This window comes from Urtica dioica, chromosome 8 (genome assembly GCF_054948205.1).
Source record: "Urtica dioica subsp. dioica isolate 48M chromosome 8, U.dioica_male_clone48M_v1_H2, whole genome shotgun sequence".
Lineage (NCBI taxonomy): Eukaryota > Viridiplantae > Streptophyta > Magnoliopsida > Rosales > Urticaceae > Urtica > Urtica dioica.
This window is the reverse complement of record NC_142763.1, coordinates 23125997-23196584: the sequence shown is the minus strand read 5'-3', so window position 1 is coordinate 23196584 and position 70588 is coordinate 23125997. Positions and strand designations below refer to the sequence as shown.

General features: G+C 38.5%; 6 protein-coding genes, 2 long non-coding RNA genes and 1 pseudogene across 8 annotated transcripts; 6 read left to right on the top strand and 3 right to left on the bottom strand.

Annotated features, from left to right (window-relative positions):
- The first annotated feature begins 26338 nt into the window (after positions 1-26338).
- LOC149388599 (endoribonuclease Dicer homolog 2-like) lies at positions 26339-27832 on the top strand. The gene is made up of 6 exons (XM_089622471.1): positions 26339-26558; positions 26732-26935; positions 27014-27231; positions 27339-27613; positions 27702-27718; positions 27820-27832. Exons 1-6 carry the CDS (start codon positions 26488-26490, stop codon positions 27830-27832), a joined length of 798 nt encoding a protein of 265 aa, XP_089478597.1. The 5' UTR covers positions 26339-26487.
- On the top strand, positions 27773-28923 carry LOC149388598 (endoribonuclease Dicer homolog 2-like). Its single transcript, XM_089624267.1, has 4 exons — positions 27773-28120; positions 28225-28325; positions 28551-28594; positions 28677-28923. The coding sequence occupies exons 1-4, from the start codon at positions 27843-27845 to the stop codon at positions 28830-28832; spliced, it is 579 nt and encodes a 192-aa protein (XP_089480393.1). The 5' UTR covers positions 27773-27842; the 3' UTR covers positions 28833-28923.
- Positions 28924-31467: 2544 nt separating this feature from the next.
- On the bottom strand, positions 31468-32764 carry LOC149388597 (uncharacterized). Its single transcript, XR_016300790.1, has 2 exons — positions 32184-32764; positions 31468-31514 (listed from the first exon to the last, which is right to left on the bottom strand). It is a non-coding gene; the product is annotated as an uncharacterized LOC149388597 (long non-coding RNA).
- A 10158-nt stretch (positions 32765-42922) lies between these two features.
- LOC149388596 (uncharacterized) lies at positions 42923-44648 on the bottom strand. Its single transcript, XM_089624648.1, has 4 exons — positions 44609-44648; positions 43985-44275; positions 43446-43798; positions 42923-43349 (listed from the first exon to the last, which is right to left on the bottom strand). Exons 1-4 carry the CDS (start codon positions 44646-44648, stop codon positions 43137-43139), a joined length of 897 nt encoding a protein of 298 aa, XP_089480774.1. The 3' UTR covers positions 42923-43136.
- Positions 44649-46203: 1555 nt separating this feature from the next.
- LOC149388595 (uncharacterized) lies at positions 46204-48210 on the top strand. Its single transcript, XM_089623891.1, has 4 exons — positions 46204-46397; positions 47260-47340; positions 47425-47703; positions 47772-48210. The coding sequence occupies exons 1-4, from the start codon at positions 46233-46235 to the stop codon at positions 48189-48191; spliced, it is 945 nt and encodes a 314-aa protein (XP_089480017.1). The 5' UTR covers positions 46204-46232; the 3' UTR covers positions 48192-48210.
- A 5111-nt stretch (positions 48211-53321) lies between these two features.
- LOC149388594 (putative ubiquitin-like-specific protease 2B) lies at positions 53322-55074 on the top strand. Its single transcript, XM_089622470.1, has 7 exons — positions 53322-53377; positions 53497-53646; positions 53732-53818; positions 53905-54242; positions 54566-54766; positions 54839-54894; positions 54977-55074. Exons 2-7 carry the CDS (start codon positions 53515-53517, stop codon positions 55072-55074), a joined length of 912 nt encoding a protein of 303 aa, XP_089478596.1. The 5' UTR covers positions 53322-53377; positions 53497-53514.
- Positions 55075-55271: 197 nt separating this feature from the next.
- On the top strand, positions 55272-56325 carry LOC149388593 (uncharacterized). Its single transcript, XR_016300560.1, has 3 exons — positions 55272-55297; positions 55552-55671; positions 55950-56325. It is a non-coding gene; the product is annotated as an uncharacterized LOC149388593 (long non-coding RNA).
- A 2932-nt stretch (positions 56326-59257) lies between these two features.
- On the top strand, positions 59258-61460 carry LOC149388592 (DNA repair protein RAD50-like). Its single transcript, XM_089622469.1, has 6 exons — positions 59258-59380; positions 59521-59595; positions 60744-60896; positions 60970-61148; positions 61298-61358; positions 61446-61460. Exons 1-6 carry the CDS (start codon positions 59258-59260, stop codon positions 61458-61460), a joined length of 606 nt encoding a protein of 201 aa, XP_089478595.1.
- A 2447-nt stretch (positions 61461-63907) lies between these two features.
- LOC149388591 (laccase-11 pseudogene) lies at positions 63908-65621 on the bottom strand (annotated as a pseudogene).
- Between the last annotated feature and the right edge of the window lie 4967 nt (positions 65622-70588).

The following is a 70588-nucleotide window of genomic DNA, read 5'->3' as shown; positions in this document are numbered from 1 at the left end:
GTGGCGAGCTCGACTCGACTCGAGGAATGAACTCATCTCGAGGAGTTGCGTGAAGAGTCGGCACGAGGAGTATCAGTCGACTCGTGGACTCGGACTCAACTCGAGGACTCATGTAGAGCCTGCACGAGGAGTTACGTGAAGGGTCGACACGAGGAGTATCGGTCGACTCGTGGACCCGGACTCGACTCGAGGAATGAGCTCATCTCGAGGAGTTACGTGAAGAGTCGGCACGAGGAGTATCGGTCGACTCGTGGACTCGAACTCGACTCGAGGAATGAACTCATCTCGAGGAGTTACGTGAAGAGTCTCTCTTTGGGACCTCCGGCCTAACCATCGGCCCCTTGAGACTTTTCATTCCCTCTGACGAGTCGGGCGCTCGGTCGGGGTCGTGGTGGAAAGCTTCCGTAGAGAAAGCTTTGGAGTCAATCTTCGTCGTATTGAAGGTTTTCCGCGGAGGAAAAGAGTTGCCGGTGGAGAGCCCGTGGTTGTTCTCGGGATCCCCTCCTTCTAGCGCCAAAATGTTAATGCCTGAAAATGGATCAACACGAAAACCGGTCCGCGGTTCGGTCTAGGGCCGGACCCTATGACCGCGCGGTGGTCGAACGGAGAAGTTGTCCCAACACCCGTACCTCCGTCGTGCCGGAAAATGAGCGAGTAGGGTGAATGGGGGGTGTGACCGCGCCAAAGGTTGGCTGCCTACGTACCCTTTAGTCGGGATCAGGTCATGACGTAGTTCAGGGCGAGTGTGTTCGCTATGTGAGTGGATTCTTGGAGGTCCAGCTCGCCTGGGGGTTGAGCTCGCCTGGAAGTCGGTCCTGCCCGGAGGTTTAGCTCGCCTGGAGGTTGAGCCTGGCTGGAGGTCGAGATCGCTTGGAGGGTCGAGCTCGCCTGGGGGGTCGAGCTCGCTTGGGGGGGTCGAGCTCGCCTGGGGTCGAGCTCGTCTGGAGGCCAAGCCTGCCTGGAGGCCGAGATCGCTTGGAGGGTCGAGCTCGCCTGGGGGGTCGAGCTCGCCTGGGGTCGAGCTCGTCTGGAGGCCGAGCTCGCCTGGGGGGTCGAGCTCGCCTGGGGGGTCGAGCTCGTCTGGAGGTCGAGCTCGCCTGGGGGTCGAGCTCGCCTGGAGGCCGAGATCATTTGGAGGTCGAGCTCGCCTGGGGTCGAGCTCGTCTGGAGGTCGAGCTCGCTTGGGGGGTCGAGCTCGCTTGGGGGGGTCGAGCTAGCCTGGAGGTCGAGCTCGCCTGGGAGGTCGAGCTCGTCTGGAGGCCAAACCTGCCTGGAGGCCGAGATCGCTTGGAGGTCGAGCTCGCCTGGGGTCGAGCTCGTCTGGAGGCCGAGCTCGCCTGGGGGGTCGAGCTTGTCTGGAGGTCGAGCTAGCCTGGAGGTCGAGCTAGCCTAGAGGCCGAGATCGTTTGGAGGTCGAGCTCGCCTGGGGTCGAGCTCGTCTAGAGGCCAAGCTCGCCTTGGGGTCGAGCTCGTCTGGAGGTCGAGCTCGCCTGGGGGGGTCGAGCTCGCTTGGTGGTCGAGCTCGCCTGGGGATCGACCTCGCCTGGGGTCGAGCTCGCCTGGAGGCCAAGCCTGCCTGGAGGCCGAGATCGATTAGTGGTCGAGCTCGCCTGGGGGGTCGAGCTCGATTGGGGGGTCGAGCTCGCCTGGAGGTCGAGCTCGCTTGGGGGTCGAGCTCGCGTGGGGTCGAGCTCGTCTGGAGGTCGAGCTCGCCTGGGGGGGTCGAGCTCGTCTTTGAGATCGAGCTCGCCTGGGGTCGAGCTCGCCTGGAGGCCGAGATCGTTTGGAGGTCGAGCTCGCCTAGGGTCGAGCTCGTCTGGAGGCCAAGCTCGCCTGGGGTCGAGCTCGTCTGGAGGTCGAGCTCGCCTGGGGGGTCGAGCTCGCTTGGTGGTCGAGCTCGCCTGGGGTCGAGCTCACCTGGAGGCCAAGCCTGCCTGGAGGCCGAGATCGCTTGGTGGTCGAGCTCGCCTGGGGGGTCGAGCTCGCCTGGGGTCGAGCTCATCTGAAGGCCAAGCCTGCCTAGAGGCCGAGATCGCTTGGAGGTCGAGCTCGCCTGGGGTGTCGAGCTCGTCTGGAGGTCGAGCTCGCCTGGGGGTCGAGCTCGCCTGGAGGCCGAGATTGTTTGGAGGTCGAGCTCGTCCGGGGTCGAGCTCGCCTGGGGTCGAGCTCGTCTGGAGGCCAAGCTCGCCTGGGATCGAGCTCGTCTGGAGGCCAAGCTCGCCTGGGGTCGAGGTCGTCTGGAGGTCGAGCTCGCCTGCGGGGGTCGAGCTCGTCTGGAGGCCAAGCCTGCCTGGGGTCGAGCTCGCCTGGAGGCCGAGATCGTTTGGAGGTCGAGCTCGCCTGGAGTCGAGCTCGTCTGGAGGCCAAGCTCGCCTGGGGTCGAGCTCGTCTGGAGGTCGAGCTCGCCTGGGGGGTCGAGCTCGCTTGGTGGTCAAGCTCGCCAGGGGGTCGACCTCGCTTGGGGGTCGAGCTCGCTTGGAGGCCAAGCCTGCCTGGAGGCCGAGATCGCTTGGTGGTCGAGCTCGCCTGGGGGGTCGAGCTCGCCTGGGGTCGAGCTCATCTGAAGGCCAAGCCTGCCTAGAGGCCGAGATCGCTTGGAGGTCGAGCTCGCCTGGGGGGTCGAGCTCGTCTGGAGGTCGAGCTCGCCTGGGGGTCGAGCTCGCCTGGAGGCCGAGATTGTTTGGAGGTCGAGCTCGTCCGGGGTCGAGCTCGCCTGGGGTCGAGCTCGTCTGGAGGCCAAGCTCGCCTGGGATCGAGCTCGTCTGGAGGCCAAGCTCGCCTGGGGTCGAGGTCGTCTGGAGGTCGAGCTCGCCTGCGGGGGTCGAGCTCGTCTGGAGGCCAAGCCTGCCTGGGGTCGAGCTCGCCTGGAGGCCGAGATCGTTTGGAGGTCGAGCTCGCCTGGAGTCGAGCTCGTCTGGAGGCCAAGCTCGCCTGGGGTCGAGCTCGTCTGGAGGTCGAGCTCGCCTGGGGGGTCGAGCTCGCTTGGTGGTCGAGCTCGCCAGGGGGTCGACCTCGCTTGGGGGTCGAGCTCGCTTGGAGGCCAAGCCTGCCTGGAGGCCGAGATCGCTTGGTGGTCGAGCTCGCCTGGGGGGTCGAGCTCGCTTGGGGGGGTCGAGCTCGCCTGGGGGGTCGAGCTCGCCTGGGGTCGAGCTCATCTGGAGGTCGAGCTCGCCTGGGGGGTCTAGCTCGTCTTTGAGATCGAGCTCGCCTGGGGTTCGAGCTCGCCTGGAGGCCGAGATCGTTCGGAGGTCGAGCTCGCCTGGGGTCGAGCTCGTCTGGAGGTCGAGCTCGCCTGGGGGGTCGAGCTCGCTTGGTGTGTGATGACCCGACTTTTCGGACCGTCATACTTATCTTAATTCTTTTACTTAGAAAAAAAAATAGTGGATAATTTTTTTTTTTAAACATCGTTTCATATATTTATAAAGTTTGGACTTTAAAATAAAACAATCTTTGACAATAACCAACATTTGAAATCTTACAAAAATATTTGATGAATATAAGAGAAATAATTAATTCGGAATTCCAAACTAAAGTAGATGGTTGGGATATTCAACGGAAATAAAACCATAAGAATTCAACTTCAGTTTTGCAAAAATAATTAAACTTGGAAAGTATCTTAAGCATAAAAATCTCAAACCGAGTATTTAGAAAATTTCGTAGCGGAAGTCTTTTAAATGAGTGAGCGGAACCACAACCCAACCCCTTAGCCATCGAACGCCGCTGATCCACCTTCTCACTTGTTCATTTGTTGCTTACCTACAATAGGGACGAATACACATAATATGAGCTAACGCTCAGCGAGAATAACTATGACTCACAAAAAGAGATGAGTAATGCAATGCATGATCCGGTTATTAGTGTTTTAAATTCTAATAGTGTCATGGTCTTTCGTATCATAAGTCTTATCATATTTTATTCGGGGTGTCCCTAGAGTAGTCTTACCAATTTCAGTGTACACTTTGGAAACGAACTACGGGGCTGCGACCTCCCATAGTTCGCACCATCTAATAACATATCATATGAGAAAACTCCCTTTATGAACTCATCATAACGAGTCACAACATAATAATCACATGCTAATAAATAGGACATGTTATGCCAAAATTGTACTAAACTCATACATAAACTCATCATAACGAGTCACAACATAATAATCACAAATCACTCAATAACATATACATGCACATAAGAGATATCACACAATCAATCATATAACACATAATAACCAATTCAGATCACACACTCATCGTAAATTAATTTTAAACTAATCCGTATTGTAGTGAGATTATTCTAACCTTGTTTCGGGAACGTGCGACTTTAAACTATCGAACGATCGGAAAACGTATTTGGCTCGGGACCTAAACGAAAGAAAGAATAAATAAAGCTTATCACTAACTATCTCTGGTACTCTTAAAAAAAATACAAGGCTGCTGGAAAAAGAATTCCAGAAATGAAAATTGGACATGAAAAGACCAAAATACCCTTAATCCTAAAGTATCGGGGAAAAACGTTTTCTGGAAAACAAATTCTGAAAAATTTACAGAAACTAGAGAATAAATAACTGAACGTTTTCATCTTCAGAGGTGTTACCAAAATCGGATCCCAAATAACAGAACTAAATTAAAAGCATAAGACGCTTTAAAAAAACTTCTGGAACCTATCTGCGCACTGGTCCAAAATTTCAGTTTAGAAATAGTTCTGCTAATTAAAAACTCATCAAAATTTTATCATATATTATAAACATATAAAGTATCTTGTATAAAAATTTCATTCAAAAATACATCTTCTAGGTATTTTAAAAAAAAACAAGACCTTGCTGATTGAATCAATGTAAAACTATATGCGCACCGATGGTAAATGTTTTTTTTATAAAATAAACCATTCAACTAAAAATCATAAAATTTTAAATACATACCGAAGACATCTATACTATTCAGGTATCAAAATATCAAATCACCATTCCTTTGTTAGCTATTTGATTTTGAATCAAAACCTTGCTGTTTGAAACAGAAAACAAAATTATGCGCGCTGATCATAATTGAATTTTAGAAACAAAACGGTTTGTCCAAAAATTATGAAATTTAATATACATATTATAAACATCTTGATTATTTCGGTATAAAAAAATCAGACTAAAATAATATGCGTAGCTAATAATGATTCACACGTTTTCTTACTGCCTAAAATATGACAAATACAACATGTTTAAGACTATATATATATTTTTTCTTCATAAATATATCTTACCTAACAACAATATGAACACCATAAGAGAGATGAACAAAAAGAAAACATCGAAAATACGTTGAGGGCTCCTTAGAGGTCCGCGAACAAAAGGTTCAACTATTATATTTTTTTGTGTAAAAATTTTCTTAAGGAATAAGAAATGGAGAGGAAAAAGAAAATGATTTAGAGAGCATAAGAGAAAAGGGAAGTGGGTAAAGAAAGGCTGAAAAGTAAGAATTGTTTTAGCTTCAACACTTCATTCCGTAACAGGCAAAAAGAGGAAAAAATGCACTTTAATTTCATTAATGGTGCATTATTGGGTTGTTAGATTTGTTTTGTTTGTTGAGTAAGAAAAAGATTGTGATTGACTCCAAATGTATAATAAAACAAAAAAAAGCGTTGCACGAGACTACTACAGATTGAAAAATTCAAGTTAAAGTTAATAGCTATATTTGGTACATTTACTTAATATATACATATATAATTATACTGTATAATTACAATAGCTATTTTTCCATAGCTACCTTATATATGTATATACATACGTGTTTGCCAGCTTCCTATCCTATCTATATATTTACTTCCTAAATCAACACACACCAATTTTAATCAAAGGATATAAGGCAATATATAAGCTGAACATTTCGTCACCTATATATATACATATATATATATATACATACATATATATACCCACATACATAAATATATATACACATACATAACACAAGAAAAATAAATAAATAGTAATTCAAAATTCTAATTCTTTGGTGGCGAGGTTTTGGGGTTTCACAGTCTCCCCTACTCATTGGAATTTTCGTCCCGAAAATTAAAATAAAGGTTGAGACAGAACATAAGAATTCTTACTTGTCAACACTAAACTTGTAGGAAAAGGTCGGGATATCGTGATCTCATATCATCCTCGCGTTCCCAAGTTGCTTCTTCGATTTTATGATTCCGCCAAAGTACCTTGACTAACGGAATCACCTTGTTTCTTAGGATCTTTTCTTGATGATCAAGAATTTGTACTGGCTTTTCTTCATACGTCAAGTCTTCATGTACTTCGATAGGCTCTTGTATTAGCTCATGATTTGGATCGGGCAGGTACTTTTTGAGCATTGAGACGTGAAACACATTGTGCACCGATGCTAACTCGGGATTCAGAATTAGGTGGTAGGCTACTTTTCCGATTCTGTCTGTGATCTCAAAAGGACCAATGTACCTCGGGCTCAATTTTCTCTTCTTGCCGAATCTCATCACACCCTTGAGAGGTGCTACCTTCAAGAATACGAAGTCTCCTACTTGAAATTCCAGTGGTCGTCTTCTTTTGTCAGCGTAGCTCTTCTGTCGGCTTTGAGCAGTTCCCATTCGATCTCGTATCTTCTTGATGGCTTCAGTGGTGTCACGAATAAAATCTGTCTTCTCGAGGCTATTTTCTCCGGATTCGAACCAGTGAATCGGAGATCGACACTTTCTACCATAAAGAGCTTCATATGGGGCGACGCCGATTGAAGCTTGGTAGCTATTGTTGTATGAAAATTCAATAAGTGGTAGCCTTTTATTCCAACTCCCACCAAAATCCATGACACATGCTCGTAGCATATCCTCTAAGGTCTGAATAGTCCTTTCGGATTGGCCATCCGTTTGGGGGTGAAAGGCAGTACTGAACTTCAATTGTGATCCCATAGACTTTTGCACACACCTCCAGAAGTTAGAAGTGAAACGACCGTCACGATCTGAGATGATGGACAAAGGAACGCCATGCAATCTCACTACGTTATTAACGTATAGTTCAGCCAACTTCTCCACGGAGTACGTGACTTTCATCGGTATGAATCTAGCAAATTTGGTCAAACGGTCCACCACTACCCATATAGCATCATAACCCTCATTTATCTTAGGTAACCCAACCACAAAGTCCATTGTGATTTGTTCCCACTTCCATTTTGGAACTTCGATTGGTTGTAATTCTCCAGCTGGTCGTTGATGTTCGGCCTTCACTTTCTGGCATGTAAGGCATTTACTGACAAACTTTGCAACGTCGCCCTTCATTCCATTCCACCAGAAGTGTTCTCGAAGGCCTTGATACATCTTCGTGGACCCTGGGTGGACTGAATAGGGAGTCTCATGTGCTTCGGTCAAAATCTGTCTTCGTAACTCATTTTCGTTGGGTACACAGATTCTTCCATTGAAAAAGAGTACATCATTCTCCGCAAGAGAAAATTTTGACTCCTGACCATCCAGTGCACTGTCCTTCAGCCTTGACATCTCAGGATCACGTCCTTGCGCTTCTTTGATTCTCTCGAACAAATCCGATTTTAAGGTCATGTTGGCTAATCCCCAGGTGACAATTTCAACTTCCATGTTATTGATTTCGCCAACAAGTTGAGGAGATAATGCATGCATCATTGATAGTCGAGCCTCATCTTTCCTACTTAACGCATCAGCTACCACGTTCGCCTTTCCGGGATGGTAATGGATACCACAATCGTAATCCTTAACCAATTCTAGCCACCTTCTTTGTCTCATGTTCAACTCTTTCTGAGTGAAAATGTACTTTAAGCTCTTATGATCAGTAAATATCTCACACCGAACACCATACAAGTAGTGTCTCCAAATCTTGAGGGCAAACACCACTGCGGCTAACTCCAAATCATGAGTAGGATAATTCCTCTCGTGGTTTTTGAGTTGTCGTGACGCATAAGCCACGACTTTGCCGCTTTGCATTAACACAGCACCGAGACCTGTCTTTGATGCATCGCTGTAGATAGACAAAGGTTCTCCACTTTCAGGGACTATAAGGATTGGAGCGGTGGTGAGTCTTCTCTTCAACTCGCGAAAACTCTGTTCACACTTCTCGGTCCACTCATACTTCTTATCTTTCTTTGTGAGGGCGGTGAGTGGAGCGGCTAATGTAGAAAATCCTTCCACAAATCTTCTATAGTAACCTGCTAGACCGAGAAAACTCCTTATCTCTGTCACACTTCGAGGTCGCTTCCAATCATTCACGGATTCTATCTTGGAAGGATCGACGGAGATTCCGTCTTTAGAAACCACGTGTCCAAGAAAATGCACTTTATCCAACCAAAATTCACACTTCGAGAATTTGGCATACAGTTGATGTTGTCTCAGTGTCTGGAGTGCAACTCGTAAGTGTCCCTCGTGGTCTTCGGCGCTCTTAGAGTAAATCAGTATGTCATCGATGAAGACGATAACAAACTTATCCAAGACGTCGCTAAAGATCCTATTCATCATGTCCATGAATGCTGCTGGAACGTTAGTCCCTGCGGGTGCGAAAAGCTGTCTTCGGGATATCGTCATCCTTGACCCGTAATTGATGATAGCCGGATCGCAAGTCTATCTTCGAGAATACCTTCGCTCCCTTGAGTTGGTCAAACAAGTCATCAATCCTTGGAAGAGGATACTTGTTCTTGACCGTCACTTTATTTAGCTCTCGGTAGTCAATACACATACGAAAAGACCCATCCTTCTTTTTGACAAATAGAACGGGTGCTCCCCAAGGCGAATGACTAGGGCGAATAAATCCCTTATCTAACAATTCTTGAAGTTGATATTGTAATTATTTGAGCTCGGCAGGGGCCATACGATAGGGTGCTTTGGAAATTGGACCTGTTCCAGGTAGCAACTCGATTGCGAAAGAAATCTCGCGTTCGGGCGCTAAACCAGGTAGATCTTCAGGAAAAACGTCAACATATTCCCTCACCACTAGCACATCTTGTGGTTTTGTTTCGACCTCCTTCGTCTTGTCCACCACAGACGCTAGGTATCCATGACACCCTTTACTCATCAATCTCTTAGCTTGCAATGCTGACACCATCATCTTTGGTTTCTTGAGTGGTCTTCCTACAAAGGTAAACCTCTTCCCCGTCACCGGTTTGAAGGTTACTCTTTTTCGCCGACAATCGATCACTGCATTATTCTCCACCAAGAAGTCCATACCCAAGATGGCATCAAAGTCTTTCATTTCTAAGACAATGAAGTCACTCTTTAGCTCTTGTCCACTTATAATTATCGAAACCTCTTTCAGACAATATTCCGATAATAACATATCGCCAGACGGTAATGCCGTCCTGAAAACCTTCTTAGTTTTCACTACACTGTCGCCTAATCTCCTAGCCAGTTCTAACAAAATAAAGCAATGCGTAGCACCAGAGTCAAACAATACTAAGGCATCAAGATGAGCTATAGGAAGCTGACCTGCTACTACATTCGAAGAGCTGGCTAAGGCATCGGCGTTGGTGTAGGCGTAGATACGAGCTTGAGCTGGTGGTGGCATTTGGGTGGATGCAGGTGCTTCCAAACGACCCAAAGAGATTGGTGGCCCTTCTAGTGCGGTCGGCATGTAGTTGAGTCGGCCGTTCTGATTCTGAGGCTGGTACTGTCCACTCTGAACAAAATTCGGCTTCGGGCAGTCCTTGAGGAAGTGACCCGGCTGACCACACTTGTAGCAGGTCACGGTCCCTCTCCGGCATTCTCCAGGATGCATCTTTCCACAAGTCTTGCATATTGGAAAATTTGTCCCCTCTACCTTGACCTTGTTATTGGCATTACCTCCATTACCGGGATGAGTCCTTTTTTTCCCATTCCCATTTCCATGGGATTGCGCCCTGAAGCCTTGATTGTTACGGTTGAGGTGATGGTTACTTGGTTGGTTTGGCTTCTTATTGGTGTCGGGACCCTTGTTTTGAGCCCTATCTTCTTTCCGAGCCTTATAAAATTGGGCCCGTTCCTCATTCACTTGGATCAAGTGATACTCAGCTCGCATGGCACGTTCAAGACAATCGGCAACCGTGGTAGGTGGCTAACTTCCACTATCAATGGCTAAAGCCAACTCTGGTCGAAACATGCTCATCATACGTCTTGACCCTTTCGGCCTCTGTCGGAACCAAGTGTGGGCACAGTCTCGCCAATTGGTTGAACTTACTAACCGCTTCAGTCACGGTCATCGAGCCTTGTTTCAGCTCCGCAAACTCCTTCTGTTGCACATTCATTGCCTTCATGTTGAAATACTTCTTGGTGAACTCTTCCAAAAAGTCATCCCAAGTCATGGTTCGCACATCCCTCCTTGTTGCCACTGTTTCCCACCAGTAACGCGCATCTTTCTTCATGACAAATGAGGCACATATGACCTTCTCCTGCTCGGTTATGTTCATGAAGTTGAAGATCGTCTTGATCTCCGATATCCATTCGTCAGCTACTAATGGATCGGTCGATCCTTCGAATTCCGGAGCCCTCATCCTCCTGAACCTCTCGAATAGGTCAACAGCAACATTGACTTGACCCATTTGCGGTACACCCTGAGGAATGGCTTGAGCTGCCGCATGCATGGGAACATAGGGTGGCGGTGGCGGTGGCGGTTGTTCCCCTTCTTCGACCTCTTCATTTTCCTGATGAAGCTGGTTCCTTAAATCGTGTATCTCAGCTTCTTGAGCTTCGACGCGATGTAGTAAGGTAGTAACTAGAACTGCCAGATCAGGTTGGCCAGCTGGCTGAGCAGCAGGGGCAGGGCCTTGAGGATGTTCGGCTTCTTGTTGTTCGGGAAAATAGGCAGCCTGATGGGCATCTTGATTAGGAACCTCAGTGGCAACTCTGCCCCTTCCTCTTCCTCGGCCTCGTGCCCTTCCTCTACCCCGTCCACGAGCAGCAGGGACGTTTTCCATCTAAAAACTCGAAGACATAGCCGTGATTAGGGTTTTACTTTTGGCTACTAGAAGGGATCGATTATGAAAAGAAAGAAAAACACATACATACTCCATACATAAAACTTTATAAAACTCTTTAAAGAAGAGTGCATTTCCCATAAAATAAATATAACTAAAATATGCAATCCAATTCGAGCATATCACTCAAACTAAAGCAAAACCAAAACCATAACAAAAGTATAAAAGGTATCTCAAACTTTAAGGAAAGACAAATAAACCATAAGTCTAGAATAGCAAGAGGAATTTAATCCTCGTCTAGATCATCTTCAGAAGGGTCTTCCTCCGATTCTTCTCCGGGTGATCCCATCCTCCAATCATCCAGTGAGTCTCCATCTTCATCTTCTTCGTCACTCCCAGAAGGAAAATTTCTTCTAAGCCATGCCGCGGGGTATATGAGGAATTCCATGTCTGAAAGGAATTCTTCAAGCGTAGATCCAGAAGGTTTCGAATGGGGTTTCTAAAATTTAGCCTTCCCCTCAGTTTTCTCGAAATCGGATAGCTTATCCCAAAATAGCTGAATCAGCTCTTCGTCGGTAATTGATTCTGGTCGGCGGCTAAAAGTGTTATTAAACCGGTGGTAGTAATCCTCGAACGTTTCTTCGGGCATCATCCTCCATGTCTCAGAGTTTCGACGATAGATCTGTCTCGTGATCTTTTCCTCAAATCCTTTTGGGGTGAAGTTGCGCAGGATACCTTCCTTCATTATGTTCCACTCCGCATCTGGGTGTTTCCTGAGCTTCTCCTTCCAATAGGAGAGTGCTGGCACCTTAAGTTGACATGCTGCCATACTGAGCTGCAGAGGACCACGTATCTTCAACAGGTGGACACGTTCCTCCATGTTTGTACACCAAGCAAGTGCACAATCATCTGCTCTTCCGTCTCCGAAAAGTGTTGGGGGATTCGAGTTCATGAAAGCCTCAAAGGCCTTACGGTCGGCTTGAACCTCTCGGGTGGTTGTCCTCAAATTCTTCGACATAGGCATCTAAGTGAAAAGAAAAAAAAAAGACTAAGAAATGAACAAAATAAAACAAACTAACTTACTGGAGTAGGGGATGCAGCCGTGCGATCGAATAGCGAGGGTGGTCGTAGGTTCATTGCTCTGATACCAACTGTGACGACCCGACTTTTCGGACCGTCATACTTATCTTAATTCTTTTACTTAGAAAAAAAAATAGTGGATAATTTTTTTTTTTTAAACATCGTTTCATATATTTATAAAGTTTGGACTTTAAAATAAAACAATCTTTGACAATAACCAACATTTGAAATCTTACAAAAATATTTGATGAATATAAGAGAAATAATTAATTCGGAATTCCAAACTAAAGTAGATGGTTGGGATATTCAACGGAAATAAAACCATAAGAATTCAACTTCAGTTTTGCAAAAATAATTAAACTTGGAAAGTATCTTAAGCATAAAAATCTCAAACCGAGTATTTAGAAAATTTCGTAGCGGAAGTCTTTTAAATGAGTGAGCGGAACCACAACCCAACCCCTTAGCCATCGAACGCCGCTGATCCACCTTCTCACTTGTTCATTTGTTGCTTACCTACAATACGGACGAATACACATAATATGAGCTAACGCTCAGCGAGAATAACTATGACTCACAAAAAGAGATGAGTAATGCAATGCATGATCCGGTTATTAGTGTTTTAAATTCTAATAGTGTCATGGTCTTTCGTATCATAAGTCTTATCATATTTTATTCGGGGTGTCCCTAGAGTAGTCTTACCAATTTCAGTGTACACTTTGGAAACGAACTACGGGGCTGCGACCTCCCATAGTTCGCACCATCTAATAACATATCATATGAGAAAACTCCCTTTATGAACTCATCATAACGAGTCACAACATAATAATCACATGCTAATAAATAGGACATGTTATGCCAAAATTGTACTAAACTCATACATAAACTCATCATAACGAGTCACAACATAATAATCACAAATCACTCAATAACATATACATGCACATAAGAGATATCACACAATCAATCATATAACACATATTAACCAATTCAGATCACACACTCATCGTAAATTAATTTTAAACTAATCCGTATTGTAGTGAGATTATTCTAACCTTGTTTCGGGAACGTGCGACTTTAAACTATCGAACGATCGGAAAACGTATTTGGCTCGGGACCTAAACGAAAGAAAGAATAAATAAAGCTTATCACTAACTATCTCTGGTACTCTTAAAAAAATACAAGGCTGCTGGAAAAAGAATTCCAGAAATGAAAATTGGACATGAAAAGACCAAAATACCCTTAATCCTAAAGTATCGGGGAAAAACGTTTTCTGGAAAAAAAATTCTGAAAATTTTACAGAAGCTAGAGAATAAATAACTGAACGTTTTCATCTTCAGAGGTGTTACCAAAATCGGATCCCAAATAACAGAACTAAATTAAAAGCATAAGACGCTTTAAAAAAACTTCTGGAACCTATCTGCGCACTGGTCCAAAATTTCAGTTTATAAATAGTTCTGCTAATTAAAAACTCATCAAAATTTTATCATATATTATAAACATATAAAAGTATCTTGTATAAAAATTTCATTAAAAAATACATCTTCTAGGTATTTTAAAAAAAAACAAGACCTTGCTGATTGAATCAATGTAAAACTATATGCGCACCGATGGTAAATGTTTTTTTATAAAATAAACCATTCAACTAAAAATCATAAAATTTTAAATACATACCGAAGACATCTATACTATTCAGGTATAAAAATATCAAATCACCATTCCTTTGTTAGCTATTTGATTTTGAATCAAAACCTTGCTGTTTGAAACAGAAAACAAAATTATGCGCGCTGATCATAATTAAATTTTAGAAACAAAACGGTTTGTCCAAAAATTATGAAATTTAATATACATATTATAAACATCTTGATTATTTCGGTATAAAAAAATCAGACTAAAATAATATGCGTAGCTAATAATGATTCACACGTTTTCTTACTGCCTAAAATATGACAAATACAACATGTTTAAGACTATATATATATTTTTTCTTCATAAATATATCTTACCTAACAACAATATGAACACCATAAGAGAGATGAACAAAAAGAAAACATCGAAAATACCTTGAGGGCTCCTTAGAGGTCCGCGAACAAAAGGTTCAACTATTATATTTTTTTGTGTAAAAATTTTCTTAAGGAATAAGAAATGGAGAGGAAAAAGAAAATGATTTAGAGAGCATAAGAGAAAAGGGAAGTGGGTAAAGAAAGGCTGAAAAGTAAGAATTGTTTTAGCTTCAACACTTCATTCCGTAACAGGCAAAAAGAGGAAAAAATGCACTTTAATTTCATTAATGGTGCATTATTGGGTTGTTAGATTTGTTTTCTTTGTTGAGTAAGAAAAAGATTGTGATTGACTCCAAATGTATAATAAAACAAAAAAAAAGCCTTGCACGAGACTACTACAGATTGAAAAATTCAAATTAAAGTTAATAGCTATATTTGGTACATTTACTTAATATATACATATATAATTATACTGTATAATTACAATAGCTATTTTTTCATAGCTACCTTATATATGTATATACATACGTGTTTGCCAGCTTCCTATCCTATCTATATATTTACTTCCTAAATCAACACACACCAATTTTAGTACTGACATAATCAAAGGATATAAGGCAGTATATTAGCTGAACATTTCGTCACCTATATATATACATATATATATATATATATACATACATACATATATATACACATACATAACACAAGAAAAATAAATAAATACTAATTCAAAATTCTAATTCTTTGGTGGCGAGGTTTTGGGGTTTCACATGGTGGTCGAGCTCGCCTGGGGGGTCGACCTCGCCTGGAGGCCAAGCCTGCCTGGAGGCCGAGATCGCTTGGTGGTCGAGCTCGCCTTGGGGGTCGAGCTCGCCTGGGGTCGAGCTCGTCTAGAGGCCAAGCCTGCCTGGAGGCCGAGATCGCTTGGAGGTCGAGCTTGCCTGGGGGGTCGAGCTCGTCTGGAGGCCAAGCCTGCCTGGAGGCCGAGATTGCTTGGAGGTCGAGCTCGCCTAGGGGGTCGACCTCGTCTGGGGATGATTTTCCAGATATTATTGAGAAGTACCCATGGGTCACGGGACCTGATGGAGGGTCATGGGACCTAATGACGCGGCGATAGCACGCCCTTCAACCCCCTTGGCCTTGTGACTTGTTTGACGGGAGTCACAGGATCCAACGGTTGGCCATGGGACCTGGAGGATGGTCATGAAACGCACCCAAGAGTCACGGGACCTAAAGGTTGGTCTTGAGACCTGAGGAGTGGTCATGGGGCCTGAGAGGTGGCGTTGGTCTTCATGGCGGTTCACCGGCACGGGGCTTTATGGTGGTTCGCCGGCGCAAGACTTCGCATGGCTTGTCGATCCGAGGCTTCACGGTGCTCGCCGGTCCGAGGTTTCGCCGTGGCTCGTGGGCACGAGGGCTTCGTGGGGCTCACCGGAGGTTCGCGGTGCTCGACGACGTTGTCCGGCGGTGGTTCAGCCGTCCTCGTCGTAAGATCTGGGAGTGGAGGAGAGAAGCCCCTCTCTCCATCTCTTCCTCTTCTCTCTTTTCTTTTTTGTGGCGGCCGTCTGCCTCTCCTTCAGTTAGGGTTTTTGTTTTTGTTTTATAGTCTTTTTTATGGCCCATGAGGCCCATTTGTTTTTGTGGGCTGGAGAAAATATGACCCAACACCATATATGTAATTGAAAATTTTTTAATTTCTTATTATTTTGGTTTGCTTTACTAGCTGTGTTCAAAACTTGGTCAAAGATTGATCAGTTGACATGTAACTTCACTTTCTAGTTTTTAGACTCCATTCTTTGCTTGCTTAATATGTATAGTCGGTTGCAACAACTACAAAAAATGGACATGCTTTACCTTTAAAATATGAACGGGTATCTCTTATTTGGCTGAGATTCATTTTTCCGAAATGGTAAGAGAAAGAAAAATTAACAGCTTAAAATTTAGCCGAAATATTTTTTTAAATTAATTGAATCTCGATGACAGTGTTGTCACAGATATTTACGAATAAATAAGTCAAATACTTGTGTCATTTATTTTGATTATTTAACTATCTTTGACGAAAACGTCGCCTCTAGAACAATTTAATGAATATCTCTTCAGCAACATTGTCGTTGAAGAATGTAAAATATGCGGCGATGCCTAAACATGAAAGACAAAGAGAGATTTGTAACTAATTAAGTATGTTTAAACTTAAAGATTTTAATGGAGCACTATATTTTAGTCATATGTTGACACGGAATTGATTCAAGCGAACTCCTACCAAACGGTATATCATCAAATATAGTGCAAAATCTTATACAATCACACTGCAAATACAACACTATATTTTAGTGTGTGTACATATCTGGCCAAATTTGGTGTGTTATTATGTTACACGGAAAAAATAAAGAATTTTATATTACTTTAGCTTTAGTTGATTATCAATTTCACTACCAAATCAACTTTATTTTACTATTTTATTGATTTTAATAATATAGTAATGAAGGATAGTACTTTTAGTGTTGTACTTTTAACCATTTTAAACTGTCTTAAAGCATCCTAAACCCATCTTAAAAAGTAATTGAATTTCATCGCAATATTTTGTTAAATTTCATCTTAAACCGTCTTACACTTTCTTGAATCATTTCAAACTGTAAAAAAAATAGTCAAAAATCTAATTTGATATATTTTGAATATACGAGGTCTAATCAAAATATTTCTAGACTTTTTAGGTTGACATAAAATTTCTCTTTTGTAATTTGGTAGTATAACCAAAAAAACGTATAGAAAGTCAAATTTTCCATACACTTTTACATGCAACAATTAAAAATTGAAATCCATGCAACAATTAAAATCAAATGGAGCAATATTTAATAAATATTATTTATCTTTTCTAAGACGTGGTGTGAGAGAATGTAATCTTCAGCTAAAGTTTGCCGACAGCAAAAGTAGCCATGTATCAAGAAAAGGGAGTCTTTTAAAAAAAAATAAATAAATATGACACGTCTTAACTTAAACACACAAAAAAACAAAATTCTATCATTGTGAGTCGTTTAATTTTTTTTTTTTTTTTTTGAGGAAACGTGATCGGTGCCACGAAATATCATAAAAACCCTCACGTATGGCGGAGGAAAACCGTGGTTACAAGGATAAGAATGAAACCGAAACCAACGGTAAAGAAACAAAATAAACTCGAACAAACAGGGCCCTAGGAGGCCGTGCGGGACCTCAACTCGCGATCATCGGCCCGAATGGCCTCTTCCGAACAAGGCGGGACTAAACCCAGCCAGGTCGAGGACGAGTGATGGTTAACCGCATATCGCGCTAGATTATGCGCAGCAACATTACAAAGACGAGAAATATGCATAATGCGAAAAACCTCAAGCTCCCTCACCTCTCTGAAGATGCGGTGCAAGATCGTCCCAAGCTCTGTCACAAGCGTCACGCCCTCATCGATCATCCTCACCACCCCCAAGCAGTCAGACTGGATCTCCGCTCTCCTGCCACCGACGCTGCGAACTAGTTCTATGCCCTGGAGGACAGCATACGCTTCCGCAAGCTGGGGGGAGAACCCCCTAGCCAGGAATAGCGTCTGCGAGGCAATCACCTCTCCGGTGTGGTCTCGAACTATACAATCGACACCGAAGCCTCCACGGTCGCGAGCGAGTGCCGCGTCGACGTTAATCGAGAGGGTCCCGTCCCTGGGGGGGTCCATCTGGGGGTCGTAGTCATCCTAGTGCTCGATGGAGTCTCCCCAACCGTAGCCGCTCTGTACTCCTCGAGGAAGCTCACCGTCCACTGGACTAGCTGTGGCTGGCTCCAAGCTGATCTCCCGGCCAAGACATTGTTCCTGTGGTTCCAAAGTTCCCAAATAATGGTAATGAAAAGCGCATGGAAACGAACCTCGAGGGTCTCCGTCGCTCTGAGGATAGCGTCGAAAGCATCGCCGTCTCTGAAAGGCGGAAGAATGTGGCCGAAGCCCACCTCTTTCCAGACTCTCCTGCTCCACCTGCAACCCCAAAACGCGTGGAAAACAGTCTATCTCGCCTCCTGACAGACAGGGCAGCTATCATCAGAGGTGATCATCTTCTTGGCTAGGACTGCTCTGGCCGGGATTTGGCCTAAACAGACTCGCCAACAGAAGAGTTTCACCTTAGGAGGAACTCTCAGCTGCCAGAACTTCGTCCACCACTTCTCCATCACCGTCGGATCTGAAGAGCTGGCGACCGGAGTACTGGCACTCTCCATCGCGACGCGGTAGCCACTCTTGACGGAGTACTCTCCGTTCTCAGTGAAATGACAGCGACGCACATCAGGAGTATCCTCACCCCCACACGGAATGCTCAGGATCGCCGCAGCATCCTCCTCACCGAACATCGCTGTGATAAGATCAACGTCCCAGCTACCGTCGGGTCTCATAAGCTCAGCTATCCGCATATCGGAGGGAATCCAAGGGGGGTCAATCCAGGTGGCCGGTCTGTCCCTCGGAACCCAACTGTCGCCCATGACCAACATAGACTCCCCATCCCCGATCCGCCATCTCGAACCGGACTGAATGATCTCACGTCCCCAAAGAAGACTGCGCCATATGGAAGAGCTACACGAGCCAGGGAGAGCCGTCATAATATCACCGTCGGGGAAGTAGCTCTGTCTATAGACTCGTCCTACCAGACTATCCGGTCTCCTGATAAGCCTCCAGACACTCTTAGCCAAAAGGGCCTGGTTGGACTTCTCCAGATCTCTGAAGCCCATCCCGCCCACTGACTTGTGTCGCGTGAAGTCCTCCCACTTGCACCAGTGGATCTTCTTCGTCGCCGTTCCACCCCCCCCCCCCCCCCCCACCAGAATCTGGCGATCGCCGAGTGGATGTCTCTGATCAAACGCAGCGGGATCTTGTGGCACGAGGCCACGTAACTGGGGATCGCCTGAAGGACAGATTTAATGAGGACTTCTCTGCCAGCCTGCGAGAGGGAGAGGCCATTCCAACTCTTAATCTTAGCCCAAACGCGGTCTCTCACAAATCCAAAAAGCTCCGCCTTCCTCCGACAAGTGAAAGCGGGAAGACCCAGGTATCGCTTATGGCAGTCCGTCTTCCTGACACCTAGGATCTGAGCCAGAACCTCCCCCTCCTCATCGCTAACCTCCGTACCGAAACAGACATCGGACTTTAGAAAGTTCACCATCTGGCCCGAGGCCTCAGAATAAGTCCGTAAAATGTCAGTAACCCTCTCGCACTCGTCAGGTGTCGCTCGGCAAAAAACCAAGCTATCATCCGCAAAGAGAAGGTGTGACACATGAAGGTCCCGGAACCGGACTCCTGATGAGATCGCTCCAGATTCCTCACTCGCTCGAAAGAGGCTCGAGAGACCCTCAGAGCAGAAGAGGAAAAGGAAAGAAGAGTGAGGGTCCCCCTGGCGGAGGCCTCTGAAAGGAGTCACACTGCCTCGGATTGAGCCGTTGATGTTGAAAGCAAATCTGACTGAGGTAACGCATCTCATGATAAGGTGCACCCACCGCGTGTTGTATCCCAGTCTCAGCATCATCGACTCCAGGTAGGCCCACTCAACTCTGTCGAAAGCCTTCGCCATGTCAAGCTTGAGAGACGCACACTTACCATTACCGAAGCGTTTCCGCTTCATCGTGTGGAGAGCCTCGAAACCAACCATGACATTGTCGAAGATCAGTCTACCACCAACGAAAGCGCTCTGGGACTCAGAAATAGCGTCGTGCATAGTAGTCTTAAGACGGTTGACCAAGCACTTGGCCACTATCTTATAGATCACATTGCACAGGCTAATCGGTCTGAAATCGCTGACCCGTTTCGGGTCCTCAACTTTGGGGATAAGGGTGACCACAGTATCATTAATGGTGGCCACCTCGTCCCCGTCGTTAAGGATTCCAAGGCAGGTCTTCAAGACCGATTTGCCTACTACGTCCCAATATCTCTGGTAAAAAATCGCGGGAAAGCCGTCACTTCCCGGGGCCTTGATCGCATCCATCGAGAAAAGCGCATTTTTCACCTCCCCTGGCTCAAAAGGGCGCTCCAACTCGGTGTTCAAAGCCTCTGAGATCCTAGGCTATACGCCCGCAGAAACTAACTCGATTCTCTGCGAAGAAGGCCTCGCTGAAGAGAAAATGTCACCGAAGTAACCGGAGACGATCCTCTCTATCTCAGTGTCTCCACTGTGCCAATCCCCGTGGTCGTCCTCCAATCCTCTGATAGCGTTCCTCTTCCTCCTAGCAGAAGCCTTGCGGTGAAAAAGCTTCGTGTTCTTATCCCCGCACCGCATCCAGGACACTCTGCTCCTCTGTCTCCAGTACTGCTCCTCCTTCTGGACTAAGGCGTCAAGTTGTCTCTCCTCCCGTCTGAAGGACTCCATACAGAAATCCGGACCCGATAGTCCTGCAAGCTCAACGATCTTCTTCTGCTTCTCAATCCTGTCTCTGGTCTCTCTGTTCCTCTCTCCGCCCCAGCGAGAGAGGCTCTGTCTGCATTGACAGATCGCGTCAGCTAAGCTCGGACTTTGATCACCACTCTAGCCCGTCTCCCAAGCTCTACGGATCCGCTCGTCACACTCAGGCTCACCTATCCAAGACTCCTCAAAGAAGAAACGCCTCGGCCTCCTGCGCCGCCGGCGATCTCCGAAACCCGCTGTAAGCAGAAGAAGAGGTCTATGATCCGATCTTCGGAATCTCAAGTGACGAACTGCGGCCGAAGGGAAGAGATCGCTCCACTCGTGACTCGCAAGGCATCTATCCAGGCGCTCCTCTATACCTCCTCTGCGCCAGGTGAAGGGGTCTCCCTCGAAACCTAAGTCATGGATGTCGCAATCCGAAATCATCTCTCTGAAAGCAGATAACTGGCCGGGACCTCTATCCCTGCCTCCTCTAATCTCAGAGTTGGAGGCGACGTCGTTCATGTCGCCCCCAACTAACCAAGGACCCGTGAAAGAGCTCCGGAGGCGACGAAGAAGCTCCGGAGGCGACGAGATCGTGCTGCCAAATGTGATTATTAATTTTATGTTATTATAATTATTTTTTTTAGGTGTGAGGAACGATCTCGTCTACGAGGCGACTCAGCAACTGATGGAGAAGCTTGCTGTTGACGCCTTCGAAATAGCCATGGTTTGTTTTCTGGTTTAGTCTGTTAATTTTTAAAAAAAATATTAGTATTATTACTATTTTGTGGTTGTTTGTGCGAATTTTAAAATAATTAATAAGTGATGTCTTATATAAAAATAAATAAATAATAGGTAAAGACAGTGGCGAGGATAGTTGAAGGGGAAGCTGGGAAAGTGATATGCAATGAAGCAGCAAGGCTTAAACCTGCGTGCGTGATCATGGACATTTAAATATAAACGTATAATCCTCGGAGAAGTCCTACCACGAGCAGCTCTCGGTGGCGGAGATCACCAACATTTTGATTTTTCCTTCAAAAAGTTTGAGAGCTTGGGCAGAATTCTTTTTCAAACACACCAAATTATAAAATTGAAATATAAATACAAATATAATCATTTATATATAAATGTATCATTAATAGAAAGTATTTAAACTGGTTAACTATATTTAAATTTCAAACAAGTTAGATTGCTTTGGCAGATTTTTATGCAAACACCACCAATTATATAATTGAAATATAAATCAAAATTTAAATGTATAATCCTATGCTCCGGTCATATCCTCGGAGAAGGCCTACCACGAGTAGCTCTCGGTGGCGGAGATCACCAACAATTTGATTTTTCCTTCAAAAATTTTGAGAGCTTGGGCAGAATTCTTTTTCAAACACACCAAATTATAAAATTGAAATAGGCATCCTTGAGCTTGTTGGTCTCGAGCTTGTCGGCTTGGCGTTTTGAAGTAGATATGTCAGTTAATCCTATGCAAACACCACCAATTATGAAATTGAAATATACCTAAAAATATAAATGTATAATCATATGCTCCGATCAAGCTCAAGGCGGATGAGCTCAAAGACGACGACGACGACAAGCTCTAGGCGACTTATTTCATGACATAGATGTCTTTTCCATGCCTTACTCTGGCAACGAGCTCAAGGAGGGCACTTAAATTGTTTTAATTCATAAGTTAAACGCCCAGGAGTTTGGTTCTAATTTAAACAATTTAGATTGCTTGGGCAGATTTTTATGCAAACACCACCAATTATAAAATTGAAATGTAAATAAAAATATAAATGTATAATCCTCGGAGAAGGCCTACCCGGTGGCGGAGATCACCAACATTTTGATTTTTTCTTAAAAAATTTTGAGAGCTTGGGCAGAATTCTTTTTCAAACACACCAAATTATAAAATTGAAATATAAATACAAAGATAATCATATATATATAAATGTATTACTAATAGAAAGTATTTAAACTGGTTAACTATATTTAAATTTCAAACAATAATGGTATATAATAAATTAAGACGAATTAAGTTAAAATAATCGCTATTATAGAAAAAATTACATATAAAAACGTATATTTACTCAAAAATAGTATAAAATAAATAAAACGTTTACTAAACTCCCGGGACTTCCAGTCAAACTCCCGGGACGTTATTAAACTCCCGGGAGTTTGTTTGTAATTTCAACAATTTAGATTGCTTGGGCAGATTTTGCAAACACCACCAATTATAAAATTGAAATGTAAATAAAAATATAAATGTATAATCCTCGGAGAAGGCCTACCCGGTGGCGGCGGAGATCACCAACATTTTGATTTTTTCTTAAAAAATTTTGAGAGCTTGGGCAGAATTCTTTTTCAAACACACCAAATTATAAAATTGAAATATAAATACAAATATAATCATTTATATATAAATGTATCATTAATAGAAAGTATTTAAAATGGTTAAGTATATTTAAATTTCAAACAATGATGGTATATAATAAATTAAGACGAATTAAGTTAAAATAATCGCTATTATAGAAAAAATTACATATAAAAAAGTGACAGTTGAGATCTATTGAGAATTTATTGACAATAAAATATATCCTTTTAAACTATCAATAAAATACATCCTTGTAAATATATAGACAATATATTGAGAATTTATAATATTTGAGATTTTATTGACAAATATGTCAATAAATTGACATTCATGTCAATATATTGACAAATATGTCATTAAATTGTCATTCATGTCAATAAATTGCCATTCATGTCAATATATTGACAAATATGTCAAGAAATTGACAATTTATTGACATATTTGTCTAGAAATTCTCATATATTATAAATTCTCATTATAATATAAATTCTCAATATATTGACATTCATGTGAATATAATATAAATGTATCATTAATAGAAAGTATTTAAACTGGTTAACTATATTTAAATTTCAAACAATAATGGTATTTCAACAATTTAGATTGCTTGGTCAGATTCTTATGCAAACACCACCAATTATATAATTGAAATGTAAATCAAAATATAAACGTATAATCCTCGGAGAAGTCCTACCACGAGCAGCTCTCGGTGGCGGAGATCACCAACATTTTGATTTTTCCTTCAAAAAGTTTGAGAGCTTGGGCAGAATTCTTTTTCAAACACACCAAATTATAAAATTGAAATATAAATACAAATATAATCATTTATATATAAATGTATCATTAATAGAAAGTATTTAAACTGGTTAACTATATTTAAATTTCAAACAAGTTAGATTGCTTTGGCAGATTTTTATGCAAACACCACCAATTATAAAATTGAAATATAAATCAAAATTTAAATGTATAATCCTATGCTCCGGTCATATCCTCGGAGAAGGCCTACCACGAGTAGCTCTCGGTGGCGGAGATCACCAACAATTTGATTTTATAATTTGGTGTGTTTGAAAAAGAATTCTGCCCAAGCTCTCAAACTTTTTGAAGGAAAAATCAGAATGTTGGTGATCTCCGCCACCGAGAGCTGCTTGTGGTAGGACTTCTCCGAGGATTATACATTTATATTTTGATTTACATTTCAATTTTATAATTGGTGGTGTTTGCATAAAAATCTGCCCAAGCAATCTAAATTGTTGAATTATTGACATGAATGTCAATTTATTATATTGACATGAATGTCAATATATTGACATGCATGTCAATATATTGACATACATGTCAATTTAATGACATATTTGTCAATATATTAATATGAATGTCAATATATTGACATGAATGTCAATTTATTGACATGGATGTCAATTTAATGACATATTTATCAATATATTGATATGAATGACAATTTAATGACATATTTGTCAATATATTGACATGATTGTCAATATATTATATTGGCATGAATGTCAATTTATTATATTGACATTCTTGTCAATATATTAACATGAATGTCAATATATTGACATGAATGTCAATATATTAACATGAATGTCAATATACTGACATGAATGTCAATAACAATTTAATGACATATTTGTCAGTATATAGACATGAATGTCAATTTATTGACATGGATGTCAATTTATTGACATGGATGTCAATTTATTGACATGAATGTCAATTTATTGACATGAATGGCAATTTAATGACATATTTATCAATATATTGACATGAATGACAATTTAATGACATATTTGTCAATATATTGACATGAATGTCAATATATTGACATGAATGTCAATATATTAACATGAATGTCAATAACAATTTAATGACATATTTGTCAATATTTTGACATGAATGTCAATTTATTGACATATATGTCAATTTATTGACATGAATGACAATTTAATGACATATTTATCAATATATTGACATGAATGTCAATTTATTGACATATTTGTCAATAAAATCTCAAATATTATAAATTCTCAATATATTGTCTATATATTTACAAGGATGTATTTTATTGATAGTTTAAAAGGATATATTTTATTGTCAATAAATTCTCAATAGATCTCAACTGTCAGTTTCTATTTTAAAGTAGTTTCGAGAAATCAACATAATCAAGAACTCCAACAACTCTGAGATTTATTTTATTGACATTCATGTATAATTACTTAACTGACAGATCTACTTCAAAACGCCAAGCTGACCAGCTCAAGACCGACGAGCTCGAGGCCAACAAGCTCAAGGATGACGACGACGAGCTCGAGGTTCTTCCTCTTATTTAAATTTAGTCAACGTTTAATTTATTATATAATATTATTGACTGCCTATTTTGAATAAATATACTTTTTTATATGTAATTTATTCAAGGGTCGGGTTGAAAAAAGACCTCCCAACAACAGTATACCTGCGTCAAAAAAACATATGTATAAGAAAACAAAAACATATATAACTACAACAATCACTGATAGTATTTAAACACTCTAAACAGACATTCACCCTTACTTCATTGCTGGAGCTTGCCGGAGGACAACATCCAACACTTGTATGGTTTCTTGCGGCATATCGTGCTGTCTTCCTTGAAGAAACTGGCGCAGGTGATGGAGGTCGGGCTTCGACGCAAACTTGACGACTACCTTGAATTCCCGGTCTCGCCTACGTTATCTAATTTGTCAACGAAATCATTGGACTGGAATGGAAGTTCTCCTGCAGTGTACAGACTCATGCTTAAATCAAACTCTACTGCTCTACTGATCTACCTCTGGAACTCTACTGCTCTACTGATCTACTGCTCTACCTCTGGAACTCTACTGCTCTACTGATCTACTGCTCTACCTCCGGAACTCTACTGCTCTACTGATCTACTGGAAATTACCAGTATCAGTAGAGTTCGACGATCATCTTCAACATTCGAAAATATTTTCCAATCAAAGTTTCATTGAGTTGGATACCTCTACCTCCGGAACTCTACTGCTCTACTGATCTACTGGAAATTACCAGTATCAGTAGAGTTCGACGATCATCTTCAACATTCGAAAATATTTTCCAATCAAAGTTTCATTGAGTTGGATACATATTTTTCTGGTTCAAAACTAACAAAGTTTTCAATCTAACACAACAAAAAGAAGTATCAAACTCGAAATATAAAAATTTCATTCATGAAACTACCTAAACACAAAGCCCTAATTTGTTTAGGGGTTGAGTTTTTGCACCGTCAATATCGTCGTCATCGTCGGAACTCGACTTCGCCACCGGAATGTCTACCGCCCGAATGAAGCTTGACTCAATGATTTCAAGCCAGAACCCTGTACCAAGCACGTACGCTGTTTTTTTTTCTTTTCAATATGCGTTCATTTGCTGTTTTGTTTAAAAATAATAATAAAAAAAAATAAAAATAAAAAAAGAAAAGGGTATATTGAGAGAGGTATAGAGGGTACTCAGTTAAAAATGAAACTTGTACGGAGTAAAAACTCACTTTTTTAAGGGCAGTAAGCTAAATTAATAGATCCCTTGGTCTCTTACAGTCTCTTTGCCTCTGAGAAAAATTAGGGTTTTTTCTTCTAGAGTGAATGAGGGAGTGGGTGTGACCGTGTGGGTGTGACCGTGTGGGTGTGTGCTTCTCTGTTTGGTGCATTTGATTTCAGAGAGAATACTGGTTACGATTTTCGATTTCAGAGAGAATTCCCATGGGGTCAGTGAACATGGAAATCGATACTAACGTGGAAGTATGTCCGGATCCTCTTCCAATGGCACGAAAGTGAGTTTTAGAGGAAACAAAAGAATTATATTTTGTACATTGATCTATTTTGAATTTTTTCCTTAAATTATTTGGTTGCCTAGAAAGTTGATGAGAAAGAAAAGAGATTTTAACTCTCTGTGACGCTTGATTCAAGTTTCTAATGCCTCAGTTTTGGACTGTTGTGTGTGTAGTTACCAATTGGAAGCACTGGAACAAGGATTGAAGAAGAACACGATAGTGTACTTGGAGACTGGTTCTGGAAAGACTCTAATTGCGATAATGCTTCTTCGGAGCTACGCTCATCAGCTCCGCAAGCCATCGCCGTTCATAGCCGTTTTTTTGGTCCCTAAAGTGGTCTTGGTTTACTTTTACTGTTCAAGGCTCCCTTCTGATGGGTAAGTTTTATTTTATTTTATTCAGTATTCCATCCTTGTACGACTCTTAGTGTAATTTGCATTATTTGTGTTGAATAGGTATTTCAAACCTACTCCAAAGTGGGACAAGACCACTGGCACTTTATACATGCCGATGAGCTGTCCTATCCAATCTGTGTCCGCCACTGGAAAAGCAAAAATTCTCAAGCAGATTGCATGCCTTGAAGGATGCAAGCAACTTCATCAGATTGGTGCTTTGACCGACAAGCTCGTCCCTGATATGGTGCTCGAGGAAGAAGAGAAGGCAAAAGAGCTTTGTAATCTTCCAATCCCATCACCGATTTTAGCTTAACTTTTTTTTTTCTTCTTTGCATTACACATTAATTTTTTATTAATTACGCATTACTCGTTCATGACTGTGCAGCGAGCCAGCCATACGAAGATGAGCAGCCTCGTTATGTCCCTACAGAAATCGTTGGCTCTTATCGTCCCACTGATGCTGACATGTTGTATCATTGTTATTTGATTGAGCTGAAGCAAGATTTCACTTACGGGGCTTCAGTACACGATCTTGTACTGGCCACAAGAACTCAGTTTGAAAGTGACATAACAAGTAGCAAATTTGATTTGAGCGCTGGGAGAGGCAGTATCCAAGTGTCTATAAGATACATTGGGTCAATGAGTCTTAACCGAAAACAAGTAAGATCTCTTATACGGTGTTGCTTGAGCTTTATTTGTTGTGCATGGGAAATTAATTGGTTTACTTTTATGTAATTGGTGGTGACAGGTTTTATGGTCAAGAAGGTTCCAAGTCATCCTCCTAATGGTCAAGAATAATTTGACAGAAGTTCTCAACCAGCTTAATCTACCAGAAAGTGTTGAGTTGGATTATCTTATTCTTCCAGCTACCACCACTGATAGAAGACCGATGATTATTGACTGGGACTCTGTCAAATCTGCACTATTTTCAAGTGGAGAATTTCTGAACGGTCACATCAATTGTCATTTTGCAGCGGGTAGCTCTTGTTGGATACATACCAAAAATGGTATGGTATGTTCTTGCATGCTGAGGAATTCAGTGGTCTATACCCCGCATAATGGATATTGCTATTGCACTACTGGCATGTTGAATGGTTTGAGTGCAAATTCGCCTTTAAAAACTAGGAATGGCAAAGTCCGTACCTACAAGAACTACTTTGAAGAGGAGTACGTAGTCTTTTGATATTTTCCTTGTCTATACAGGCACGATCTTGTTATATATATATATACGAACCAAGTCTAATAGTGTTCACCTCATTTGTAATCCCCAGGCACGGAATCAAGCTGCAGTTTAACAATGAACCACTATTTAGTGCGCGGAAACTTTTCCAAGTGAAGAATTATCTCCGCTGCAGAGACGTTCAGGAGAAAGGTTTGTCTTCCTCTTCTCTCGTTGAAATACCTGGACCGATACTCCTCATTGCTTTTGTTGATGTTATCTTGCAATTGAACAAAATTGTAAACATCGTTTTTATGGAGGCACTTGTACGTGCTATTCTGCATGGACATGAAAAGTCAAATATTTAAAAATACTGGATAGAGTCTTGCCTTTCCGTATGCATTTATCTGTAAATGTGATTTTGGATTGTCTTTGCAGAGTCGACTAATGTGACTGTGGAGCTGCCACCAGAGCTGTGCTATGTTTTTCAGAAGTCATCCGGAAGACCTCGCTATGTTTGTGTTTTTATATTTTTTCTCACAGAAAAAACACAAACATAACGAGGTCTTTCAGATGACTTCTGAGATGGTTGGGGCTAAGTATATATATGACGAGCCCATTCTTCAGTTTCCTTTGCCTTCGACGTCCAATTGTCCAATGATCAAGGATGAGCCGAACGAATCAGCTAGGGTAAAAAAATATGTTAATAACTTGAGTTAAAAATTGGATGAAATGTCTCATAGCGGAGGAATCGAGCGCCGGAGCGGTACGGCGGAGGAATCGATAAAGGTCGTGCCTGACGGCGACTCTGGCGAGACTCTCGGTGCTGATAATGACGGCCCTGAGAGTGGACAGCTGTCCTGGCTCCACTCCGGGATAGTCCACGATCAGCTGAGTGCTCACGCCGACTTGAAGCACCGTGTCGCCCAGAAACTCCAGAATCTGGTACGTCGGCTTTCCGGCGTCGGAGGACGAGTGCGTTAGGGCTTCCTCCAGAAGACGCCGGTTTCGGAACCCGTACTGGATTCTCATCTCCACCGCCGATACCGACTCTTCCATCTCCGGCGACGGACCGCCGAAGCACGGAGCGATTGTTGTAGTTGACGTAATTCAGGGCGAACGTGTTCGCTACGTGAGGCACGGAGCCTGAGGGTGTGTTGGATAAAGAAAACAAAGTGGGAACTCGACTTCTGGCGGTGTAGTTCGGCGGTCCGTCGCCGGAGATGGAAGAGTCGGTATCGGCGGTGGAGATGAGAATCCAGTACGGGTTCCGAAACCGGCGTCTTCTGGAGGAAGCCCTAACGCACTCGTCCTCCGACGCCGGAAAGCCGACGTACCAGATTCTGGAGTTTCTGATAATTGTTGGTTTTCTTTGCTGATTGATAAACTACCGAGAATGAGAGAATAAAATAACCAAGACTCATATGTGAAATGAGAATGAGGAGAAAATGATAACAAACATCAAAGAAACAAATATAAACTTTGTACTCTAATTTTTTTTTTAATCTGTATACACTGAATTGTCATCTGACACACACACATATATATATATATATATATATATATATATATATATATATTATATATATATAAAGGAGAACCACGTTTTCCTGTTCCCCTAGACTCAAAAAACTGTTACACAGTTTTTTGAAATTACAAAAATGCCCTGACAATTCTCTAAATGACGAAAATACCCTTTAATAGTATAAGGGAAATCTAGATTGTTCGACGACGGCCTTTCTTTTCTGGAAAGTTGCAGAAGTGTCTTTTTAACATTAGAAAAAAAATGAAGATATGTGACGGTTATAAAATAATAAAAATTAAAACGGTTGCACTGTGCTGTGATGTGCTGCAATTGGATGATTCTCTGGACTCTTCCAGAAGTCTTCTGCTGAACTGATCGGTGGAGCTGCCCGAATTTTCAAGAAGCTTTTTAATATTATTATATATACACACACACTCAATTAAATTAGGGCATTGTAGCAAAATAGCCACTTTGAAACTATAGATTTTGTTTTTAGCCTATGTTTCATAACTTTTAGGGAAATAGCCAACGTGCTTAGGTGTCAATAATTAATAGACTAATTTGCCCTTTTACTTAATCAAATGGAAATAATGAATATATTTATATTAAATAATAGACAATAATAATATAAAATAACAGAAAATTTCAAAATTATTATACGTGGCACGCTAATCTAGAACGGCTCACCAAGATGGGCGTTACTGTTGAGAACCTGTCAACACTGTAAATAATCGTAAATTACTGGAAATTATCTCATTCTTGAATGGAAATAAATGGAAATAACTGTAAATAAATCATCTGTAACAACACAGTCTGTACTATTTTTTAAAAAACCAGATCTGAGATCTGGGTTAAAAAAAAACCCAGATCTGGTTTCGAAATAAATGGAAATAATTGTAAATAATATACTACAGAAGCTTAATTGTAAGGTGCGCCTCCCCTCGGGGAAGGCCGGGCCCAGGCTGCCTGGGCCTCCATCGCCGCCGCTCGCCTGCCAAACAGTCCCGGCGTCGCCGCCTAGGGCCGACACGACCATCCCAGCGCCCGGCTCGACCTGCGCGACTCCACCCAGGCCGCGCGCGCCCCCATCCCAGCGCCCGGCTCGTCCTGCGCGACTCCACTCAGGCCGCGCGCGCCCCCAGAGCCGCCTGGGTCTCCTCTGGCGATGCTTCCGGCGCAGACAGCGCCGACGAGGGCCAGCGCACCTTCGCCCGGGCCCGCCTCGCCGAGCACGCCTCCACGCCGGTCGACTCGGCTCTCCCCGGTGCTCCTAGGCCGACGCCACCCGGTGCCGATCTCGCCGGGCGCAGCCACGCTCGAATTGGAGAGAGAGAGATAGAGAGAGAGAGAGAGAGAAATAATAATTCCTGTCAACGAACGAGCAGAATTTTTTTTTAGATATGTTTCAAAGCTTTTTGTAAAAGATGTATGATAAGCAATATTTTTTTGGAGAATACCGCTCACCGTTTGAAATTTAAATTGCAAATCAAAGTATATTCCATATATAACTAATTGCCTACAAAAAAGGAAAATAATTAAATAATTAAAGATAATTAATAACGAAAATGATAAAATAATAGTCAGTTATTAAACCGCTTGCTTAAAAACTGAGCGTACACGTGAAACAATTAAATTCAAACTGAAGGATAGTATTGGTAGCTATTTATTACCACGTCATTCTTTTGGCTATTTCCCTAAAAAACTCCAAACATAGGCTAGATCCCAAACCTAACGTTTTAGGTGGCCTAATTGCTTATAAAACTCATTAAATTAAGACATGACGCCTACCACTCTGCTCTTCAAAATCTTCTGCTCTTCCAAACTTGCATCATCTTCATCATAAGGTAATAGCCGGACCATAGTTACCTTTTTTCTGGCTTAAAATACAAAGAGCCATGAGTTCCAATTCCAAAAACAACACTTACAGAAAAGTTAAGGAAAAAATAAAATTTAGGTACTCTAAATCACAACTACTCTAATTCAGGTATATATTCACTAATTCAAATGTTAGCATCTAAAAACAACTTAATTAGTTTACTTAAATGATTACTTAGCCAAATATGTACTGACTTATTTAAGTACTCACGATATTTTCTTCCAGTCCAGAAATTAGAACTATACCAGTATTACAACAACACACCAAGATCACATTCATGATTAAATTAAGACGAGTAACACGAGAAGCAAAATAGGAAGGAACCAAAAAGTGAAGCACATGTTTCCCGAGACATTCACTCTTCATCCATTTGAACTTTCTCACAAGCAAAAAAACACCGCCACAAACCACGATTTCACAGCCACAATATAGCAGCGTTATTAACAATCAATATAGACGAATTTCATGAGAAGATATTAGAAAAATACACACAGAGGACAAACAAAGGCTATATTAGGAGTATGACAAAGATTCCGTTGAATAATGCAAGCTACAAATATTAATTTAAATTAAATAAATAAATAAAAACCGACCCAGGAAGCTAAATTAGGGCAATGAGTTTTCTAAAACGGATTGATTAAGATAATAATAAATAAATAAAAACACTAACCTTAGCCATTTGAGTCATGACATCAAATGCCTCTTTACAAACTCTCAGCTCAAATGAACCTGCAATCTTTGCTTCACATCCTCAAAGCTACAGACATTTTAAGGGAACTCTTTAAACCTATACGATGAGCTCGGAAACCCCATCCCGGGGCGGCATCAGCCCCGTGCTGCATCGATCCCCGAAATTGCGTCCGCCTTCACCTTCGTAGCCCTACCGTCTCGATTAACATCACTCATCGCCTTAAGAATTTGTCACAGACAGAACAAATACAAAAAAAATAAAAAATAAAAATTAATGCATGACTAACGATAGAGAAACAGACGAATACGGATTGACGAGAAGAGAAAGAGAGAAAGACAGAGGGGATAGGGATATCTGAAATTAAGATGTTTTATTTTCGTAACCCTAAAAAACCAGATGAGAGAGAGAGAGAGAGAGAGAGAGAGAGAGGATGACAAAAGAAAAATGAAGAAGACAGAGGAAATTTGTTTTGTTTATAGTCGGTTAGATTTTGACCGTCCGATATTTTAGAACGACGATCTACGTTTAAAATTAAATTTACTATACTCTTAATGTGTGGGAAGGGTTGGGCCAATAGAATTGGTCCTCTGACACTTACGGAAGATATTTATTCTATTAATTTTAATTATTGAAAATTATTTATTTATTTTTAAATCATAAAATCAAATAAAATTTTATAAAAGACTAATTGTAATAAAAAAAAAAATAGCTTATATAATTTTATATGGTCGAAGTATTTAATGTTGATTTTTTTTTTGCATTGTCTTTAATGTAATTTCTCTTATATTTACAATGGCGTTATTGAATTATAATCAATTATTTCATATATGTTTTGTACCAACGACGTATCTTTGCAATTATGTTTGATGTATATGAATACATATTTCATGGCAGAATTTAAATTAACCTCATAGTTCAACGATATGTTCATAAAAAATGAATTACATGGAAACAATGAAGAAGATAATAGAAGTTATATATATATATATATATATATATATATATATATATATATATATATATAGTTAGAAATAGGATGAATTTTACAAAAATATTATTTGTGATTTATTTCAACTTGAAATAATTAAATTCTAATAATATGAATAAATTTTTACAACTTTCTTTATTTATTCTCTAATTGAACTTTAGAAATAGAATTGGTAATATGGTGAGTACTATATATGTATATATAAAATTCTTCATAAAAAGTAAAATAAAACATAAAATTTGTACGATTAAAAAGTGCATTTTTGAGTTGTACAACTTAATCATTTTATTCGTCGTAAATTAAAATTGTGTAGATATGATATGTTATTTTGTTATTATGTAATTGTAGCTAAAACTAAAATTATTATGTTATTTTACCTAATATTTTGAATACGTCATTATTCATCGAGTCGCAGCAACGCGCGACCATTTTGCTTGTATATATATATATTTATAATATATATTTGTGTCTGTGTGATATTGATGTGGATTAGTGTGGTACAAAGTATTAGAGAGATTTGTGAAATAGAGGCATACAGAAGTGAATCCTTATTTTTTTTTTTTTTTTTTATTGTGATTGAACTATATTAGAGTATCAAAATATAGTTAAGAGATGGGTTTACTATTTAAAAAAAATTAGTTACCAGAAAGATAGAAGAACTAATATAGGTTTGGTCCAAATTTGGGAAAATGGGCGTCTCCAGGTTCTGCTTTGTTCCTTCTCAGTGTAATTGTTATGCTTTCATAGGCTTCGGAAATTGTCTCCCAGCATGGATCAGAATAGTCTGTCCATAACTTTTTCGGCATGTTCGTCGAGATTTAATTCAATTTGAGCAGTTTACTTGATTAGTTTTTTTATTATGACTACTGGATATCAACCATGTAGGTGGTGGATGAATTTTTGAAATTTTTCTATTCATGAATATGCACTATGATTGATTTTGGTGAATCCCCCGTAGCCAAGGATTTTGGTGAAGCCTCCATAGCCAAGCTCTTCTACAATCCTCGATTTTTTTTTTTTGCTGATTTTGTGGGCAATGAACTGTTTGATTTGAAGATTTACATAGGGCGTGAATCAATATAATGCTGATTTTTGCTTGGTTTCATTACAGATTTATTGTGGGGGTCTAGCTATATAGAGACTGAGGAATGGAGAAGGAACTACTCATTCTAGAAATTTCCCAATAACATGCTCTCTGATGCTGACGTCCCTATCCAGAACTCTCTGGATAACCTTTCCACTGAGCTGACGCCAGTAATCTAGAGATGTCTAGATTTTTTTGCGGATGTAACTCTGTATGGACAATGCTTGTAATTTAAAGATTAAAAATATGTAATTATTAAACTTTTAAAGCGCATTTTTCTCTTACTGTAGAGATAATAGTAACATGAGTCAGCGTGAACAGTGAAAAACGGATTCTCCTTTATATATATATATAATAATATAGATATAAATATACTGTTTTAAATAATTAGCCAATAAATTGAGTTTAATTTACCAATAAAAAAAGTATAAAAAACCTCCACGTGGCACTGTTTTTTGTTGCGTATAGTTATATTTCAACTCAAATCAAATTTTTTTTTTTTGAAAAATAGAAATCTATTATTAATCACAAACATTCTTGATTAATTACAGACTCTATCGAAGGAGGAAAATCCTCCAACCAAACGAGTTTATCGTCTATAGAAAGAGCGTAAGTTGCTAACCCATGGGCTGCCATGTTGGCTTCCCTATAGATGTGAGACAACTTTACTCCTGGAAAGTTAGACAATAAACTAGATACATCAGACAAAATGGAACCAAACTCATTCTTGAAAGAAGATTTCCTCTCCAAAGCTTGCACCACCGTCTTAGCATCTGACTCCACAAAGTGGATAGGCAGAAACACTTCCAAAGCCCAAGATAAGCCGTAGCGGAGAGCGAGAGCTTCAGCTTCTTTGACCGTGAATTTGCCTGGGAGATTTTGAGCCAATGCAGCCATGACTAGTCCAGAAGAGTTGCGAATAATAGCTCCAACTCCAACAAAGTTAGAAGACTTTGGAATTGAGGCATCGACGTTGAGCTTGTAGAGATCGCAGCTTGGGGGTACCCATCTTGCTTGGGAGCGGTCCTGTTTGGGGTCAGGATCGCTCGGCAAGCTAACAGAAGATGAGCGTTTGGACTGGGCAGACTGAAATTCAAGAAGAAAATTTGACGTCCACGAAGTAATCTGGTAAGGGTCCTTCTTAATGTTTTCAAAGATCCGTTTATTTCTTGCAGTCCAAATAGACCAGGAAATGCAAAGGAATAAAGAGAAGTCTTTTTTATTAAGAGAAGAGTGGACCGAGTGTATGATGTCATCAAAATTAAGATTATAAAGCGACTTGAAACTTAGCTTAATGGTAGAGGTCCTCCAAATTTCTTTTGCGAATTTGCAGTGAATGAGGATGTGGCCTACTGTTTCCCAGGGTCCAGAGCATATATTGCATTTTGGTGATTGGATGATCTTGCGTCTGTAAAGTCCACTGGCAGTTGGTATGGCATTATAATATGCTCGCCAAATGAAAGATTTCACCTTATTGGGAACTGTTTTAGTAATACATAAAGAAAGAGAAAATTGTTTATTAATACTCGACACAGACTGACTTCCATATGTATTAGCTAACAACTGAAAAAAATTTAAATTTTATTGGGAATAGATAAATATAGGAACAACTATACTAGAATGCTAAGGATGATCAGATACTAAAAACTTTTTTGTCCTTGTTTCTTAAAAATTTGTAGTAGATTCATTTTTAAAAAATATAATAAAATATATGAATTTATCAAAATCGATGCATAATCATTGAATATTTAGATTTGAAGTACCTTGAGTATGCCATAATGTTCTCCACCATAACTGAGTTGAGGAGGGGTCCGATGTGGATGCCTCTTGAGGCCGAAGACTGGCTAATTTGTAACCTGATTTAACTTGGTAGTTTCCGTCAACCGTGTAGTGCCAAATTAATTGGTCACTATTATCCCTTAGACTTAAAGGAATAGCTTGAATTCGTTGGACGTCTAACTCACTAAATAGATGATGAAGCATAGGCGTATTCCAATCTTTATTATCCAAACGTAAGTGGGATACACATAGATTTGACCCTTCAGGTATACAGCTAATGGGTCTGAATGTAGGTGAGGTTGGTATCCATGGATCTGTTACAATATTGATACGCATACCATTTCCTATCTTCCATCGGAGACCTTTCTGTAGTAATTCATTTCCCCACATGATGCCACGCCAAACTATGGAAGGGTGGTGTCCAATTGATGCTGATTTGAGGTTGGTATATGGGAAGTACCTGGATTTGAAGATTTTTGCGAGGAGTGATTGGGGATTGTCCAGAATTCTCCAAGCTTGTTTAGCCAGTAAAGCTTGGTTGAAATCTTCAAAGGAACGAAAACCTAATCCACCATCCATCTTTGATCGGCATATGGATTTCCAATTTTTCCAGTGTACTTTATTTCCTTTGGATGTAAAGCCCCAATAAAACTTAGCCATTGCTGATTCAATGTCGGAGCATATAGACTCTGGTAGTTTGAAGCAACTCATGTAGTAGATGGGGATTGATTGGATCACTGCTTTTAGCAAAATTTCTTTCCCTGTAAGTTATATTGATACAGTTAACAAGATTAGAACCATAACATAAATGTATGTAAATATAGATTCAACAAATGCAATATGCAAGAGTAGTGCCCAATTAGAATTTAATCGGCATTTTGTGACATTTATAATGATTTGGTTGATGTTTATTTGGATAGGGAATTACCAATCAATAAAGAATTTTTACTGGCAGTTAATTTAACAGTACCTTTGATATCCTAATATTTAAGCGTACATCCTGACTCCTGACATCATTTTATGTAGGAACACAATAGCTTTACTCAAAACAGTCCGACAAAACCTAACAATATTTCGAAACTATATTATCTCGATTAAACATGTATAGCTTTCACTGATTTTTCATATTTTTTACAAGACATTTTTATATTCCTCTTACATGATTCTGCGAAAAAAACTCTGAAAGTTAATCAAATTAACTACTTTCCGACCAACATTTACTAGTACACGTAAGCCTATAAAAATCTTCCATATCTCTGTATTTGGATAAAGGGACAAGTGTATTTTTTACAAACAGAAGAGAAAGTTACCAAGTAGCAACAATAAATAATTCTAAATTGATCAGAGCTTGATATCAGACACTTACTAATTTATGACGAAAGAGAGCAATATACTCATATACAATTTTGTTACTGTTGAGTCTTCATATAGAAACTTAATCACAACCGAGCTTAACAGGATAATGCAATGGGTAATATTTTATTTATTTACAAAGAGAAGGTAAAAACTTCAGTTAACTTGGTGAGTTTTCAGCAATGTACAGAGAAGAAGAAGTATAGAAAAGGAGAGATAACTTTGCAGTAATAAAGAGTATATAAGTAGATGGTACCTGCACGGGAGAAAAGCTTTGATTCCCAAGATGATAGTCTATTCCAAATCTTTTCCTTTAATTCAGCAAAAATAATTTTTTTGTCTTTTCCGGAGTAAGATGGCAGTCCCAAGTATTTTTCATGGCATTCTCCAATCGTCATATGCAAGATTTCGGCGAAATAATCTTGTATTGACTGAGCAGTATTTTGTGAAAAGGATAGATGTGATTTTTGGTAGTTTATGTGTTGTCCAGAACCAGCACTATACTGTTTTAGTATGTCTCTGATTGTGTCGCAATTTTTTGTTGTAGCTTCACAAAAAATTAGACAGTCATCGGCAAAAAGAAGGTGAGATATCTTCGGGGCTGATCTCGCAATTTTGATCCCTGTCAAATCGGAACTTCTTTCCGCTCGATGTATGAGAGATGATAATCCTTCAGAGCAGATGAGGAAAAGATAAGGGGATAGTGGACATCCTTGGCGTATCCCTCGAGTCGGAATTACATTTCCTGTGGGGTGACCATTGATAAGAAAAGAGAATGATACTGTGGTGATGCATCGCATGATAAGGCTAACCCACTGACTGTCAAAACCCATTTTGAGCATCACCCGTTCGATGAAAATCCACTCGACACGATCGAAAGCTTTACTCATATCTAGTTTGATGGCTGTATGTCCTATTTTACCAGAGCGTCTATTCTTTATACTGTGGATAGTTTCGAATGCAATGAGTACATTATCGGTGATTAATCTGTTTCGGAGGAAGGCGCTTTGATTTTCTGAAATAGCAAAAGGTAGCGCTTCTTTGAGTCTCGATGATAAGACTTTAGCTACTATTTTATAAAGGACATTACATAAGGAGATGGGTCTATAATCGCTAATGGTGTTAGGAGAATTGACTTTGGGAATAAGGGTGATAAGGGTTGTGTTTATGTTTTCAAAATCTCCTATGCCCTGAAGTAAGTCTAGGACAGCAGCTGATACAGATGAACCGATAATGTGCCAGTATCGTTGATAAAACATGGCTGGAAGACCATCAATACCTGGGCATTTGTCTGCTGACATAGATTTCACTGCCTGTGCAATTTCCTCTATGGTGAACGGATGCAACAAAGATCTGTTAATATCCTCTGTAATTGTCATGGGGATCGCTCTTAGGATGATATCTATATCTGCAATTGATGGGTGGCTGGTCGAGAATAAATCAGAGAAAAAATTCTGGATAGTATTAAGGATTTCGACGTCAGAAGTGGCTTCATTACCCAATGGCGTTAGTAGCTTCTTGATTGTATTCATCTTTTTCTGCTGACAAGCTTTTTTATGGAAAAATTTTGTATTTTGATCACCCTCTTGTAGCCATGAAACCCTAGAACGTTGTTTCCAATAGATTTCTTCTTGTAACAGAAGGCTGTCTAGAATTTTTTCCTGGCTATATAATTCTTCATTGAAGATATTTGTTACCTCGTCAGAGACCGTTAGCTCACGAATAGAAGCTTGAATTTCTTTCACTTTCTTATGGAAACCTCCGAAATTTGTACGATGCCATGCTTGCAGATGAGATTGACAGTTTTTCATGTTGTTGAGGATTTGTGGTAAGGCTGGATTGTTGGTATCATAAAACCATACGTCTTTTATAATATTATTGCATTCTTCATGGTTTAGCCAGAAAGCTTCGAAACGAAATCTGAAAAATATTGGACATGCTTGTTAGATGAGGAGATGGAGATTAAGAATGTAACAAAATAATAATATAAGAGTAAGATATATGGTTCAAAAATGCCGTAATTTTATATTATGGCCAGTGGCATAGAAAACCTTAATTCCACACAAACATTCCCAATCCTGTTATAATACCATTCCTTGCATATTATTATTCCTACCATTTTTTGGTTATTTGTATTACTGATGCATAAGCCCTTCTAGTTAGTAGACAATTTGAGAGTTTTGGTAAAAAAATAATATTAAAGCAGGCCGTTGGAAGAAAATGATTCTTAATAGATAGAGAATAACCTGGAGTATTTTTTCCGAGAATTGACAATTGGGGAGTGTAAACCCAATGGAAGTAGTTGCAGAACTCGATGATCGGATGTGAAGAAGTCAAGGTGATTTAGCCGTACATCAGGGAATTTCTCTAGCCAGATCGGATTGACGAGACACCAGTCTAGTCTTTCTTTGATGGAGTCCGCTGAGAGCCGGTTTTTATACCAAGTGAATCTATCTCCAGTGAATTGAAGAGGAGATAAATTTAGAGAATCTAGGCAATCTCGAAAAGATGACATGAAACGTTCTTGGCGTATCGCACCTCTTGATATATCTTCACTCGTGAGGATTTCATTTAAGTCGCCAATGACAATCCAGGGAGAGTCATACACAATAGAAGATAATCTTTCTAGGAGTGACCATGTATAATGTTTATTCTCTGTTTCAGGGAGGCCGTAGACAAAAGATATATGGGTTATTTCATTAGACGACATGGCTATTGTGGCATGAATATGATTGAGAGAGGTGTCATGAACTAATAGATTTTGGGATCCTAACCAAAGGAGCATCAAACCTCCTCCTGATGTCACTCGTGGGACTTCAACGCCCTTACTTAGGGATAGGTTCTGGCTAATCTTTGGTAAGGAGTTTTCTGGGAGTCTGGTTTCCATAAGGAAGAAAATATCTGGTCTATGTTGTTGATTTAGTAGGTTGAGGTGTCTGATCTTACCGGAACTACTAAGTCCTCTAGCATTCCAGCTAATGATATTCATAACGGGAAATTTGGAAATCTGTAGGAAGGTAACAGTAAATAAGGAGTTCTTTAAATACAAGTAAATAGAAAAGGTTAAAAAATAATATATAATTCTATTTACCGATTGTTTGTAGCTATAATTCAGGAACCAGAATGAATAAAATGGACTAGCAATTGGTAGAGAGCTTCTGCAAAAGAAAGTAAAGGTAATTGGATATTAATACTAAATTAGTGGTTAAGAAGGTGAGATATCTATAAGGATATGTATGATAATCAGATCTTCTACTATGAGGGCATGTTGAATTTATATTATGTTTGACAGTAGAGAATTATGATATGAGAATGTAGGCGAAGAAGAATATGAGCAAGTCTAGTATATTTGATTGGCTGGAGAATGCTTTTATATTTGATGGGAGTGTTTTAGATGATCAGGATATAAGATGAGTTTGAGAATATAAGGATTAAGCAGTGGCTTAGTTATGGTATCCTATGAGGTTATTAAATTTTAGTTTTAAAAAAGTGGGTTTTATTGTAGTAGAGGTTAATTTAAGGATTGGCAATCAGGTATACTGATACCTAGCGTTTACTTATAAAACAGTTTGATAAATTTTCTTATGCGCATATTATCAAAACACTTGTTGAACAGACTCATCATTGTATCTCTTTTGGCAAAAAAAACGTGAGAATAGTAAACTAAAATAAACAACAAGGAGTAGTAGAAAATATTGATAACTTATATAAACACTTACAGATGCGAATAACAACGAGTGGCATGAAGAAAGCGATGATTATGAAGGAGAGATCAACCAGTTTCAATCGGATTTTTAAATTACAGCTGTAAATGGTAGAAGTAAATTAGGAGTTCTCGTATGAATAAATAAATAGGAAAATAAAAAGTGTGATTATATAAGTCTGATTACCATAAGTTTATAGGGATATTCCAGGAATCATTATGAATAGGTGATGATCAGCGAGAGGGTTAGAACATCTGCAAAAGAAAGTGAAGGCAATTGGAATTAGTGCTGAACTTATGGTTAGGATTTGGTATATCTGTGTATATATATATATATAAAGATATGTATATGTATATAACGATATGTATGTTTGATCTGGTTATTCTTACCTTGAGGGAATATGTGAAATATTGTTGGCTATAGAGTGCTATGGTATTTGAATATGGTTGGAGTAATGGTTATGAACAGGTAGCTGCAATATTTTAGAGATGGCCAGAGAGTGCAATTGTATTTTTTAGTAGCGTTCGGATATGTTTTGGTATAAGAGTGAGCATGAAGTTTAAGGTTTAACAGTGGGCTTAGTTATGAAAGCCCATGAGATTGTTAAAATATAGTTTTTTAAAGTGGGTTTTATTGTGGTAAAAGGTTATTTATTATTTAAGAATTGGCATCAAGCTGTAGAGTTTATTTTAATTATTCGGGTAGATGTATTGGTTGGTTTATCAAAAATTTGATTAATAATAGTCATCACAGTTCTAATTGGAATATTTTCAGTAAAGATTGAATCAAAGTGTGTTATAATAAAACAGTTAGTTGAATTATCCTTTTGCGCATATTATCAAACACTTGGTGTGTCCAGTACATGGTATCTCAAAAGCTGGAAGCAAAACAGAGGAAAAAAACCTGTGGATAATAACCCAGAGGATAACATCCAAAACGACAAGGAGGGGAAGAAAGAATTGATAAAAAACTCACAAAGTACGAGCGACGGCGAGACATGAAGGAGATGAGCATGACGACGATCGGTGTTTAGACATTTCCTTTCAGATTTTTCAAGAACTTGGCAACGAGTTTGCCATACTGAGAGTGTACATTCAACCACACCTTCATTTAGCATAGCTTTCACATCTCTATAATTACATATGAGAATATATCAACACAGGTTCTCTGCCATGGTAATCTTGTTTCGTATGTGAATATAAATTGATAGAATTAAAGCTGATATTTAATATTGTACTTCAAATTCAAACATTAGTAGTGGTAGTTTATGTGAAGACAAAAGATGAGGAGGGAATGAAATTAAATAACCAGAGGGAGAAAGAGAAAAAGAACCTATTAACGAATCTTTATTTTATTGCTTTCTATATAATTTGCATATAATGAAACCGAAAGAGCTAAGTTCGCATAATGATAATGTTCCCAAAAACAAAATATAAGACCGGTGGTGAAGTTTGAGAAAATATACAAAAAGTCCAACAACAATCCAAAGAGATTTCCAAATTCTGTAGTATTAAACTCAAAAGTAGAAATAAAGAAACCAAGCATCAAAATTAAGGTTTATTATAAAATGCCTTAAATCAGGTTGTATTATTAACGAGGGGGTGGATACAAGGGAGGAGTTTATTTGTAATATAATATTTTTGAAGAAGTTAGATGTATCTGTGAGTTGAAAGTATTTCAAAAATCGGGAGAGGGAGATGATATTTGTTCATGAGATATATTTTTACCAGATTATAAGTATTGCTAATTCTAGTATTTTCAGAGTGAGGGGAGTGAACTGACAATACTGACATTTAAAGCATATCGTTAAAACAAATACACATGTATTTACAGAATAAAGCATAGAATTACAGGAGCTGACTGCATGAATCCAGATACATTGATTGGAAACAAGGAGAGGTCTAGGCAGTACAAATGATTTTGGTAATAAAAGACAGAAAGAAAAAAGATGCAAGAATATAACAATCAAAGAGAACATAGATGCGATTTTTGTGAAATTCTAAAGATCAGGATTACAATCTTGGTTAATTGTCTGATCCCATAGAAGCAGTGGAATTGGCTGATTGTTTTGTCGATTTCTTGCTTGGAATTGATGGGTCTTTGCGTAGATATTCGAGGTCGTCTATTTTCCCTGAGTCAACCGTATTTTTTAAAGCATTTTGCTCTAAGGTTGCTTTTCCTTTCCTGGTGTAGCGAGCCGAGTCCTCAAGGATATGAGTTCCATCTGTGATATTTTTCTGTGATGCAATTAAGAGCAAGAAGTTAAACAGTGAAGTGAAGCCACATCAGGAAAATATAGGTTTATATGGGAAATAAGATTATTAAATAAGTACCTCGGATATATCCAGTGCCTTGGTATTATGATTTGCAGCCGGGGATTTAGAAAGCCTTGCAGGATTCACATGTGATGCGTTTGTAGGAGTAGACAGACTGTGGGAGTGGTTTAAGTTTGAGGATGTATTGCCAAATATGGTAAGAAAATGTTGCTTGAGGGGATCCTCAGACGTGTCAGATGGAGGTATAATAATGTTATTGGTAATTGGTAGATCGTGTGATTTCCATCGTTGAATAAAAGGATACGGGGTAGAAGTAGATGAGGTTGGATTGCTAAAGAGAGGGCGTTTTGAACCGATAGAGGAATTTGGTGGGTAGAAAGGTAGATGTTTGCGTAACGATTCTCTGGTAGCTTTAAGCCAGAAGCCAAAAGGCAGGGTTAATTCAGTAGGATCATTTTCTTGATAATCCATATAGTCTGAGCATTTAGAGAGTATATGATCTAATTTTCCACAAAAGAAACAGAAATCTGGAAGTTGCTCATAACGGAAATCAATCCACAGTTCTTGTTTTGATTGTTCGAGAGTGATGGTCATACCTCTTTGGATAGGGTGACGAGTGTCTAGTAGAACTCTGACACGTAGGAAGGCACTTCCGAAGTGTAGGGAGTTGGGATCGAGGTCAAGAAATCCACCCAATTGATTAGCTATATAGCGAGCAACTGGAATAGTTCTGCTACCGAGCGGCAGGTTGTAAAGTTGGACCCAAAATGGAGAGTAGATGTATTCTTCCTTAGGCCGTGGAGTGATATTTGCAGGGACATCTATGATGAGCAAACTTTTGTCAAAATGCCAGGGCGTTCCGCGTAGAACCTTTTTCAAGTCTGCATCTTTTTCAAATTGGAACCAGAATATGTTATTTCCAAGAGGTTGAATGGAGAAATTTTCTCGCAGATTTCACGCCTTCAACATTGCATCAAAGAGTCTATCAATTATGATTTTTTTCTGGGCTAAAATATATACGACTATTGCATTGGCTAATAGAACATGATTATCTTGATTCTCTGGGATAATGTGTTTATGCTTTTCTTTATGGGAGAGAGAATCTGTTTGGCTGAGAGTATTTGAAGGAGGCAACATGTTGGAAAGGTTGGATGATAGAGAAGGTTTTAAGTTTTTTAGGTTTTTAAATAGATCAGTACGATTATTTATATGTAAAAAACCTGTAGGGTTGCTATCAGAAGTTATTTTCCATGGGTTCATAACCAATCACGATCTTGAAAAAACTGCTATCAGGTAATTATGTAACTGCTAGTTTTTAAATTTTTATTTATTTATTATTTAAAAATGACTAAGTTAATTGAAAACGTAAACTGCATAATTTTTATAGAAAGTGGGAGAAACTTTAGTGACTTTTGGAGTGAGTTTTATTTGAGACGGTTACAAAAGAACCGAAAACCACCACAGGGGGGACAAAAGCGGTTACATTGAACCGATAAAATAAGAAAATCATATGCCATAATTTATTTTTGAATTATATAGGTAAGAAACGAAGGAACTTAGCTGACAATAATAAACTTAAGGAAGCAGAATTACAAAATTTCAGAGTAGATTTAAGAAAGAAGAGAAAACAAGAACAACAAATGTATTGGCAAAGATTTAACTACGAAAGTTGTAAAGATATATTTTCGAAGAAGGAGAGAAAGTATATGGTTCAAACAGGACCAAACAAGAACAAACATAATGAGATGCTGTATCAAAACAGATGAGTTTCTATGGTAAACCTCGATAGAGGAAGAGAAGAAAGAAGAAAAAAACAGCAAGAGTCAGTTGATTATAGGTTAAAGTATTTTAAAGTATCTAAGAAAAAAGGAATGATAAAACCATAAAAACGGATGAACTTTGTTCTGAGGAAAGTGCAAGGAGCAATCTTGAAAAAAACTGATGATCAGAAGAGGGAAGGAAGCAAAAGGACAAAAAACGTTTGTTCTTTGAAGGAATTAAGATAAAAAAACTCGCAAACACATTGACCATTATGTTTTCAGCAAAAAAACACCCTTGAGCGAAAACAATCGATCATCAAAACATACAGATAAACTAAATTAAGCAGATTCTAAGAGAAAAAACTTGCACGTTCTTTGCCAGTAAAAAACAAAAAGTGGCTGATCAAGAGATAATATCTAAACCCAAAGAAGTTCTACGCGAAGGGAAAAACAAACAAAAAATAAAAGAAATTATACAAATAAAATTAATATGATTGGAAGAACAAAAACATAAAATCTCCCGACACATCATTCAAGACACCAAAAACCAAAAAATTGTATTCAAACCCAAACAAGGAGACCCAAATTTTTTCCTTTTTTTTTTTTTAAAAAGGAACAAGATTCCAAAAGTCAAGAACCAGAAAACTCAAACAAAAAACAAAAATAGACCCCTAAGCGAAGACATCGCAAACTAAAAAACCAAAAACGGTGACCATAATAAAAACGTAATGAAAGAGAAACTCATACATACCTTGGGCCCGAGATCCAAAGAGTAATCGAATTTCCAAACCCGGTAAAAAAGGAAACGAAGGCGATTGACTCTGCGTGAGTGGATTCAATCACCGGGGCGGCGAATCGGAGACCATGATACAAGTGAATCCAACTTCACTTTCACCAGAGAGAAAACCTTTTTTAGTATTAAAAAAAACTCTGACTCAATTCACGAGTGGAAAAAGTTAAAATTTTTTTATTTCTTTCAAAAAAATTTGCATTTGAAAATCTAAATAGATAGTTTGTTTATGTTTCTATTTTTCACAACTCAAATCAAATTTAATGTCACCAACCCTCGTAAATCAAATTAAATATGAGAAATCCCAAACTTAATACTTATTTGCTTTCGGGCAGAAACCGACCCTCTCGAATAAAATTTAATATGAGAAAACCAAAACCTCATGATAAAAGGAACAAAATTCTCCTTCCATCTACTAGAACAATCGCAATTTTCCGAGCCCTCCAGCGGCGGCGACAGGTATGTGTAGTAGATAGGAATGTTTAAAAAAAAAAATTGGTCTCCCTTAAGCCTCTCCGGTCATTCCGCGAGGAAGTTCCGGTAGAGGAGGGAGAATCAAACAACTTGCATTAGACTCGACATCCACCTCGAAATTGCTCCGTCCCTCAAATTACAAAAATCCGAAGATTGAGAACTACTTGCCCATTTGCTGCTTCTGTGGAATTGTGTTTATTAATTGTCTCGTATTTATGAATTGTTTTTCATGCTTAAATTTGTGATTCTACATCACGTGTTCGACGAAATTCCTGTTTCAGACTTTTTTTTTTTTTTTTTTTTTTTTTTTTTTGCTTTTTCTTTCTGTTTTTGAATCGTGTTCTAACTGTTTAAATTCCCTTTCGTTTGGTTTCTCGTATCAGATTTCTGTAGTAGTGACTGCCCACATAGACTTGTCTCTTGCAAGTGGTCTGCTTTTAAGTATTTTCCTGGCAATCTCGTCATGGAAGTACAATATCAAATTAAGAGTTTCTTTTTTTTTTTTTTTTTTTTTCCTGAAGCACAACATTAAATAAGTATCTTCAGTTTGTTAGGTTACCTCCATCGTCGCTTTTGATTCCATTTATTTTTTTTCCTCACTGCTTTTTGCTAGAGAAGCATAGTCTATTATTGGATCTTTCGTTACCAAAACTCAATTTTGTATATAGTAACTGACGGAAGGATGTACATTGATAGTAACTAACGGAAGGACGAAACTTCTAACTAATAAAAATTCAGGGATGAAATAGCCAAATAAAATGTTTAGGATGAAATCGTCAAAATGTCAAACTACTGAATTGTATATTTGGTTCATTTTATTTATTTGATTTGTTTGTTTTATTGTAAGATTGATAAGAGGCATCCTTTAGAGGACAACCGGTTCAAATCGGAAGAAATACAATATGTGGCCGACTCTTACCCCGGATTCGTAAGTTTTCTGTCGACCGACCGACTCACATTTCTCGTAATTTTTTTAAAAATTTCAACTATTATTTCATCTCTTTTGTCATAGATGGGGTCTTTGCCCAAATCATGGACCGATGAACACGAAGAGATACTTATGGATTTTTTGGTGATGGACAAAGCAATAAATCCGACGCCGAACTATGAGGCTTTGCAAGCTATTTTTTCCCAAGTTTACCCAAACGAAAAATATGACGAGGATTTTTTCCAGAGTCAGAAAACACGCTTGAGGAGAGAGTTAATTAAATTTATTCAAATGCGAGCGACTCTTAATTGGACCCCGGAGAAGAAGAAGCATGAGCTGTCTAACTTATCTGATTGGATCAAAGTAAGCATTTGCTACTCTTGGAACAATATTTTAGAATTAGCAAAATTAACAATATTTTTTTCTCGCAGGCTAATAAAGCAGACGTCAGGGTCCTGGAGATTTCTCCGTCTAAATATGCTAAGTTGCTAAAAATATTTCCTGAGTTTCCTCCTGCAATCTCTTCAAAGAGTGATTCTGAAACTGTACAGTGTTTAGAGTCTAGTTCTAGGAAGCGCTCAGCTTCCAAATCACCTTCAGCTTCCCGATCAGCTTCGGTTTCCAAATCAGCTTCAGCTTCCAAATCAGCTTTGGTGGATGCAATTATGCAAGAATTCATAGCCAAACTAGACCATGTCCAAGATGAGATGAAGAAGATCTTTCTTGAACTTCACCGTAATGTTTACGTTACTGAGCATGTATTCAAGCATATTAACTCTCGTTTGGCTGATCTTACTAAACGCGTCGATCTGCGGCTTTTTTGCAGAGCTGAATACCTTAATAAGAAGTGAAACTGAATTGTTGAATTTACTTATGTTCCATTTTTTTAATTCGAACTTATACTAGTTTGATCATAAGAACATTTAGTGATGTGTTGTCCATGTAGTGAATCTGTAGTCTCAAATTCTTCTTCTTCTTAGGATTGAGAATAGTTGACTAAGGTTCATATTAAGTTCTTTGTATGTGTCTTGTAGTTGGAATTTATTTGTGTTTTTTCTTAAAACTTCAAACTGTTTGAAAAGCCATGACATGCTTGACAAAAACCGGAAAATATTGGCAATTGCTTATAAGGAAATAAACTATTTTGTACATTCCTCAATGAATGTCACAAAATTATTATTTTCCCCTTTCGTTGGTCCATAAATCATTATTGAAAAATTTCAATCTTTCAACACTACGAAAGAATTTTCTCAATTATTGATTCAACACAAATTTCACTTATCGTCCCTCGCCAGGACCAGCCGGCTCCGATGGCCCCTCGCGGCGGCTCCGGCGCCATGCGTGGTTGCGGTCGCGGTCGCGGCGCTCCGGCTCAGGGATCAAGTCCCGCGCCTGCTCCGGCCGCTCGAGCCTCTCCTGCTCCGGCACCGGCCGCAAGATCTGATGCGACAACTGCACCACCAGCAGCGAGAGCCGCTCAGGCTCAGACGTCGGCCTCGCCGGTAGAGCTGCCGCGAGGGGCCGTCGGATAGTCACCGCGATTTTGTGTTTATAGCGCCAAAAATAAAAATAAAAATAAGACAAAGAGAGAGTCGGAGGTGAGAGTAAGTTTTTAGAGAGAGATAGAGTGTGTCAAGAAATGCGAAACCTAGAAGGAAATCCTTCACCGAGAAAGCGCGGCGATCGAGAATCGTAACATTCTCGTTCTCTCTGTTGTCGTCCTCCTTCGTCCTGGCGAGGGACGAATCCTCGACCGCCGCCGCGACGAGACATTGTGTTCGGTGGTGTTTGGATTACAGAGAATGTAGAGAGAGAGATGGTTTTAGAGAGCAATTTGAGAGAGTGAGGGAGGTTGTGGCCATTGCATTATGGACTTGCATTCCATATTTCTCAACACCTTTTCTTTCGATCTTGCGACTAGCATTGGCTATGTTGGTTATGCTATTTTCCCTCTCATGGGGGCGTTGGCAAGTTGCTTTGAGCATATTACGAACTTGCATCTCGTTCAATCTTTTTGTGTAACGCTGCCCCTTAGCAATTGTACAGATCTCTATTGGAATAGAGGCTGGCTTTGTTGAGCTTCCAGCTTGGAGGGCAGCCAACTAGCATACTTCAACTGAATCTGGTACGTCTCCCAGAAATATCCACTTTGTTTTCTTTATCCAACACACCCTCAGGCTCCGTGCCTCACGTAGCGAACACGTTCGCCCTGAATTACGTCATGACCTGATCTCGCAACGCGGTTACGGAGGCAGTTCACAAAGGGCGCGGTCATACCCCTCATCCACCCAAGTCGAGGTAATCATGGGCAGATCAAGGCTCCATCAAGAATCGGTGAACTCGATCAAGACACACCAGAGGAAACGACTCGGCTAAACGAGCGACCCAGACAAACTACCCAGAAGACATCATCTCATTCAGTAAGAGAGATACAGACGAACTGGATTGACCAGACGATGGCCTCGTGATAACCTTAGATATCTCCGGATGCGAAGTCTCTCGAATCCTAGTCGACAACGGAAGCGGCGTCGATCTCATCACCACCACCGAACACAATGTCTCGTCGTGGCGGCGGTCGAGGATTCGTCCCTCGCCAGGACCAGCCGGCTCCGACGGCCCCTCGCCGCGGCTCCGGCGCCGTGCGTGGTCGCAGTCGCGGTCGCGGCGCTCCGGCTCAGGGATCAAGTCCCGCGCCTGCTCCGGCCGCTCGAGCCTCTCCTGCTCCGGCACCGGCCGCAAGATCTGAAGCGGCAGCTGCGCCACCAGCAGCGAGAGCCGCTCTGGCTCAGACGTCGGCCTCGCCGGTGGAGCCGCCGCGAGGGGCCGTCGGATAGTCACCGCGATTTTGTGTTTGTGTTCGGTGGTGTTTGGATTACAGAGAATGGAGAGAGAGAGATGGTTTTAGAGAGCAGTTTGAGAGAGTGAGGGAGGTTGTGACAATTGCATTATGGACTTGCATTCCAAATTGCTCAACACCTTTTCTTTCGTACGTATTTTTAGACAAAGAGAGAGTCGGAGGTGAGAGTAAGTTTTTAGAGAGAGATAGAGTGTGTCAAGAAATGCGAAACCTAGAAGGAAATCCTTCACCGAGAAAGTGCGGCGATCGAGAATCGTAACATTCTCGTTCTCTCTGTTGTCGTCCTCCTTCGTCCTGGCGAGGGACGAATCCTCGACCGCCGCCGCGACGAGACATTGTGTTCGGTGGTGTTTGGATTACAGAGAATGTAGAGAGAGATATGGTTTTAGAGAGCAGTTTGAGAGAGTGAGGGAGGTTGTGACCATTGCATTGTGTTCGACATTTTTTGTTTGTTTTTACCTTTCTTTACGTACGTATTTTTGTTGTTGTTCATATTTATTTTAATTTCTAGCATTCGTAGTATTTTATTTATTTATTTCTTCTACTAAACTTGTCTTATTTTCCGTAAAATAAATATTATTTCCGTATTATTTCTAACATTTATTTTATGTTTTTTAAGTATTCGTATTAACGTCCTCGCATTGTTTAATACTCACTTTGACTTTGACTTGCCAATATTTTCAACCACTGTGTATATCTATCTATTCTATACAGAACCCATTGTCTTCCCGTAAGTTTTTGTTTTTATATATTTTTTTTTATAGTTCTATAATTTAGTATTCATTGCTATGCTAGGTTGTTGTTATGTCGTTATTTTCACATGGTGTAAATAACACACCGAGAGCAAAAAAACGAAACATCAAGCCCATACACAAGGCCCAAGCCTACAAGCAAATTCACGCGCCAAGCTCCGAGTCAACTCTCATGAAATGTCTTTCAAAAGACTCTCAAAGAATGTTTTCAAGCTAGACTTCTTGACAAATCTTCAAGACAAAACCACAAAAATGACCACCTGGTCGGCCAAATAAAATGACCACCCGACCGGCCAAAAAAGAAGACCATCCGGCCATCTTCACTCGGCCAAGATCACCCGGTCATCTTTACTCGGCCAAATATGGGTGGTCAATATGGGTGGATTGACATTCATATTACGAGATCGAGCCCAATACTTGACGAGATTTGAGAATTTATTGACATTCATGTCAATATAGTGACATTCAAGTCAATATATTGACATTCATGTCAATATATTGACATTCATGTCAATATATTGACAAATATGTCAATAAAATGGAGCAAACCATATTTCACATTCAAACTGGTGGCATTAACATGTCAATATATTTAAAAGGATGTCAATAAAATAAATCTCAGAGCTGTTGGAGTTCTTGTGGATGTTGATTTCTCGAAACTACCTTAAAAAATTGCAGCCCACGAAATCGTGAAGATGTTTATCCGTGTACCTTCAAACAATGCAGACCAAGGGCTTTAAGTGAGTGTCACCAGTTTGAATGTGAAATATAGGTTGCTCCATTTTGTTACATATTTGTCAATATATTGACATCTTTGTCAATTTATTGACATGAATACGCCGTCATGTCCGACTGCCTCCTTGGTCGTCCTCCGATCTCAATTACCAGTGAGTCATTTGACATATTAGCACTTTCAAAATACCTTGATCTTAAGACCAAATGACTTGCAATCATGGAAGACTTGGTGATTACAGACAAGTGCAGGAATTGACCAAAACAAGACTTCCGGAATAGAGCGATTTATTTTATCTCTGCTGAAAGTGAGGGTAAAAAGATGAAAAAATAAATTTATCTCTGCTGACGAGGTCCTATTTTAGACTTAAAAAAAAAAAACACAAAGTAGGAAAAAATCATTTTTTTAGTCCTAAAATAAGAAAAATCACAATTAACAAATGATTTTAAATTGGAAAATAGGTTTTGTTATTTTCTCCTCCAAGCCCAAATTCTAAAATAAATTTAGCCCAAACTCAGCCTTCAGCGTACCTCTCTCTCTCTCTCTCAATGGACATATCTCCCGCGCAATTCGCCCAAATCACCCCAAAAAAAAAAAAAAACGTGGACAGAGGATTGACTGTCGATGTACTTGTGTTGGTTAATAATAATTTCCGGTCCCCTTTTTGTGAAATCCTGGGTACGAAAATGCCGATTAGGAAAAACAAGAGAACACCGCCGGTGGTCAAGAAATCCTAACTCCAGGAAAAGCCGATAATGGAGAAGACGAAGTCGTCGGCTCCAAAGAGGGAAAGAAAACGAGCTAAACGTGAAGAAGAACCATCGTCAAGCTCCGATAATCATGTAATTTGCGTCGCTTTTTGCTTGATAGATTATTTGTGGTATTCTGGTTGAAACGTGCTGAATTATGTTTTGTATGAACTGTTTTAGAAAGGTAGTCTCTGGTTGTTTTGTGAATGTTGTTTAGAGAAACATGACGATAGATTCTTTTTAATAAAAGTATATTGACCTGTTTGGCATTTCATGAGATCCATTTTATAAAATCTTCAAATATTATTGACATGTTTACAGTTAATGACAGTTTTGAATATTTGAATTGCTGGTTTTATTTTTATGTAGGCTTGGTCTCGAGATCTATCAGATGAGATGATCAGTGATTTGTTCAGCTTCTTTGGGAATCTCGACAAGTTCGAGAAATCAACGGATATGACCCCCGAAGAAAAAAAGCTTTTCGAAGCTACATGCTTCGGACATTTTCTACGAATGCCGAAAGTCACCCGGTCCTCGAATATCATCCATAGTATCATGGTTAGGTGTGGTCGCTATGGCAAAGACTCTTCCGACATACTTTTTTTTGAGCTTGGAGGCCAACCACGACCCTTTACAAGACAACACTTGGCTGACATCGTGGGTTTGCGCATTGCAGAAAACTACAAAGAGTTCAACTATGACGGCCCTGAAGAGAAGGATGGGCTTTACAAGAAATATATCCTGCCTGTGAAAGAGAAAAACAGGGGACATATAACCTCTTTGGTCTTGAAAAGAAAGAAGTGGCCAGTGGAGAAGAGGGTGAAGTGTTTACTCCTCCATTTCTTGTACGACGTCCTTCTCGCTGATAGCCCAAAAAAATCAATCACGAACATGGCGTTCATTAAAATGGTCGATAACCCCGACGAGTTTAACAACCATCCGTGGGGTAATGTTGTTTGGGATTTCCTAAAGGAACGGATCCATTGCTATGTGATGAAGCGGAAGTCTTACAATAGGATGAAACCCACGAAGATTAACATTGGTGCCTTCATTGTGGCGCTTCAGATTTGGGCATATGAGTGTATGCCCATATTCAGCGAGTTGAAATTATGCACAAAAATTTCAAACACAGCAACCCCGTTGATGCTTCGGTGGGAAGCTAATTCTAAAATCTCTGTGGTCACAGTCAACAAAATACCCTTCAACAGCACCAACGTAACTTCAACTTTCGCTTATATTAAATTTTGATGATGTTCTGGACATATAAGAAAATGAGGTTGATGCAGTTGTAAATCTGCAGTTGGTTTTCAATCCAATCGGATCTGAAGTCGCAAAGCCGTCGAGAGTAGTCAAGAACATCAAGACATCGGAATTGCAAAAAATAAAGGTGAATCATCACACAAAAATACTGTATTTCGTAACAACTATCTCAGGAGTTATGAGTTAATTTTATTTGCACGTAAATACTTTCAGGATCGGGTGAAGGCAGTCGAAACTTGCAATATCAAAATCCGAAATGACTTTGTTTCCCTTCGAGAGTTCGTACTGTCCACATTCAATGATTTTGAATTTCAAACAGGTCTTCGAGAAGATGTCGGCATGAATTTTGTTTCTGTAAGTGGGCAGAAGAAAACAGAAGAAGAAAAGAAGAAAACAGAAGAAGATAAAAAAGAAGTCGCAAAAGATAAGCCCTTTCAAGACGTTATCTATCCAGAAGGAGATCCTGATGCTGTTATCATCCACAAAGAAGACATGGAACTCCTGGAACCTGAAAGATTTATCAACGATACCATAATTGATTTTTATATCAAGTAAGTTTAAATTTGTTTATAATATGACTGCTCTTAGTTATTTCAAGTATCCAGTTCTAGTTATTAATTCACAGAAGGAAACTAGAGTTGCTAATTTTGTAGCTTAGAGCATTTCTTTAATAATATTATAAACGTGTGGGACTTGAAATTATGGGCATAGACTAAATAAGCTGAACTCATGGATACTTATAAAATTTATCAAATTATTGGCATTTCTGTAATAAGCTGAACTTATAAAATTATACCTAATCTGGAATGGTTGGAAGAAATTATAAATTTTTGGGAAATTTCCTAGGAAGCCTGATTACGAGCTCTTCTTGTAGATTTTTGGCCAGAAACTTTCAGTCAGACGAAAAGCACAAGTTTCATTTCTTCAATAGTTTTTTCTTTCGGAAGCTTGCGGATTTAGACCAAGATCGATCTGAAGCTTATGAAGGCAATGAAGCATATCAGCGTGTTCGTAAGTGGACAAGAAAAGTAGACCTTTTCAGAAAGGATTACATATTCATTCCAGTAAATTACAGGTAAGACTGGTTTCAGTGTTGTATTGCCTGAATTTTTTTACTATGCGATTAACCGATGCAACATGGTTACAGTTTTCACTGGAGTTTGCTTGTCATTTGCCATCCCGGTGAAGTGCCAAATTCAGTAGGTAAGAATAAATAGTGATACACTGTTATCTTTTTTCTTGAATAATAGTTATCTCTCGGTCATTTTATGTTTCATTATCATAGATGAAGAATCTGAAAGTGTATCCAAGGTACCGTGCATATTGCACATGGATTCTATCCGAGGAAGTCACAATGGCCTTAAGAATCTCATCCAGAGGTAGCTTTTGACATTTGCCTGATAACTAAGCTAAAGGATACTATGTTTTATATTTTTGCTTAAACTAACTATTTAGTTCTCAAGTTAGAAGCTGTTATTATAGCATTAGATGCTAATTGTGACCAATTTTTCTCATTGTGTCTGTAATGTAGTTATCTATGTGAAGAATGGAAAGAAAGGCATAATGATGCTGCAAATGATGCTTCATGAAATTTATCTCGCTCGAGGTATATATACCTCTAAGTACCACCAAGGAGATTGGCTTAATCACACCAAAATAATGTTTAATAACTTTTCCAAGTCATTGCCTTTTTTAATATTCTACGACATTCTCAAAGCATCTCATAGTGTTTTCAGAATGTTTTTAACTAATTACCAAGAGGAGTGTTTAGAAGTTATCATCTTTTCCAACCATCATTACTCACTGTTTATGAAGAAGGCATTTCTTATTTACAGTTTCATTGTTTTTCATCTTCATTAGTTACCACAGCAGGAGAATTTCTTTGACTGTGGTGTATTCTTGCTCCATTATGTGGAGCGCTTTCTGGAAGAAGCCCCTCTTAACTTCTGCCCCTTCAATGTCACAAAGTCATCCAATTTTGTAAGTTTTCATATATTCCAATTTACATTTTCATATAGTTATTTATTTTTCAGTAGTTCCCCGGTTAGGATTTTAAGAGTGGGAATCAGTACCCTGCAGTACTTCTCTTTTAATCATACTTTGTAGAACGTTGTTTATAAACTTTTACCATTCACACTATAACTGAATAATATTAATTTTTTTTTTTTTTTGGTTTTTACATTACTGCTTTTCAATTATAACATACTCTCTATGCGAATGACATTCGTAGAATAACTTACCAGTTCACGTATTTCCAGTTAAGCAGAAACTGGTTCCTGCCTAAGGAGGCTTCTCTCAAAAGACAAAAAATCAAGAAGTTAATATACAAGATCGTTGAAAATCGCTCTCGAAATATGCCAAAAGCTGATAGCATTGATCGAGATCCTTCTCCGGCACCCAGCGAGACATGTGATCAAGAAACTGAAGTAGTAGTTCTTGAACGGATAAACAGTCATGAAGTCAGAGAATAGTTGTCTGAGCCCAGAGGTGATTTGTGCTTTGGAAAATCGGGCTTGGTTTCATCGAATTTATCTGAACTAGGACCTTCTTCGAGCTCATATACTGGCGCGAATTACCAACACTCATTCAAATTTCAATTGCCATAGTTTTGTGGAGATTTTCAACTATTCGTCTTCTGCGTAGCAGCTTCGTCTCTCTGGTGAGTTTTTTTTTTTTTTTTTTGGTAAATATTGAATGTAGTTACATAATTTTTTTTATTGCTACGTTAATTTGTTAAAGAAGGCAGCTTCGTAATAAATAAAAACTTACTCAATGAATACTGTCTTACTTTTTTTTTTTTTTTTTTAAATAGAATACTGTCTTGTTGATTCTATATTTATTGCTATGCTAGTTTGTTAAAAAGGCAACTCTGGAACTAGTTACTCTATAAATACTGTCTTACTTTGACAATAGAGAAACCTTGATCTATTATCAGTTAGACATGGCTGAGTTGGTTGGTAGTTTGCTAATTAAAGACAACTTTGTATATAGAAACCTTGATCTATTATCAACGTCGATCTGTTTCTTTTTGTTCTTTATATTTTATATAGTTCTATAATTTTTTTATTTATTTATTTTATTTTTATTGTTATGGTAGTTTGCTAATTAAAGACAACTTTGGACTATAATTAATCAGTCTATAATTACGATCTTACCTTTTTTTTTTACGGAAGTATTGTCTTACTTTGATTCTATACCTTTCGTAAAATAGTGAAACCTTGACCTGTGTGAGTAATAGAACAGCTTGGGGATGTCTTTTGGAGCCAACCTCTCAAACAAGACTTGAAGAAAAGAAGAAAGCAACGCTCCGCCAACCAACTCAGCCATGTCTATTACTCACACAGGTCAAGGTTTCACTATTTTACGAAAGGTATACCATGATGGCAAAGTGCGACATGGTCCCCAAGGATGTGAACGCTGATGTACATGGCTTGCTGTCTGATGTACAGAGGTGACATGGTCCCCAAGGATGTGAACGCTGCTATGACAACCATCAAGACGAAGAGGACCATTCTGTTTATTGACATTCATGTCAATTTATTGACATTCATGTCAAGAGATTGACATTCATGTCAAGAGATTGACATTCATGTCAATCTCTTGACATTCATGTCAATCTCTTGACATGAACATGAATGAATGTCAATATATTGACATGAATAACAATTTAATGACATGAATGTCAATTTATTGACATATTTGTCAATAAAATCTCAAATATTATAAATTCTCAATATATTGTCTATATATTTACAAGGATGTATTTTATTGATAGTTTAAAAGGATATATTTTATTGTCAATAAATTCTCAATAGATCTCAACTGTCAGTTTATATTTTAAAGTTAAAATAATCCCTCACCAACCTGCTAGTGCACAAAGGCTCGCTTGGCGTACATGAAGTCAAACTAGTGGTCAATGCAAGAGAAGACCTCTGCAACACTGGTTGAGTTGGAGATCATACAGACAGCACGTTGGACCTTGGCAAGGTTTCCACCGGGGACCACATACACTTTCAGATTCTTCATCTATGATAATGAAACATAAAATGACCGAGAGATAACTATTATTCAAGAAAAAAGATAACAGTGTATCAATATTTATTCTTACCTACTGAATTTGGCACTTCACCGGGATGGCAAATGACAAGCAAACTCCAGTGAAAACTGTAACCATGTTGCATCGGTTAATCGCATAGTAAAAAAATTCAGGCAATACAACACTGAAACCAGTCTTACCTGTAATTTACTGGAATGAATATGTAATCCTTTCTGAAAAGGTCTACTTTTCTTGTCCACTTACGAACACGCTGGTATGCTTCATTGCCTTCATATGTCAATAAATTGACATTCATGTCAATAAATTGATATGAATGTCAATTTATTGACAAATATGTCATTAAATTGTTATTGACATTCATGTCAATATAATATATTGACAAATATGTCATTAAATTGTCATTCATGTCAATATAATAAATTGACATTCGTGTCAATATAATAAATTGACATTCGTGTCAATATAATAAATTGACATTCGTGTCAATAATGGCATTTCAACAATTTAGATTGCAATGTAAATCAAAATATAAATGTATAATCCTCGGATAAGTCCTCGGAGAAGTCCTACCACGGAGAGCTTGGGCAGAATTCTTTTTCAAACACACCAAATTATAAAATTGAAATATAAATACAAATATAATCATTTATATATATAAATGTATCATTAATAGAAAGTATTTAAACTGGTGAACTATATTTAAATTTCAAACAATAATGGTATATAATAAATTAAGACGAATTAAGTTAAAATAATCGCTATTATAGAAAAAATTACATATAAAAAAGTATATTTATTCAAAATAGGCAGTCAATAATAGTATATAATAAATTAAACATTCACTAAATTTAAATAAGAGGAAGAACCAACCTCGAGCTCGTCGTCGTCATCCTTGAGCTTGTTGGTCTCGAGCTCGTCGGTCTTGAGCTGGTCGGCTCGTCGGTCATTAAATTGTTATTAACATTCATGTCAATATATTGAGAAGGTTAGGGAAAATCATATTCCGCACTTTTCAGGTGATTTTTCCTGACAGATCTTTCTTGAACTTCACCATAATGTTTACGTTACTGAGCAAGAATTCAAGTATATTAACTCTCGTTTGGCTGATCTTACTAAACGCGTCGATCGGTAGCCGATGTGCAAAGATGAATACCTTAAGTTACCGTTCTTGAAAAAAGGGTATTTCCAGGGTAAAGTAAATTAATTAAATAGTTAAGTTAATTTAATTAACTTACTTGCCGGGCTATTTTCTTAATAAAATAAAACTTAGACTAGATGCCCAATAAGTTGTATAGAATGGGCTAGTAAATACTAAATATTAATCTATTTAGTGATATTGTTTTTATTTTTTATTTTAACTTCAATGTAAATAATTTGTGCCGTATGAGACACGCTCGTTTCCTTTCTTTTTTTGTGTAATAAGAAAACAAAATAGAAAACTTGAGAAATCTTCTGAGAACCCAAACTCTTCTTCTTCCCACGTCTGTCACCCAAGAGAGAGCCAGCAAAATGACTACTGTCGATTCGATGTTCATCGAAGGGATTCGAAGCATCAATCCCGAGAAAGGGATTGTTATCACTTTCTTCAAGCCCCTCACTCTCATCGTCGGTGACATTGGCACCGGAAAAACTGTACTTTTTTTCTCTCTCTCTCTCTCTCTCTCTCTCTCTCTTATATACCTATATATTGCATGTTTTCACTATTATTCTATCTCGAACCTCATCGATTTTTTTGTTGGCGGTTATGTGTTTGTGTTGGCGTCGATCTTCAGGCGATAATGGAATGCATGAAGTTTTCCTGTGCAGGAGTGCTTCCTGCGAGGTCAGCTAATAGTTTCATCCATAAGGTCTCTCTCTCTCTCTCTCTCTCTCTCTCTCTCTCTCTCTCTCTCTCTCTCTCTCTCTCTCTCTCTCTCTCAACTCTGAGTACATGTTGTTACCATCTAGCAAATTCCTTGCACAATATCATGAAGAAATTATTTATCCTACTGGCTCAAAGTTGAGTATTGAAAAAATGGTGTTCCATATTCTGGTGCAATTATCCATAAAAACGACCACAAATTTCTTCACTCGCAATCGTTACCCACAACTCTTCCCATATCATCTCTCACGATCTACAAAGGCTGAAGATAACATTTTATGTTCATGGACCTTACAATCAGCAATAAGAAAGATTGGGATAAATTGTTTTTGTCAATTTTTAATAAATCTCTGGGTGTTATTTTAGGTAATGATCGTTAATAATTATAATAAATTTATAAGTTTGTGCTATAACACATTTGGGTTTGTTTTCTTAGTATGGATTTCGATTTTTTAATCCTTAATTATTTCGATTTCTAAAATTTGGTCTTCGAATATTTGTTCGTTGTCCTTGAATTTTTTTTCCATAATTTGTCATTTATTTATTTTGGTCAATTTGATATCTATTATTGTTGAATCCGGAATCTCTTTTTTTTTTTTCGTAACTTGTCATTTGTTTATTTTGCTTAATTTGACACATAATTTTGTTGAATATAATATTTCCTTTTTCGTAGCCCGTCATTTGTTTATTTTAGTCAACTTGACATATATTATTGTTGAATAAGAGATTTCTATTTTCGTAACTTGTAATTTGTTTATTTTGGTTAATTTGGACACATGATAATTTGTTGAATTTGAGATCTTAGTTGTCAATATTTAAGTGGGATAGTTTCATATTGATTGTGTGTGTCAATAAACATATGTTTATATATCGATTTGACTTCTGCATCAATTGGTTTTAAGATGAAATTCAACATGATATTAAAGTCTTGCCCATTCACACAATTTGAATTTGGCCCGGCCAACGCGAAGCGTGAGTGAGATTGTTACTCGGCCTGATCACGCTGTGCCTGAAGGGAAATATTAAAGTGGGATAGTCTCACATTAATTGTGTGTGTGAATAAACATGTTTATATAAGTTGGATCTCTTCACTTGATTGTGTGTACACTAAATGTTTGTTTGTGTGTGTGTCAGGGCTACTGCTCATCTGTAAATGGGACAATTAAGCTACGAATCAGAACCCCAACAATGGAGGCAATCTCTATAAGGTCTCTTATATTGATTCCAAAAGCTTCGAGGAACAACCAGCAGAGAATTCTTAAAACCATGGATCTCCAAACTGGACTTGTAGGACTTTATGCCTAGTCAAAAGTTTTGTTTCTAAGTACTCTTGATGATGAGTGTTTTATTGCCTCCGCAGAGACTCGACCATACTTTTTCTTGTTGGGCCGATATGGATACAGAGACTGTTGCTCTGATGGGCGTCTCCAAAGCAATTCTCGATAATGTGATATTCGTGCGTCAAGACGAAGCCAATTGGCCTTTTGAAGACCCACGTATTGTAAAAAAAAAATTCGATGATATCTTCTCCATCACAAGGTATATGATTTTACTCTGCCGATATATTTGTCATTTCTTAAGTATGTAATTCTAGAGCATTTCTGTTTGTTTTATGCATTTAGCTAACTGGATTCGGATCACATTGGTTTTCATACATTTCAAATATGTGACCTTTGCTTATTATTTAGATTTGCAAAGGCGTTGGACGAAATGAGGAAACGTATCAAGGATTTAAATCAAGAGATGAAGGTCTGTCGCCTTAAATTGGAGAATCTTCAAACATTGAAAGATACAGAATTTCAGGTTTTTTTTTTCTTCCTTTACTCTGATATTCAGATATTTTGTCCGTAGGTTCTAACATGCTTGACGTGATTTCTTCTCTCTCTCGCCTAATTCAGTGTCTTCTTTCCTTTCACATACAGCTTCGTGAAATAATTTCTCGTGATCAAGAGAAAATGAAATCTATGAAAATTCAGATTGAGGATTGGCAAACAAGTGTCCAGGACGTCAACTCTAAAATTTTTGAGACTCGGGCGACACTGAAATCACTGAAACAAGTAGAAGAGCAGATATTGATTAAGACTGTTATAAGAGAAACCCTAGACAAGGATCACCGGAATAAGTATGTTGCAGCCCTTAGCGTGGAGAATAGATGTCATATATTATTGAAGAAAGAACGCGACACAGCCATTCAAAACTTATATAAAAAACAAGATCTAGGCTACCTTCCGAATTCTCCGTTCAGCGATTTGGATGCTGTATATCTCACAAACAGACTAATCTCAGGGGTGGAGAATCGTAAAAAGGATTTGCAAGATTGGAAGGTTCCCACCGAAGAAGCTCAAACCATTGAAGATGCAATAGGAGGATTTGTCTCGTGGCCGAAGAGATTGATCGAAGTGGACACGGGAATAGAGAGTCGCGGTCCGGTTGTCAAACAACTCTCAAAGCTCGGTTTAAAGAGTGAACCTAGCATCGATGATACTAAGAAGATTCCGTACAAGGTGATTAATCCAAAGTTTCGATTGCTCGCTCAACATGCCAACAAAGTAATGTTACCGGAAGGGGATGTGATTATGGTCAATGTTAGTCCAAGTCTCGCGGCTATCCCGATTCCGGTGTCATTTGAAGATGTTTCCGACTTTTTACAATACTTGGAAATTGACGCGGGGAGCATAACGGTCTATATGGAGTTAGTGTTTTCTTTATATGCGTTTTTAATATAAATATTCAATATTTAGTGTTTTGATCAATCAAATACTTGTTTGTCATAGCTATCTACGCTCGAGGCTAGAAAAGGCGAAGAAGAGTCGAGACTATTGTTTTATAAATCCGGGCTTAAGTTCGTACATCGAAAACAACGACGAGGACGCTTATTTGTCAAAACGAGTCAAGGACGTTGGAAACATAGTACGAAAATGCAAATTTGGTGAACTAGCTTTGATGCCGTACAATAAAGGTGCGCATTGGATGCTCGTTGTCCTCGACCCTTGGAGAGATAGTGCTATGTTCTTCGACCCGTTAAGAAATAAAATTCCAATCGATTTAACTCGATTGATAAAAAAGTAATATTTTGATTTTTTAAACTATTTTTATTATAAATCATTGTAGAGGTTTTTTCTCTTATGATTTTCGTGTTATAGGGTTTTTGTGGATTTCAAGCTCGAGCACCAAAAAACCAATAATAACGGACAGTCAACGTACATCAAGGCTTGGAACGCTCCGAGACAAACCGGAAACACGGAATGCGGGTATTTTGTTATTTCGTATATGCGCGAGCGATATAGTCGTAGGAGGTGTAGAAAAATTAGAAAGTAAGAAAAACTATACAAAAGAGGATTTAGAGAGAGTTAGGGAAGAATGGGTAACTTATGTACAAACATTTATTAATTGTGATGATTAGTTAGTTTTTATATTCAATTTTGGATTGGTTTTAGATGTAAATATTTCTTTTGAATGTTTTGGAGATGTATATATTATTTTTTGGATTGAAGGTTATTTTCAGGTGCCATATTTTTTAAACCGGGTTTAGTACGTGTAAAAAATGATTTCAGGTTCAAAATAAAGTCTTCGCCGCGGCGTATAACGTTCGCCGCGGCGAAAAATAAGAGTCGCCGCGGCAAAAAAGATACCGAGAGCACATTATTCATGCATCAAAAACTCGCCGCAGCGATGTTTTAGTTTCGCCGCGGCGATATACACCTCGCCGCGGCGAAACTAAAACGTCGCCGCGGCGGGTTTTTAAAAAAATATTCAGAAAACTTCTACAACGGATAAAAATCCGTTGTAGAATACTCTCGCCGCGGCGCAGAACCTAAGTCGCCGCGGCGTGAACCTCGCCGCGGCGAAGTATAATTATAGCCGCGGCGAAAACATTCTACAATGGATTTTCAATCCGTTGTAGAATCATGTCACCGCGGCGTGGAACGTACTTCGCCGCGGCACACAAGTCGCCGCGGCGACGTATTATTTCCGCCGCGGCGACATGATTCTACAACGGATTGAATATCCGTTGTAGAATTTCTCGCCGCGGCGAAAAATATACTTCGCCGCGGCGAGATGTTTGAAAACATTTAAAAATTACACAATGGATTCAAACCGTTGTAGAAGCTTCTACAACGCTTAAATATCCGTTGTAGAAGCTTAGTTTCTACAACGGATCATTAAGCGTTGTAGAAAGCTGTTGGATTTTACAACGGATTTTTAAGCGTTGTAGAAGCTTCTACAACGCAGGATTCTACAACGCTTAATAAGCGTTGTAGAAACATTCTACAACTGTTTTTAAGCGTTGTAGAATCCTAGTTTTGTAGTAGTGCATTTTCCACTACAAATGCTGTTTTCAAACCCCAACCCGTGTGAACCTCCAAATGACAGTGCATAAACCACACTCCTGCAAATAATTACCATAAATTATTGCCACAGATATATAAATATTTTTCTCCTCTCCGTTTTGACAAAAATAAAAATAAAAATAAAAATAAAGGGTTCCATAGGTGAGTGAGTGAAGGAGAAAAGTATTTTTGCGGCTGCTATTATTGTTAGCTAAAGTCAACTTTGGCTAATCATTCATCAACAGATTAAAATATACTATATTGTTTATATATTAATAAATATATTAATTTAGGTTATCTAATTCTAATCAGCAAAGTTCAAAGATGATTGACTTTTTTATTCTTAAAATATTATTTGGCATGTATAAGAGTACGTTGTATTTGGAATGTGAAATCAATAAGTGAAAAAAATTGTTTGTTTGCATGATTAATCGTGGTTTAATTAATGACAATGAAAAATAAATGTTACCTGGGTTGTCAGCCCTAAATCTGATGGCGGTCCAACGTCCACCGGTGGGAACTCCAACGGTGTTTCTTTCAGGAGGATCAACTAAGTTGAACTTAAGCGGGTCTTTACTAGAGTTAAAGTTACCGACTCCGCTTCCAACCACAAAAAAGTTATATCCATGGAGATGGAAAGGGTGTGATTCCACAGTTAGAAGATTAGCGTCTTGTAAAACCAACTCGATGCTCGAATTGAAAGCAAGTTTGTTGACCTTCGTCCCGGCTTTGGTTGCGAGATTCGCGGTCAATGGGGCGCCCGTGTAGTTGAAAGCGGCTGGTGGGCGATCGGGGAAATCGGTCGCGAAAACCCCTTTGATTCCAAAGTAGCGAGCCTGAACAATTTAACAATATATCGTATAATAAGATAGTTGAAAGTTATATACAATTAAATAAGGGCCGTTATTAAGTTATATAGCCACACGGATATAGTGGATTGAGATATAGCCCACCTTTGGTTAATTTCTTGTAAGTAGCCAAGTAAACTTATTAACAAATTAATAAAAGCCTTATTTAACACCACCAAACATATATTTTAGGTAGTTAATACGCTGCCACGTATGCAAGTTGGCTATTTACAAATTATTTACCAAAGGTTGGCTAATTTACAATTCCTATAGTTTAGGTGGCTTACGTAGCCAATTTTTTTATTAAATAAATCAATCAAATTTTGGGAGACGATAAAAAAGTACTTCTTCGTATTTTCATCTACATAAGAATGAATCCGAATCATCTATCTTTTTTTTCATGTCTCGCTACATGACTCTTAAATAAAAAATTATAACGCCGTCACCTTTTTATTATTGTTATTAGATTTAGAATAATAATTAAAAGAAATTGGGATGTGACTTATTTTTATTGGATATACGAAAAGGGACAGACGATCTAGATTCCATAAAATAAATTCAACGATTTTGTATTTTGTTATACGCAATTTCTCTCGATCTATAGTTCAATAATAATAGGAAAAAAAATTCTTTCGTCTATTTTATACCTGAAGAAGCCCGGTTTGAGGCATCACGAAACTTATATTGTTTATAGAGGCAGTGAGTTTCGTCCCGTTGAGGCAGCTAGGGCAAGGGTTTATCAGTAGACCGGGATGGTTTGCCCTAGTTTCAGGTCTTTTAGGCTCCGTTTGGAACCCGGAAAATAAGAGAGAAAGTGAAAATAATAGAGAAAATGAAAATGTAAGAGAAAATAATAGAAAAAGTCAAAATTCTAATTGTGTTTGAAAGTCATAGAAAATATGAGAGAAAATTGACGGGAAAGTAACGATGAGACTAGGGACGGAGCTAACTCAAGTCCAGGGTGGGCTCTAGCCCCCTCCCCCTCAAATTTTTTTTATTTATATTTTTTGCCCATTTTAAAAAAAATTTATATTTTTTACCCTAAAATATTTACACTTTTGACCCATTTTTTTAAAAAAATTTCATTTTTACCATGAATTTTTTTTTAATTATAGCCCCCCTAAATTTTTTTATTTACATTTTTTGCCCATTTTTAAATTTTTTTACATTTTTATCCTATAAAATTTACACTTTTGACCCATTTTTCAGAAAATTTTCATTTTTACCATGATTTTTTTAATTAGCCCCCCTTAAATTTTTTTATTTACATTTTTTGCCCATTTTTAAAAAGTTTTACATTTTTACCCTAGATAAATGTGATCCCCTCATAGACAAATGTGGAGAGATTCTCATTTTCCATTTGATTTTCGAAAGAAAATGAAATTCTCATTTTAGTTATACACTTTCCCTTGCATTTTCCATCATATGTTGGACTCCATGTGACCCATGGGGTTTGTATTAACTTGGTTACAAAAGTTGTTAGTTTATATCAGTCAATGTACCATCAAAGGTGAATGAGAATAAGCTACGAAGTTCTATTCAATTCATTTCTCTCTCTCTCTCTCTCTGTTCAAAATTCCGTTTCTCAACAGTTACTGAAATGAATACCTTTTGAAATAATAAGTGAATGTTAGGTATAATTTAAACGGTTAGCGTTTTTTTTTTTTTTTGAACAAAATGGTTATCATTAAATTGCGTAGAAAACCGGAAAATTTTAAACATATAAAAAACAAATAAACAAGCAAACAAAGGTTAAATAGCTTCAAATATTACTATGAGTAAATTAAAAGGGATACAAAGTAAAACAAGAGATCCAGATTACAGAAATATTCTACACAACTCATTGATTAATTTTCCTGATTAGTTAAATATAGCCAACAAACTTATTAAGTGTAAAGACAGACCGAAATATTAAATACATATATTATATTGTGCTGTAAAATCCGATGATGATCCCATATAGTAAGGAATGAATAATATTTTTAATAAAAATCATAGGGAAGAGTTCTAATTGTTGAATTTGGAATATATTTAGAACTTTCAAAGGTTAATAAATACCACTCGTCAGAAATATTATAAATTATATGCATATGATTAATACAAACAATTGTGTGAAGGACGAGTCAATGGTTTGATATCCATCTCCTCAATCAAACAAAGAGATTACAATTTCATTAACGCCACATTTCAACAGCCATTATTGAGAAGTAAATTTGATATTATAAGATGTGCATGCAAACATATTGAAATCATGTAGTAATTTTTTTTTATACTAAATTGTATTATTTGTATTTTTCAAAACGGGGTAAAAACACTGGTATATTCCTTTATAAAAGGGTATAGTTAAGGGGGTAAAAAAGGCTAACTAGCCATTTAATAAGACAAGGGAAGTTCAGTTACATTTGTTAATCAAAAGTTAGCGTGTACGCAGGCTCTTGTTTTTAAAAATGGGCACTTTCTTTTTTTCGGGAAAACCCCTAATATATTAATTAGTTAATCAAATTATAATAATAATATCGCCACCTAGACGTATTGTTACGTCTCAATTCGTAGTTTCTGAAAAATTATTATTTATCAGTAGATAAATCTTTATCTTATATTATGAAAAAATTATTTCCGTTTTTGAGGTCTTTCTTGGGGAAGTAGACCGGGATGGTTTGCCCTAGTTTCAGGTCTTTTAAGGTGAAGAAGACCATTATGTTGGACTCCATGTGACCCATGGGGTTTGTGGAATGGTTTTGTGGTTTGGAATGATGATCTCTATATATTATGTTTTTGTGGTCTTCAAGACTATTTCCGGATTGAACATGTTGAGAAATAAACTGAAAAAAAAAATACAATATCATTATTACCATGTAAAAGAACAAACATCAGTAGAAAAAAAAAATTGAGAAAAAAATCACAGTACAAGAACAAAGGTGAAAACTTTTGTGATTGAATAAGCAAAATCCAGATCACTAGATATTAAACAACACTTGTGAAACTAACTAAAACATCATAAACCATATCTCTTATATACGTCTTAAAGTATATTGCTAAAATTTATTTATCAAACTATATACCTACCTCTCAGAGACTTTGAAAGAGAATAAGTAAATGGAAAAAGTATTAAATGAGTATTTGGTTGAGCTTTACCAGAATTAGCAGAGATGAAGAACGAGTTTCCAACCTAGTTTGATTCCCATTTTCTTTCGAATAATGATCAGCCTTTCCTTCTTCCACCCCTGAATAATGCTCACTCCAATTCACACTTTAATTTTTTTTTCTCTTGCTATTATATTTGGCATTGTCTAGAAAAAAAATCACTATTGTAAAAATATAAATTAAAACCAACACCCTCTCGTGGGGACCAGCCGAGTTGATAATAACTACCTGTTAATTATAAACAACTAGCCACATTATATTAAGGGAGAGTGAGAATACTAGCTCAATCGTCAATCAACCTACCAATATTAGGAGAATAACCCAAGTTTGAATAAATTAAGTGAATAGCTTTCACTACCTAAATTACCCTCATATATAAGAGCAAAACTCAATTTTCCCAAAACCTAAACTTAAACTCGTTCTCGTCTTCGTCCATTTCATGTCACCGATCCACTTCATGCCGCCGATCGCCGCCGATCCATTTCACGCCGCCGCGTCGTCGCCAATCATCGTCCATCTTCGTTGTTGATCTCTAACGTCGCCGGCGAGATCCGTCATAGACGCCGTCAAGATCCGCCATAGATGGCGTCGATTTCATCGAGCTCCGACGGCGGCGATGCTCGACCTCACTGGAACGAACCAGCTCGACCACTGTGCCGAGGAACAAGACGAAGAAGGGAAGGCGATCTGCTGCTTGGCGGCGCAGGGAAGGTACAGCGAGGATTGGCCGGACTGGTGAGGAGAGAGAGTGGTGAGAGATCGGAGGTGGAGAAGAAGAAGAAACAGTTAATTGCTGATCCCTAACTCGCGGAGAATCGACAGTTCAGATTGACTCGGAAATCGGCGGGGGGAGAGGAATCGGCGGCGGAGAGGAAATCGGCGGCGATGGAGGGGATTGAGGAGAGGCACTTTGTAAATTCGCGAATTGGTTAATTTAATTAACCTACTGGAGTGAGTTAGGTTAATTAATTAACTGATCTGTGAAGGATTTGAAATTAAAAAAAAATTACAAAAATCATAACTTAAGTCAATTGATATTCAAAGCATTCAATTAATTAACCTAATTCCGAAATTCAATCATTTAGTAAATTAACTTTACTTACAAAAAAATCAGAACCTAAACTAATATTCAACCAATAAGTTAATTAATTAACCTAACTCGCTCCAGTAGGTTAATTAAATTAACATATTCACGAATTTACCAAGGATGTTATGATCTAAGCCGAAAATATGGGCTATTTACTTAATAAAATGAAACTTGGGCTATTCCCCAAATAAAAATGACAAACTTGACTAGTTACAACAAATTTCACCTATATTAATTTTAGGCTAAATAGTTCTATCAAATTCAAACTATTTAGTATTTAAATTATTTTTATCCTTATGCAAAAAAGTTCTAGATTATTTGGGATCTTTTCGTATTTTATAAGATAAAGGACATGTATATAGGACATGTATATATATTAAGGTAAAGGACATCTCATTTCTCTCTCATATAATTGAGTTTGGTTAGGAAATTAATAATAAAATATGCACGTACAAATAATTTAAAGCTCACGTCAGACTATTCACATATTTTTAAGTAGAAGTCGTCCCATTGAAAAAAAAAGGTAGAAGTTATCCCCAAAAATAATTTGGACGACACTATTTTTTAGGAAAATCGACATCAATAATACAAATTGTTTGTTATTTATCAAAAATCAACTAAAACTCAAATATTGATATATTTATCACGAATTGATTGATTCTGTGACACATTTTATCATGAACATGGTTGATTTCGTGACATATTTAATATTAAATATGTCAATATTTGAGTTTTAATTGATTTTTGGCAAGTGACAAACAATTGATATTATTGTTGTCAATTTTCCAATTTTTTGTATGTAGATATGAGTTCAATCACTTAAAATAACATTCATTGTTTTTAAAGTTTAAATAATTTATTTGTAATTTGAGATTAAATATTTCATATAATTAAATATACAATATATGTAAACGTATGAATAAAAAAAAATAGAGGTTATAATTATATTTTCAATCACAGGAGGGGATTTTGTAAACCTTTCATTTATTTTAGAATAATTTGGCAGCCAATGGAAATTTTGCTGTTCGGACAAATTTGATTTGTGGTTTGAATTTTATCTTAAATTATGAAGTTTGGTACTGTATTTATTACAATGTATTGTTTGTAAATATAATTTTCATTATGATTGTCAATATTATATAATTAATTAAGACTTTATACTTTTCTGATTTCCGTTAAAAGAGATTTCTAAAAAAAAAAACCAATGAATTACGATTTTGTGTAATTTGGTAATCAGCTTCATAGGTTGTTAAATTTTATTAAGTTAATAATAGATTATAAATTATGTCAATTCTTATCGACAAATATTTTTCATTTGAAAATTTTTAGAATTCTTTAATTTTTTGGAAAAATATAACCATCTCCAACCATTGGTAATCGGTATTTTAGTAATTTTTCCGACAATCCAAATTCAGGACTGCAATATATTGGTACCAGTTAGTGGAAAGATGGCAGCCAAATAAAGACGAATGTTTCCACCAAAAAAATAAAAATAAAAGACGAAGATTATTATTTTGAAAGGACTAATTTCTTTTAGGCAGAAAATTGCCTTTACTTTTGTCAAAATAT

Excerpts from the sequence above, each read along its gene's own strand:
- LOC149388595 (XM_089623891.1), top strand. The coding sequence starts at position 46,233 with ATGAGAAATCCCAAACTTAATACTTATTTGCTTTCGGGCAGAAACCGA. Across the intron at positions 46,398-47,259 it reads CCCTCCAGCGGCGGCGACAG|ATTGATAAGAGGCATCCTTT; the intron begins GTATGTGTAGTA and ends TTTTATTGTAAG. Across the intron at positions 47,704-47,771 it reads ACTTATCTGATTGGATCAAA|GCTAATAAAGCAGACGTCAG; the intron begins GTAAGCATTTGC and ends TTTTTCTCGCAG.
- LOC149388594 (XM_089622470.1), top strand. The coding sequence starts at position 53,515 with ATGCCCATATTCAGCGAGTTGAAATTATGCACAAAAATTTCAAACACA. Across the intron at positions 53,647-53,731 it reads TACCCTTCAACAGCACCAAC|TTGGTTTTCAATCCAATCGG; the intron begins GTAACTTCAACT and ends GTAAATCTGCAG. Across the intron at positions 53,819-53,904 it reads CGGAATTGCAAAAAATAAAG|GATCGGGTGAAGGCAGTCGA; the intron begins GTGAATCATCAC and ends AAATACTTTCAG.
- LOC149388592 (XM_089622469.1), top strand. The coding sequence starts at position 59,258 with ATGACTACTGTCGATTCGATGTTCATCGAAGGGATTCGAAGCATCAAT. Across the intron at positions 59,381-59,520 it reads ACATTGGCACCGGAAAAACT|GCGATAATGGAATGCATGAA; the intron begins GTACTTTTTTTC and ends GTCGATCTTCAG. Across the intron at positions 61,149-61,297 it reads GATATCTTCTCCATCACAAG|ATTTGCAAAGGCGTTGGACG; the intron begins GTATATGATTTT and ends CTTATTATTTAG.
- LOC149388598 (XM_089624267.1), top strand. The coding sequence starts at position 27,843 with ATGATTATTGACTGGGACTCTGTCAAATCTGCACTATTTTCAAGTGGA. Across the intron at positions 28,121-28,224 it reads AAGAACTACTTTGAAGAGGA|GCACGGAATCAAGCTGCAGT; the intron begins GTACGTAGTCTT and ends TGTAATCCCCAG. Across the intron at positions 28,326-28,550 it reads CAGAGACGTTCAGGAGAAAG|AGTCGACTAATGTGACTGTG; the intron begins GTTTGTCTTCCT and ends TTGTCTTTGCAG.
- LOC149388596 (XM_089624648.1), bottom strand. The coding sequence starts at position 44,648 with ATGAACCCATGGAAAATAACTTCTGATAGCAACCCTACAG. Across the intron at positions 44,276-44,608 it reads TTCTGATAGCAACCCTACAG|ATGCAGACTTGAAAAAGGTT; the intron begins GTTTTTTACATA and ends AATTTGAAAAAG. Across the intron at positions 43,350-43,445 it reads AGGCACTGGATATATCCGAG|AAAAATATCACAGATGGAAC; the intron begins GTACTTATTTAA and ends ATTGCATCACAG.
- LOC149388599 (XM_089622471.1), top strand. The coding sequence starts at position 26,488 with ATGGGGTCAGTGAACATGGAAATCGATACTAACGTGGAAGTATGTCCG. Across the intron at positions 26,559-26,731 it reads CCTCTTCCAATGGCACGAAA|TTACCAATTGGAAGCACTGG; the intron begins GTGAGTTTTAGA and ends TTGTGTGTGTAG. Across the intron at positions 26,936-27,013 it reads TCAAGGCTCCCTTCTGATGG|GTATTTCAAACCTACTCCAA; the intron begins GTAAGTTTTATT and ends TGTGTTGAATAG.